The sequence below is a fragment of the Fundulus heteroclitus genome, unplaced genomic scaffold (assembly GCF_011125445.2).
Source record: "Fundulus heteroclitus isolate FHET01 unplaced genomic scaffold, MU-UCD_Fhet_4.1 scaffold_92, whole genome shotgun sequence".
Lineage (NCBI taxonomy): Eukaryota > Metazoa > Chordata > Actinopteri > Cyprinodontiformes > Fundulidae > Fundulus > Fundulus heteroclitus.
In genome coordinates, this window is record NW_023397384.1 from 7,020 (window position 1) to 79,108 (window position 72,089).

General features: G+C 39.9%; 3 protein-coding genes and 1 long non-coding RNA gene across 4 annotated transcripts; all 4 read right to left on the bottom strand.

Moving 5' to 3' along the window:
* Positions 1-4,607: 4,607 nt before the first annotated feature.
* On the bottom strand, positions 4,608-5,536 carry LOC118562443 (CMRF35-like molecule 8). Its single transcript, XM_036134856.1, has 2 exons — positions 5,375-5,536; positions 4,608-5,230 (listed from the first exon to the last, which is right to left on the bottom strand). The coding sequence occupies exons 1-2, from the start codon at positions 5,457-5,459 to the stop codon at positions 4,908-4,910; spliced, it is 408 nt and encodes a 135-aa protein (XP_035990749.1). The 5' UTR covers positions 5,460-5,536; the 3' UTR covers positions 4,608-4,907.
* A 27,940-nt stretch (positions 5,537-33,476) lies between these two features.
* LOC105919983 lies at positions 33,477-38,426 on the bottom strand. Its single transcript, XM_021312261.2, has 3 exons — positions 38,168-38,426; positions 35,339-35,840; positions 33,477-34,511 (listed from the first exon to the last, which is right to left on the bottom strand). Exons 1-3 carry the CDS (start codon positions 38,319-38,321, stop codon positions 34,490-34,492), a joined length of 678 nt encoding a protein of 225 aa, XP_021167936.2. The 5' UTR covers positions 38,322-38,426; the 3' UTR covers positions 33,477-34,489.
* A 1,586-nt stretch (positions 38,427-40,012) lies between these two features.
* LOC118562436 lies at positions 40,013-40,818 on the bottom strand. Its single transcript, XR_004930617.1, has 3 exons — positions 40,727-40,818; positions 40,581-40,630; positions 40,013-40,140 (listed from the first exon to the last, which is right to left on the bottom strand). It is a non-coding gene; the product is annotated as an uncharacterized LOC118562436 (long non-coding RNA).
* Positions 40,819-41,619: 801 nt separating this feature from the next.
* Positions 41,620-46,229, bottom strand: LOC105919982 (polymeric immunoglobulin receptor). Its single transcript, XM_021312262.2, has 4 exons — positions 46,171-46,229; positions 43,788-44,120; positions 43,058-43,357; positions 41,620-41,942 (listed from the first exon to the last, which is right to left on the bottom strand). Exons 1-4 carry the CDS (start codon positions 46,208-46,210, stop codon positions 41,620-41,622), a joined length of 996 nt encoding a protein of 331 aa, XP_021167937.2. The 5' UTR covers positions 46,211-46,229.
* Positions 46,230-72,089: the final 25,860 nt, after the last annotated feature.

Here is a 72,089-nt window from a genome sequence, read left to right on the forward strand (position 1 = left end):
CTTAAACCCCCTTCTTAAATACCCCAATTACTGGGGTATTCTAACTCATCAAACTCATTTACTGAACATCTACTGAACAAACTGTTACATTAAATAGTTACTTTCTGTTTTTTATCAGTTTGGCACACTTGGTGTTCTTTATTTGTTTTTCGCTAACATAATGAAATGCAGCCACAGTTGGCAGCGACAATTTAGATACTTTGGTCATTGATGTGCAACTAATTTCACTTTGCTTCCTCTTTTTAATCAATTTCTACTACATGTTGCAACCTAAACAAGCAGGTTTTTATGTGAAGCATGAATGTCCAATTTAAAAACAGGACATTCATAAATTGTAAGTTGTTCCAAATATTTAAAGCTAGACACTGTTTATATTAAACAAGAATAAGGAAGATCTTAAAAGGAGCTCGCCATTTCTTTTATCGTTCCCTTCCTGCTGTATGTCTTCTTCTTTTCTGCTTCCTGTATGAATTCTAAGGTTGAGCAACTTTGCTGTCAGAAAGCTGCCCTTCCTGGTTTAAACTCGATTGTTAAGTTCATGCTGGGTCCATTGTGCTGAGTGGAGGCGGGGAGAGTAACATTACTTCTTCATATTTTTACTCAAGTAGAATCGTTTAGAAATAGTTCGAACAAATTCAGGATGGAGAAACCTAATTCTCCATTCAAAGTTTATCACAGCAGAAAGCTTTTGATCCAAATACTTGTTACAGCAGTGTTACGGCCTGGCTCAAATGGCCGCAGCAAAAACAGGGAGGACACGGCAACCAGAAACGTTTTTAGCCCTTCAGAGGCATTTATTAAAACAGGGGATAACGAGTGGCAGCCCAACATGTGCTCCCTCCACCTGGTCTTCTCTCGGTTGGGTCCTGGCCTCGGCTTGTCCCCTGGATCAACCCTGGTCCTCTGCGGTAATCTCTGGAGCTATGGAAACCTCTGGGTCCCCTGGTGCTCTGAGCATCGGACACACCTGGCACTTCAATGACACCTGGTACCACGTTGACAAACACCCTCATGGGTGGAACGGCGCTCCTTAAATCCTATCCAGGTGGCCACGTAATCAGAAGCACCTCCCACAATCAATTACCTGCATTGGCAAAAAAATTACCGGCCACTTTGCCACACAGCAGGACCGTCACATCAGTATACATGATGTATACAGGTTAGAAGCGTTCAAAAGTACTTCAGATGACAATATATTCAGTTTACTGTACAGTAATCTTCTACATTCACTATGGTGGCAATGGTACATTTATTTATGTCATGGTCACTGATCTCTATTTATTCATTGGATATCCGATTGGCCGTTGGTAGTACACGTTGCTATGAAGTCACCAGCCGCCATATTGGTAATCCTTAGTTACGACCAGTCGGAGTGTAAACAATACGTGCGTTACAGCATTGAACAACCATGTTTTTCTCATTTTCAGTGGGGCTTAAGACTTTTAAAATAAAGATAAATTCATCACTTTGACACACACTTGCTGTTTCAATAGATTATTGTAATTTATGGTATAAAAAAATAGGCACATCACATTGCATATTCAGTATGATGTCTATGAAGTCTATAAATCATGTAATACAACAAATACAAATTGTGTCAGGGTTTAGTTTTGATCTGGCTTTATTTACTGTTAGTTTTCAGTTCCTCCTCCTCTTCTCACTCAGCTTACCCTTCACTCCCTCCGCAGTCAGTCACACCTGTTGGTCATTAATTAGTCAGACTCACTTCACCTGCCAGCCTCCCTACATAAGCCTCCCTCTGTCTTCATTTCCCTGCCGGTCCGTCATCAGACTACACTCTATCCTCGCCTGTCTACCTGGTTTGCTCCTGATAGCCGTTTTTACCCTGCCTTGGTTCATCTTTGTTTGTCTCTGCCCGTTGCTGGAAGTAACCTGTCTCACCTCTGAACTTCTAGTGGGGCTACTGGTTCTGCTGTTGCTCTGGCCTGCAAGTACTCACTCTGCCGTGCTGGTGGTCCTGCTTGCAAGTTCCTGTCTCCGCTCAGCTCCAACCAGAACTCTCTCCGGGCCGTCAGCTCCTGCCTTCACCTACACCTCTGTTCCAGTCCTGGCCTGTCTCTCCGTTTTCATCATCCACCTTCCTTTCAATAAACTCTCAATTTTAGTCCCGTGTGTGTGGTGTAATCTCTGGGTTCATCCATAAACAAATCATGACATATTGATTACATTGTTATGGTAATTACATATTACATATAATTTCAATGTTTTACATCAAGACTGAATTACAAGTACATGTCTGTTGATGCTATAGTAGTTTTGTATTTACAAATTGTGCATGTATGATACCATATACTTTTATGCTTTGTCTGTGGATTAGCCTTTAAATCTTACATAGATTTACAAACAGCTAAATTAATGAACCAATTAAATCACTCCACAGAGCTTCAGTTTTGAAATTAGCAAAATCACACAAATTTGCAGAATAACAGGCACCGTCAAATTCATATTTTGCATTCTGCTCATAGTGACAACAAGAAATGCACTATTATACTTCAATGTCTAAAATACACATGAAAACACCCAATAATAAGAGAGCACTCATGGTTAATATATGTTCTCATTGTAGAAAATGCAAATGCTATAACAAGATTCATGTACTGCCATAAACACTCAAGTGTACATGTATATCTATACTTTACATACACAGCGTGTATATGCACACACACAACATGTTATATTAGCCATCTAAGAGTGTTTAGTGTCTGCCTCCCTGCTTCCTGTACTTGCAGAAATTGTACCAGATGACCACATGAACTTTGAGGTTGAGAGGCTTTGCTATATATATATATATACTGCAGACAGATCAAGGAGGTTGAGTAGCAAGGGGGAAACCAATATCTGCTACCATCATCAGGTCATTTGGGACGACTTTTACCAGGACCTGTGTACAGACCTGAACTTAGGTAGATTGGAACCTAGTGGACATGAAGCTGTTGAAGAAAATAATAAAAAAATTACTTATTTCCCTAGACTCCTTATCCCTCCAGCCTGTGGCTCTCTAGCCAGAGAGCCATATTACCCATATCAAACACTGTTGCTGACAGAGAGAGTTTACACTTTTAGGATACAGTAAAAGGTGCAGACAGTGGCGCAAGAGTTGGGGAATTTGTCCTGTAAACAGCTGGTTGCCGGTTAGACCGTTTCAGTCCTTGGGCAAGACACTTCACCTGCATTGCCTGCCGGCGGAGGTCAGAGGTGGCGCCAATGTATGGCAGCCTCGCTTCTGTCAGTCTGCCCCAGAGCAGCTGTGGCTACAAATACAGCTCACCACCATCAGGGTATGGCGTAGCTTAACATGGTTTAACACACTTCGTCACATTTGATATGGAAACTAAAATATTGTAAACTTGTCTAAATAAAAATAGAGAAGCATTTGGCTGATTTAATAAGCTGTTAAACACTAGTCACATGTTTCCTTATTGCACCAGGTCTCCACTCCTGTACAGGGTGTTGTTGTAGATATCATTGTCCTCATGACTCAACATGGTTGGTGGACTGGAACAGTTCATGTAAACCTGATCCTCGTGTAAATCATAAATCTAAAGAAAATAGTAAAAAATAATATAAGTTTTTCTGTGCAGCAAACAGGAAGTATTTTAGAGGTGAACTCATGTTAACTTACATCATTAATCGTCATCTCCACATCAACATCATCAGAGCTAGATGCATTAACTTTGACTCCATCAACTGAAAACACAAAGTAAACATGATGTTCTTTCAATGGGGGCTTCTGTGTGAGCGCATAATCTGTGTAACTGTACCTGGTTTTCTGCTTTGTTTGTACTTTAAAATCATTAAAAGTACAAATGTCAGGACCAACAGCAGAGCAAAGACTGTAGGCAGAATGTAAAATAAAGTCACATCTGAAAAACAAGGAAACAGAGAAGTTAGCTGGTACACAGAATCCTTCCCTGAAACAACACCACATAATGACAACATGGGTTTCATATTTTAAATATAGCACAAAAGCTGTGAACACTGAATGTCAGACTTGATACCCATGTTCCTGTTTTCTGGCTCCCCCACATTTACATTAGATTAATAAACTCTCATTTCCTAACTTAATAAATCCAAACCAACTAATTTTCAGTTCTATTTAAGCCATTTTATCTTCAATTCAAAGCTCAGTTCAAAGATCAGTAACACAATTTTATTTAATGAAAGAGGTACCTGAATGTTTTCTCGTGTTGGGCAAAAAACGCGTCACAGTTGACTACAAACACTCCGGAGTATTATTGTGCTCTGAATGTGTGAATGTTTTATTGGTCAGGCTGATTAGGTGTGGACTGTTGTGTAAAAACACTAGAATAGATAAATAATACAAGTCCATTCACCAGAGACAGAGGGCTTGATCTATACAAGTAAGGCCAAGTAATATATCTGTAAATCTGTATAATATGATTGAATTTGACTTTGTAAAGTGCCTTGAGATGACATGTTTCACGAATTGGTGCTATATAAATAAAATTGAATTGAATTAATTTAATGAGAGCTAGCTTTGGTTTATATTTACTGTAAACAAATGCAAAAAGTAACTACAAAACTGAAATCTTACATCAAGGAACTAAAAAAAAAGAGATATTCTGTTTAATATTGCAGAAACAAAAAAGTATTGTAGAAATACAAGAGCAGCTCTGGACAGTTAGACAACGATATCTGGAGATTTGGAGTGACTAGTTTGGGAAGAGTTAGAAAACAACAGGAGTAGTTAACAGACAAAACCAAATGTAACAAGTTTACCAGGAACACGTGTTGATGGTGGCTGTGATGTGACTTGTTCAGCAGTGCTGATCGAAGCCACAGAGCTGATTTGATGTGGAGAGACTGTCAGAGGCAAAAATGAAACGTGCTGTGGTAAAAAGCCTTGGCCTAGATTTTCAGGTGCTTTATATTAATTTATTTACCACTTTGCGGATCTCACCTACTGTCAGCTTTATTTTTGTGTAGCTCAGCTGAGCGTCTGAGCCGCAGAAGTATGTTCCTGCATCAGCTGCTTCCAATTCTGTGATGGTCATAGAGAAACAGATGGAGGAAACATTGTGCAGCATGAACTTCATTTGGTTCTCCATCATATCTGTGCAGTTGTTGTGTTGCTCTCCTTTACAGAGGAACTTCTTTCTGTCTCGCTGTTCTGGTGGATTAGGACACCGCAGAGTCACTGCATGTCCCACAAGGCCGCTGATGTCGTATGACTTCAGACAGAGCAATTCTGTCAGAGACGGAAAAGTTAAAAAATTAATTTTATTTATAAACTATTCCAAATGTATTAATGAATTAATAAAGTGTAAACATTTATATCCATCAGTTAAAAAACTCCTATTCCTTTTAATAAGGCAGACATATGAGTTCTCACCTTTGACCTCCAGCTGAACAGCAGAGAAAACATCCATTCCTGAGTTTCTCTGGATGCCACAAAGATACGACCCAGAATCCTTCATGGTCAGATTAGAAATTTTCACTGTGAATATTCTTGACTTTGTGTCATCAGTGAGTCTGAATCGTCCATTTTCTCTGTTGTTAGAGGTGATCACTGCCTGTTGTAGACATGTGGAGGGACGTTTTCCTCTGCAGATATACTTCAGCTTGTCGACAAACTTAGAGCCATATGGACAGCTGATGGACACTGAACCTTCTTCATCACCTTGGATTATATTCTCAGTGTTGCAGCATCTGTCTGATAGTAAGGTAAACATTAGGAAAAAGAAAAAAACAAGACAAATGTTTCACATAAAAGGAAGTTATACTTTATTGAGAGGTATTTGTATTTAACTATATGTATTTTCAAAACAGAATTAGATCTCCTGGACTTATTAGACATGTATTGCTTGGTAATTCAACTGTCTACTAAAAATTTAAAAATACATCTTTTTCTCCAGATGAAAAACTAAATTTCATACAGAATAATGGTTATAATTCCAGAAATTTTACTTGATAGAAACTGATACCAAATGTTACTTTAACTTATGTTAATGTGTGGTGAAATCTCCAGTGAAATGTAGAAACATCAACTTATCAATATTTACCTTGTTTTACTTCCAGCTTTACTTCAGTGTAGATATCTTTAAACCACTTGCTGACTCCACACCAGTATTTCCCAGCAGCATTTGAAGGAAGATCAGAGATGGTCACTGTGATGGTTCTTTTCTTTTTGTCATCAGAGATGAAATATTTCTTCTTCTTTTTTTGTGTTGTATTAATAAGAACATCCATTTCGGTACAGTCATTTTTACAAAAGTATTTTTCATGTTGCTCGTATCCCCGATCATATGTGCATGAAATGTTCACATCTTGGCCCTCATATCCAAACACACGAATCAAACCTGCAGCACTGCTCAAGACACACAGAGCTGCTGGAAACAGAAAGTAACACCAGTTCAGTTTTTATGCTTTAATATGTGAACAATAACATTTATTATAAAACTGGGCTGTAAAGTCTTCATGCATTTGTTTAATGCTTGAAAAATATATTTGCATTTAATTAAAAAAATTGTTATAAGATTAAACCAAACTTCTGAAAATATTTTACTTGTCGATCAAATAAAATAACTTACAGTAAGCAATGAACAGCAGGTGTTGAAGGCGCCACATCTTTTCGTTCCTCAAGACAGCAGATAAACTGTAGCAGAAGTAATTTTAAACTGGTCTGAAAACGACAGAGGTGTTAAAGCTTCTAACACTGAGCTGGTTGTGTTAACACCCTGTGAACGTGTCAAGTTAGCTCAGAGGGGTTAAATGACCCATTTCTGCATTGTTCAGATGATCATTGCAGCTGAGGTGTTGACAGAGATTACTGCAAAAACAAAAATAGGAAATAGCACTTTGTCAGTCTAGTTTATATCTTAGCTGTGAAAAACTTTCTATGAGAACTTTTTATGATCTTTACCTTGAATCTTTTTCTTCTGGTATTTTACATTTTTCTTACAGTCTAAAAACAAGCATGGTCAACATGCATAGCTAAGTTCAGTTTAAGTAGAAGTGTTTGCATGGAGGCTTTATTTGTGTCAGGCTTTGTGTCAGCTTTCAGGTAGACTGGTGTCCCCTGCCTCTTGTCTTGTAACCCCAGGTGACTAGTGCACAAAGGAACCATTTACTGAATGAACTGCTGACATTGATTAGTTGATTTCTGTGTTATCAGTTTGGTGTTCTGTTTTTGATTTTCTCAAACACAATGAAATGCAGCCACCGTTAACAACAAGATTTAGAGCTTGGACTGTACTTTGGTTATTTATGTGCAGCTAATTTCACTTTGCTTCTTTGTAATCAGTTTCTACTACAGGTTGCAGCTTACAGAAGCAGGTTTTAATGTAATGGATGAATGTTTGATTTAAAAGCAGGACATCTACAAGTGCCACGAGAAAATATAAATTATAAGTTCTTGCAAATATTCAAAGTAAAACACTGCTTTTCATGGAACAAGGAAGATCTTAATGGGACCAAAACCTTTATTTTTTATCAGCCCTTTCCAGCTGTCTGACTTCTTATTTTCTACTTCCTGTATGAACTCTGAGGTTGAGCGACTTTCCTATTAATTAGAAAGCTGCCATTCCTGGTTTGAATTTGAATGTTAAGATCATGCTTAGGACGTAGTGCTCAGTAGAAGTGGGGGAGAGAAACATTATTTTTATATTTTTACTCAAGTAGAAGTAAAGTTGTAATTAAAAAAAAAATACTCAAGTTGAGTAAAACTTTATTTGGAAAAAAGGTGAATCAAGTACTAAGTAACTATTAGTACTTTTTGTCAGATGAGACAGCATTTAGAAATTAAAATGACTTACGGGTAACAACAGTATTGTGGTCGCCAACTTGAATTTTCTTTGGTAAAGTGCGCTGAGCAAATGAACATTGTCAGCAGTACTTTGCTGTTACCATAATATGTCTGTTGAGGTGACATTCATCTGTTCGCTACTTCACTCATACAAGTAAACTATTCAAGCTTTACTGCTCTGTTTGTACGACTCTGTACGACATTTCTCATTTGAGAAATTACCTATTTTACACCTTGGTGAAGTTTGTTTTAGTATGGATATTGGAACAGACAGAGAGTGGCAGCTCCAGATCAGCCTGTGCAAAAAATTCAATATCTAACCTAAAACTAACTTCACCGTGGTTCCACTTGGGGTTATAATTGTGTGGTACGTCCCCAAAAATTCACTTTAGCCACTCTGACTCTCATCCTTCGAGAGTAAGTGGAAACTTCTATTCGTCTTTGAGCACCCTCTGACATAACAGTTCCCCTTTTAAGTAACCATCCTCTGCTCAAGTGAAGCAGTCAGACATTCTAGTGCGATTCTCGCCATTAAATCATCTGGTTGATGTATCAGCTGGGGGGAGGAGGGAGGAAGATTGTTTGCGTGATGTGTGCTCTGATTGGAAAATATGAATTATGTAGAAAAATAACCTATGTAGAAAGATAAAGATAAGATGTTTTTTGATCTGAAATGTGTTGTCATGGCCCCTTTAAAGACCGGAACTTGGTTTACTCAAGTTTAGGGTTCTACATAAATGCCTTCATATGAACATGTTGTGGAGCTTGCATTTTAGAGAGCTTTAAACAAAACAATGTTGTTTATACATGATAAACATGAAGGGAGCAGAGCTCATCCTGAGATAATTTAATACTGCTGAATTTGGAGGTTTTTCACACATATTCATTTTTACCAAGTCTCAATTCTTTGACCCCAGTTAACAGTCAAGCCTCAAGTCTCCATCCATCCATCCATCCATCCATCCATCCATCCATCCATCCATCCATCCATCCATTCATCCATCCATCCATCCATTTTCCAAACCGCTTAATCCCTCATGGGGTCGCGGGGGTTGCTGGTGCCTATCTCCAGCATTCACTGGGCGAGAGGCGGGGTACACCCTGGACAGGTCGCCAGTCTGTCGCCTCAAGTCTCTTACAACTGAAATAAACACTATCTGATTAAATCCATGACATCTAGGTCACCTCTACCGCTGGATCGCTGATTTTGGAGATAGTGAGAGGAGTGGCTTGCCACACATTTCGTTCTGGTCAACAGATACGGTCCAGAACTACTACGGTTCAGTATGTAGCCCGTGTTTACTTCCTGGTTCCTGAGCCAATCATATGAGAGTTCCCAGGGTTCCCAAAACAGAGCGCAGCATTTGGTATTTTATTTTGGCAATAGAGCAACAGCCTGCAAACATGGAAACCAGTAAGATGAGCAGACAAGAAATACAGCATAATACATCATCATATACATATCCCATGGAAGTCTAAATTCAGTCCAACAACGAACCATTCAGTAAATCGGAGTTCTCTGTGAAATGCATTGTGTATGTGTTATTCCGATTTTACCCACTAGGTGTCCTTATTACTTATTGTTCCTTTAAGCAAAGTGCTTTTTTTGTTGTTCTACAGAGAAATCCCAGACCCACAAGATCCTGGATGACTGTAGACTTCGCCCAGCATACTGTGGTGCTTTCATACAACCACACACACAACAATAAGTACATTGCTTTGAATGGGCCGGTGTTATAGATGATGTGAAGGAGATTATCTTGTTAGAATCTATGCGCAGCGTAGACGTGTCTAAAGGGCAGGTGTCTGTTTAAAAATACTTTTAACTGTGACAAAACCATTTAGAAGATGTTACAAATCCAGAGTATTGAATATATTTAAGATGCCACTGAGGAAGAATAAGTTTCAAATCTCTGATGATTCCAGAGCAGCTTTCAGTGGCAAATATCTTGCTTTAGGAACGCTGCCGCTGATCACAAGATCAACTTGTGACACATTATTGTGTCAGCCTTATGTGGTAGGACTCAGTAGGCCAGCTTCTCTCTTCGTCTGAAAAAAAAAACGATTAATCATTGTTTCCTTGTTTCCCAGGTCGTACCAGCTCTGGATCCCACTCCGGAGAACCTCCTCTTGATTATCTGGTCTCTGCTGAGCTGGCCAGCATTAGGTCCACTCTTGACTCCCTCGAAAGTAACAAATCATCCTCACAATCCCGGCGCCCTGTGCGCGCCGACCAGCTGCAGCCTCAAGCCGCCGCCACCGTCGCACGTACGACCGGACCCAGTTACTCCATCTGTCAGCCACCACCTCCACTCAGCAGCCGCTGACTCTCTCCCGGCAAATCACCCACACAGCCGCTGCAAGCGTCTCACCATCAACTCCTCCTGGCCTTAGCATCGGTGTAACCTGCTCCTCTCTCCATTTCAGATCGCCACCTTCCTTGCTTCGCTCCCTGACGCCCGGTAGGCTCTCTGCGCGTTCTGTATCTAAATCCTTAACAAATCACTTTAAAACTTGGATCTCTGCTTCCTCAGTGTGTTCTGCATGTGGGTCAAGAAACTCGGTACCACGACAATTTTCCTCTTCAGTTCACTTCTAAGGATACCAGAAAACATAGCGGGGTTGGATAAATGGTTTTAATGGTCAGTATCTTCTTTCTGTCACCAGCATGTCTTGGGAAAATATTAATCGGCAGTTGTTTTACAATAACATATTCTATACAATAACAACACACACTCGCTTCCATACTCTGTCATGGAATCTAATATAATTTTGCAGAAACCCTGGACAGATACTAGATCCCAAATGTAAATTCCTGTTTTATTCACAAAGTTCCAATTAGTGTGGCTACATGTTAAGAGCACATGTGGCCTAATGAGTGCATTTGCCAGGGTTAGGGTTCTGTGGTGTGTGTTTTTCTTACCTTCTTCCTGGAGGGTGCGACAGGCAGATGCCAGCCACAGGTATTGTCCATCTATGCTGATTAATAGGAGTACTTTAGGAAGCTGGAGACAGATGGGGGGCATCAGAGCATTACCTCTCCTGAGTCTTGTTCTAAATCTTGTTCCTTTTTCAGTGTATTCCCTTTGCTTATCCCTCCTTCCTCTTCTCCACAGATCAAACCTTGTTCAAATTATCTTCTGTCAAGATCCTCCATGGTCACCAACATCCAGTCCTCTGGCTCTTCCAAATCCCTGAAGCCTTTGTAATGCCATCTTATGATGTGACAGACACCAGCTCCAGGCATGCAACATGGTCAGCAGACACCAGCTCCAGGCATGCAACATGGTCAAAACTGACTCTCAGCCATGGCAATGTTATCTCGTTGCTATGAAATGATATGAAAACGCCCAGCGCACTCAAATCGGTTCGCCAAATTGAGGAGACACGCAGCTGCTTCATCCCGTGAGATTTCCCCCATGTGGCATGTATTTGATTTCTCGCTCAACCGAGAACTTCCGAATCAAACTTATCCCTGTTTTCCTATGCAGGAGGTTGACTTTAAAAATAATTTGAATTCATTTTGATCCTACTGGGAGCCGCTATCTCCCAGTGATCGTCAAGAACTCCGCTTTTGTTTTGGCCAAACAAGCAGCAGACAGAGCCCAGAGACTTCGGGGTTCCCCCTTTCCTTTCTGCCTGAGGGACCTGCGCTCGCTGAAGCTGCTGCCGCGGCTGCTGGAGCCACAGATCCGTGGATCCGAAGCCAGGATATCCCCACTGAGACAAACAAGTAAACGGGACCCCCTCCCTTTTTTTTCTTCTTTTTTTCACCCATAAGGTGATATTTTGTGCCTGGGCAAAACCTATTAGGAATTAGTTTAATGCTTAATTACTCCGAGACGGAGTTTGTTTTAACTGTGCCGGATAGTTCTGATGTGTGTGCATGCATTTCATAAGTGATTTTGGCTGTGTTGTTTTTGGGTTGATGACTCTCAGCCGAGAGTCAATTTTCCTCTTCTCTTCCTATCTTCATCTTTGATCTCTTTGTCTACATTTTCAGTTTCACAAACTTTCTTTGAAGACATGAACGTAACAGCATTGAGCTGTTTGCCTTAGATCCTGTTAAGTCATGAAACCACATCAGATATTTTCTGAACTAGTTTTAGCTGCACTGTACATACAATGGGGGTAATATGTCGAGGCTGGAGTCAGCATTTGACAGAAGGATCAAATCTAATAAAATTAGATTTAAATACCTACGTCTTTTCTGTTCGTTAATCCAAAAAGAGACAAATCAAAATGGTAAGCACTAAGATGTGTGTGCTTGTTTTTTTTTAGGGCAGTGAAATGTAATTTAAGTGGCAGTTAGCAACCAATATTGTAGTGTGGGTATCAGTGAGATCACACCACCGTTGTTTGTGATATTCAGATGAACAAGGCAAGAAACATTCCTAATGTTACTAAATATTAAATAACACCATAAAGGTTATGAGTCATATCTTCAGTATTTGTCCGTCTGTTCTCTATCGGGTAAAACACTGTTTAGGCAGCCATTTGACAAGGGTAAATTAAAAAAATCTGTAAACAATCAAATGTAGAAAAATTGTCACAAACAGGGTCCACTAAACAGATGTTTTTGGAAAATTATTTCACTTGGCTCTTTAACATTTTATTGGCTCTCAGGCCATTCACACTGAGGCTGGTTCTGCTGGAGATTTTCCTCCCTGTTAAAGGGGAGTTGTCATGCTTCAAGCATGCTTGTTGTGAGGGATTGCTGCATAGCAATTGACAATGCAGATGACAGTCCACCGTGGCTCTATGCTCTTTCATGAGGAGCGAATGCTTGTCAAGACTTGATGAAATCTGCTGGGTTTCCTTAGATAGAAAACGTTTTGAATTTGACTTTGTAAAAGTGCCTTGAGATGACATGTGCTGTGAATTGGCACTATATAAATAAAATTGAATTGAATGTTATGACTACAAAACCCTGCAACAGACTAGCAACCTGTCCAGGGTGTACCCCGCCTCTCGCCCATTGAATGCTGGAGATAGGCACCAGCACCCCTCGCGACCCCATGAGGGATAAGCGTGACGGAAAATGGATGGATGGACCACACAACCATGGAGAGGACTGCTGACTTGATAGTTGACCATTGACATTGTTGGCAATGTGTGGTTAAACCACAAACAATTATTAGTTAAGAAATTGTTTCTTCATGGATATTTATAAGGGGAAGGTGAGTGGATGGAAAATGTGTGGTAGAAAATTGTTAACCATAAAACAATAAAAATAAGATAGTTTAACCCCTATAGAGAATCTAAAGAATTTGCAGCTAAATTAGACCTGAAACCTGGACCTTCCTCTAAGCTGAGTGAATCTATGCCACTCTGTGTTGGTGCAGGAATTCATGGGAAAGTAGCACTGACTACTGATTATAAATATGGTACAATACATGGTCATACTTTTCAGAATGCCAAAATCCCTTCCTTAAAATATTTGGATTTCCTCACAAACTAAATTCTGAGTCATCATTAGTTGCCAGCCATAATCACCAAAAATGACCAGAAACAAGCACTTGAAATAATATCAGACCTGAGGATCAGTTCATTCCCTTTGTGGAATAATTGTCTGCTGTCAGAGATCTCACTGAATATAGTTGTTTCCTCCGTGGTTTGAGCACTCAGTTCATTATTCTTACAGTGGTTGGTTATTAGATTACCAGACACTGACTTTTGTGTTTTATCGGGCTCGTTGCTCTCAGCAGCACTGCAATAATTTTAGAGCCCTAAGTAGCTTAGCTCAACACCGCCATCTAGTGACCAGAAGCATTCAGACGTATTCTGAAGGTTTTTTTTTGTCACACTTGCTTCATATGATATCATTAAATATTTTTTTGACCGGAAAAAAGTGTTTTTTAATGGGTAAAAAGCTATCCAGATCAACTTGGGATATGTAATTCTCCCTTGTTAAATCATGAATTGACAGTGATTAACCACATTTTTTTTTGGTCAGCTGAGTTGTGCTATGAGCTATCCATCAAGACATCCTTTTAACAGAATCTGATGTGCAGCAAAGTTTGCTAAATGTGTTTAAACTAAATACTGTGCTGTATGTGGACTTTTCACATACAGCACAGCACATACTCTTTCAGAAAGAGTTCAATAAATAAAGTTTTGAAAAGAAAAAAGAAACGTTACTAAATATCGAAGAACCATCCATCTGGTGAATATTAAAGCTATAGTTGGTAATCCTCTTCAGAAATACTTTTTGTTATACTAGATAAAATCGTCCTTCTATCCAAAAAGAAGGTTAAAAAAAATAATTCTCTGTGGGAGCTGCATGCCTGGCTGTAAATACTCTAACAAATCTTTTATCCGAAGGGCAAGGATTTGTCAAAGTTTTGTTCACACTTGGCAAACTTTTACCTCTGATTTACACATTTAAGAAACCTTTCTCTGTGATTTTTTTGCTCAGATTCTTTGCTTTTTCTCAGTGGTTGTCATTTCACCATGAAAAAAAAAATCAGCTGACCTACTTTTAATGCGCTAACATTCATGAGGTGCTTTGCATTGAATATTTACGATTGAATCTGGGCATGTAGAGGGCAGAACAAGAGATGGAACCTGGTATGCAGATGTTCAGGTACAGCTGCAATCTATAAAGGAAAATTGTGTGCTGTTCTGCCTGTGCATGTTTTCATTAATTAGATTGTTTTGGCATACGTATAGTTATTGTATGGATTCTACGCAACATTTTATAGATTTGACCCCAAGGCTGTCAGTCTGACTAATATATTACTTGAACAGGGCTGAAGTAATGGAACACAGCTCATTTCAGAGCAGCCTTAGAGCTAAGAGAGCTAAAGCTGCCTGGTGTGTGTGTGTGTGTGTGCACAGGGAGAGGTGCCATAACTCAGGCAGAAGTTAGCAGTAAAACCTGAACGCTGACAGAATAGGCTAATTGTAAGTTACAGCTAATCACTTATAAAAATTACTAAATAAAAAATTCTTGATTTGTATGTTCACCCAGCAAGAAATGAGGTGGTTTACTCTAATAAGCATCTGCAGGGTCCTCTAAGGAACAGAGGGTAGAGGGACTTTCACCTGATATACAGGTATTCTTAAAAGGGCTGGCTATGGTAGAAAATAATAGGAACCGTCCCTGGGAGCTTCTAGCTGGATTTGCACCAAGTCCTGAAAATGATATAGTGTTTGGTTTGGTGAAAATCAAAGCGTTTATTCCTCAAGTAGCTTAAAACAGATCACCACATTACTTTTCATTCCTCCAGCTGGTCCAGTTCTCTGCTGACAGGAAAAGGTTTTGCTCAATAGACTGCAAAGATATAACACATCTACACAGTAAGTTCAAAAGTGAGCCTCCCTCTTCTCTACCACGCATTTTGTGCCGATTCAAGACATTCAGCTCTGAGTGGTTCAAAGGCGCAGAATTTCTGTGGTTTCAGCTTAGCTCAAGCTTATTTTGTTTTAGTTTGATATTTGTTTAATCATTAAAAGCAGTCAGCAGTCAGTAGCAAGCATTTCACAATTTTTTATCATTACAGCCTGGGCTAAATAAATATTTCATATCTAAATTACTATTATTTGCTGCTCCAAATTTAATTGGAACCCTCTATATGAACGCTGGACTCCCCTTTTGCCCCGCTTCCCCACTCACCCATGATTCTCTGGTGCCGCCACTGCGATGGCCAAGACATGGCCACTCTTCCTCCCAGTGCTCATCGGTTGGCTGCCGTAGATTTAAGTTTGGTCGAACCACTTCAATTTTTTTTTTTTGCTCATGTCGCTCTGGCCATTGTTGTCCTAAATGAACCAGTAATCACTCTTCATTTCCTTCATCTTCACCCACGTAAGGTTAGGCCTGGTGGACCTTGGCGGCTATCGGTTCAGAGCTACTTTAATACATTCACATTTCATGTGGCACCATCAAGCTCCATCAGAGTTTTCCTATCCGCCACAAAGTACAAAAATGTGAGCTCCTCCGCCTTGGGTCACGGGATTGATTTGACAGGGTACATCTCTGTTTAGTCTCTAATGATATAGTCAGTTACTGTTGCAGTTGTGTGTTTTTTAAATATGGTGGGTCTGATTCTGGTTCTGGAATCATTCTTTTTATGCAAAATGTGACTCCACCCCTTAGCCTTAGGCACCAGAAATAGCAACACACATTACGTAAATCATTATCAACTGTAACATTACAATCACACATAAATCCTTTGTGTCATATCTCTGAGTCGTGGCAAAACATTTTTATTTCTGTTTGGACTGCTTTGTTTTGAGACTCGATTTAAAGGAGCCAACAGTTTCTTCACATCTCAGGTTTCCAGCAATGTTTTTCCACACTTAAGGAGTTCATAAACTAAATGCTACCACACCGTTTTTGCTACTCTAAAACTATTTTCTGTACTTTTAAAAGAAAGCAGAATTTTAAAAATCCATTTTTTTTTGACAGACACAGCCTTAGAACTTGGCATGTGAAGTGAAAACACAATATGATCTGTAATGGGGATTTCATATTTGTCTGTTTAGTACAGAACTATGAAATTAAAGAGGCCACGTTAAATGGATTCAGTGATGTATCCACGAAACCATTACTAGAGGGAAGGCCCCAAAAGCAACACATACTGAAGCAAAGTGCTGGTGAAGATTCTAAGTCATCCAGGTCATGGTCATTCCAAAATATGTTAAAAAAAAACAAAGCTACTGGACTTTTTTTTCCCAAAGTTTGAAGACATTTCGCTTCTTATCCAGAAAGCTTTCCCAAAGGCCTTTGTTGGGAAATACTATAAAGCTTGCAACTCCACACTACTCCACAGACATTTTGAACTGAGAAAGCTTTCTGGATAGGAAGCGAAATGTCTTCAAAGTTCGGAAAAAAGGTGCAGTTGATTTTTTTTTATTTTTTTTACTTTTTTGAACTAAAGCAAAGTGCCCAAAATTGGTACCAGTGGAAAAGGGGCATTTTTCAATCTCATGTTTGACATTATAATAAAAGGAAAATGAGACTGTTTTATTTCAAATACTTTATTGTACAAAACCAAATCATAAGGTGTGTTATTATACAGCAATGACTATAGGAGTAAATGTTAACAGAATTTTCAATCAACAAGCACTACACACATAAAGAATAACAACTTATCTTTAAATCACATCATAAACTATTAAAACATACCCAAACTTTACAATTAAAATACTATAATAGCTTGTAACTTTCAAGTGAAACTTAAAACAAAGTTAATTAGCGAAATAAAATTCTCAATGCAGCAATATAAAAACCAAGCATCTGTGTATTTGTATGTATACATAGGCATCTGTAAGTAAAAGTAAAATAACTGACAAACAGAATGGTGGACAAGTTGGATGTTATAAATGAAAAAAAAAAAAACAACAACATGAAATCGATGCCATGAAAAGGAGCAAAAATTATTAGTGTGTTCTGGTCACCAGCTTTAGCAACAGACAGTGAGTAAATGGCAGGTGTCCAGGAAAGGCATTGTGTATGTGTTGTTCCGATTTTAACCACTAGATGTCATTATTACTTATTGTTCCTTTAAGCGAGGCTTACTTTCAGTTAGAAAATTACTTAAAGGTGTCTGCATCCCAATTTCATCATTTTGCTGTTTTACTTTTAGTTTTCGCTTTTAGGTTGTTATGGCTTTATCTTCATCTTTATGTTGTGTGTATGTATTCAGTGGTATAGTGTGTTCAAATAATGTTAGTATTAAACAGAATATTTATATCAGTGATCAAATTGTTTCTAAGAGTACACATTACCCTTCTTTTTGAGTTAACAATAAAAATTAGTAAGAGTCATTTTCCTTTTGTTTGTGGTTAATCATTATGGGTTCAAACTTAAAGGTTATTAACATTTACTGGTGGCAAATCTACTTCAATCTTACAACTGACAAGACATCAATTTTTCATAGTAAATAAGTTTAATAATTGTTAAATAATAAACCCAGTTGCCAGTTATAATCATTAAAGGCTGGTAGCCCTGAATCACAACCATTTGAAACATTTTTGTTTTTACTTTCCTTTGATTAAAATAACATAAATTATAATAGCCAATAATAAGCATTAATAATATTCATAATCAATAAAGTTAAAATGCATAATAAGAGCAAAATTAAAGTTCTTGCCTGGGAGAAAATCTCCCAGTGTAAATAGGCTAACACGCCAGCTGTTATTAGCTCGATGCACACCATGTTCACGCTGTGCCCCTCCTTCAGGCTGCGTGACGCAACACTCATCGTACTTCCCCCGTTCCACAAAAAACACCCCCACGGTTTCGCAAGCACCTCCCGCAATTCATCATGACACCTTCCACCAGGATTACCCCATTTTCTGGGAGAAACCCTGCTATAGTATAACTATGAGAGACATGCAAAAACAAAGCATTTGGCTGCAGTTTAAAAATATTGGGGAAAACATAGAAGAGTTACTTCATTGCACAGTAAACATAACTTCAACGGCAGATTAATCATCAGAATACTCTATTACTGAAATAATCGTTAACTGCAACCCTAATAACGAGCTCCCTGAGGTTAAATAATAGCACACAGGCAATACTTATTCGGTGGCCGGTACCCTTTGGAGTCGGCGGTGCCGCTTGGAAAAACGTACGCAGTTTAATCAGCAAAAAGAAAAACAGAAAATAAATCAAAATCTATATTTTTACATTCTAAGCAAATTTCCTTGCCCAGACACAAATCCTATAACTTGGGATCATTTAGGGTAGCAATAGAAACAGCCAGTTCCACAGGAACAAAGTCATGACAGGAGAAAGGTTTCTGTGCTGTCCGGAAGCCTATGTGAATTTAATCATTTTTAATAACTTTACTACTATAGGTTCTCTAGTCTGTGTGGATCTTCATGTGTCTGTCAAACCATGCTTTCTTAGTAAATGTTTTTCCACAGTGAACACAACAATATGAATTCTCCTCTGGGTGGGTTCTCATGTGCCTGTTTAAATATTTCTTTAGCTTAAACTTGTGTCCACAAAGATGACAGGAGAAATCTCTCTCTTCTGTGTGGATTCTTATGTGTTGATTCAATGATGACTTTGTCTTAAATTTCCACCCACACACATGACAATCATAAGGTTTGTAATCTGTGTGGGTCTTCATGTGTACTTTCAGTTGTGATCTATGACTAAATGTTTTTCCACAGTTATCACAGCAAAAAGGCTTCTCCCCTGTGTGGATGCTCCTGTGAATGTTTAATGATGATTTTATACTAAACATTTTTCCACAAACATCACAGCAAAAAGGCTTTTCACCTGTGTGTATTTTCACATGTTTGTTTAATGTTCCCTTATTGTTAAATGCTTTTCCACAATGATCACAAGAGAAACGTTTCACACCTTCGTGGTTCTCTCTGTGACTGTTTAATGATACTTTTAGCCTAAACATTTTCCCACAAACATCACAGCTAAAAGGTGTTTCACCTGTGTGTATTCTCACATGTCTGTTTAAGTTTACCTTATGGCTAAATTTCTTCCCACAATGATCACAACAAAAAGGCTTCTCACCTGTGTGGATCCTCCTGTGACTGTTTAATGATGATATATTACAAAACGTTTTTCCACAAATGTCACAGCACAAAGCTTTTTCACCTGTGCGTTTTTTTACATGTCTGTTTAAGTCTTCCTCCTTTTTAAATCGCTTTCCACAATGATCACAACGAACACATTTTTCACCTGTGTGGGTCCTAATGTGGTTGTTTAAATATTTCTTTAGCTTAAACGTGTGTCCACAGAAACGACAGGAGAAATTTCTCTTTTCTGTGTGGATTCTTATGTGTTGAGTCAATATTGACTTTGTGTAAAATTTTCCCCCACAAACATGGCAATCATAAGGTTTATCATCTGTGTGTATCTTCACGTGTGCACTCAAGTGTGATCTATGATTAAATCTTTTTCCACAACGATGACAACAAAAAGGCTTTTCACCTGTGTGGATCCTCCTGTGACTGTTTAATGATGATTTTATACTAAACATTTTTCCACAAACATCACAGCAAAAAGGTTTTTCACCTGTGTGTATTTTCACATGTTTGTTTAATGCTCCCTTATTATTAAATGCTTTGCCACAGTGTTCACAACAGAAACCTTTCACGCCTCTGTGGTTCTCCTTGTGACAGTTTAATGATACTTTTAGACTAAACATTTTTCCACAAACATCACAACAAAAAGGTTTTTCACCTGTGTGAATTCTTTCGTGTCTGTTTAATGTTCCCTTATGTCTGAACTTCTTTCCACAATGATCACAACCAAAAGGCTTCTCACCTGTGTGGATCATCTTGTGACTGTTTAAAAAATATTTCATACTAAAGATTTTTCCACAAACATCACAGCAAAAAACATTTTCACCTGTGTGTATTCTCACATGTCTGTTTAATGATACCTCATGGGTAAAACATTTTCCACAATGATCACAGCAAAAAGGCTTCTTGCCTGTGTGGATCATCCTGTGACTATTTAACAATGATTTCATACCAAACATTTTTCCACAAACATCACAGCAAAAAGCGTTTTCACCTGTGTGTATTCTTACATGTCTGTTTAATGTTAATTTGTGGCTAAATTTCTTTCCACAACAATCAAAACAAAAACGTTTCACACCTCCATGATTCTCCTTATGACTGTTTAATGATACTTTTAGCCTAAACATTTTTCCACAAACATCACAACAAAAAGGTTTTTCACCTGTGTGCATTCTCACATGTCGGTTTAATGATGCCTTATGGTTAAATTGTTTTCCACAATGATCACAACCAAAAGGTTTCTCACCTGTGTGGATCCTCCTGTGACTGTTTAATGATGATATTATACTAAACATTTTCCCACAAATATCACAGCAAAAAGATTTTTCACCTGCCTGTATTCTCACATGTCGGTTTAATGATGCCTTATGGTTAAATCTTTTTCCACAATGGCCACAATAGAAATGTTTCTTGCCTGTCTGAATCACCTTCTGTCTATTTATTAGGCATTTATGATCAAATCTTTTTGGGGAAGATTTTGAGGAATGGTGAACGTGAAGTTTTTTGTGTTTCCACTGATAATCAGTATGGTTTGTGTCATTGTCAACACTAACTTCAGTCGCTGAAGAGTTCGAAACATCTCCACAGCCTTGGATCCTTGTTAATTCTGCTGCTCCACCTTCTTCTGGAAAATTTCCATTTATGTTTTTGGGCTGACAAAGCTGTGAGAACACAAGGGGCTTTTCATCATCCTCACTCTTTGTGGGTGTTTCAAGGACGGGAAACCTGCTGGCATTGATCTCCTTCCCACTGAGTAGCTCTACCTGAAGACTGGTGCAGACTTCCTCCTGTTCCTCCTTCACGTGAAAGGGCATTGGGTCCTGAGGGTCAACAGCAGCACTCTGATCTTTTGGAACATCATCTTTAATCAACAGGATCTGAACATCTGCAGGAAGTGCAGAAACACATTATGTAAATTATAATCAACTGTATCATTACATTCAGACATAATTCCTTTGTGTCATATTTCTAAGATCAGAAAAAGTGCCAACAGTTTCTTCACATCTCAGGTTTTCAGGAAGTTTGTACTACATTTAAGGAATACATGAACTAAATGTTGCCTCGCCTTTTTTAGTTTTAGTAAGAAGGTCTGTGAAAAGCGGAGGGATATAAATGTCTCTCAGAAATGTATTTAACCCTGAAAGCATTTTGGTACTTTAAAGAGATAAAAACAGAATTTTAAAAATGAATTTCCTCCATCTTGGAATATAGAGAGCAAAGACATGATGTGTAATGGGGATTTTATGTTTGTGTATTTAGTACAGAACTATAATGTTCAAATGGACAACTGGTTTCAGTGATGTATGAAAATGCATTTTGGTGTCTAGCTGACCTCCCTTTTTGCATGTGAAAGAGTCATATTGTATGTAGTAAAAACATTACATGTTTGGAAACGAAAACAGTTGAAAATTCCCCTTCGCTCCCCTGTCTCTAGATTTCTTGAATCAGAAACAGCTGGTTCTAATCTAAACACGAACAGAGAAGTTTGGACCATTTTTGCGGAAGACTTCTACCTATTTTTCAATTATATCCTGGTGACTGTAGTGGAAGCATGGGGGGGGGGGGGGGGGGGGGGGGTACTACCACTGAAAACTACCAGAGTTCCTCAAAAGGATCCTGCAGTGAAAACACACTCTCATTTCCAATCATATATGGTCATATAAGATACCATGTCTACAAGTAAGCCTGCAACTATTCAATACAATTTTATTTATATAGCGCCATTTCATGATACATGTCATCTCAAGGCACTTTCCAAAGTCAGATTATACAGATTGGATCTGATTATACAGATTGGTCAAAAAAAATTTCCATCTAAGGAAACCCAGTAGATTGCATCAAGTCTTGACAAGCAGCATTTATTCCTCCTGAAGAAGCGTAGAGCCACAAGGACAGTCGTCTGCTTTGTCCATGGCTTTGCAGCAATCCCTCATACTGAGGATTAATGTAATACTAATTATTATTTTAATAGTAGACAAATATACTGATATTTTTTTCAATTAAATTTTTTTTATTGTAAAGAGAGCATTTGGTTCTTGAAGCTATGGCAACCAGTCCGTTTAAATAAGACAAATATAACACAATACATGGGTAAATTGACAAGTTTATGGGTTTCACCGGTAAACATGATTTTGTTTCATTTTTGTCAACCACACAAGTAAATGAAATAACTGCTGTACCTCTAACTAGGATTGTTTGAAATTGTTTTATTTTAATTTTGTTTGGACTAATTGAACCAAAACTGTGGACGGGAAAAGATGGACAATGTTTAATTAGACAATGTGACATTGATTTGGCAAAAATAATTGGCTACTTCTCTGCCTCCACAGAGAACACATTAAAGGGAGCGGCCCACTACAAAGACAAGGAATTTAGTTTTACAAACTGCCCTTAACTAGAACTGGAATGGACGTAAAAGCCAAGGAGAAGACAGGGAGATAACATCAGACTCCATACTTTTGCCACAAAAGATGAGAGCAGCATAAAACCCTTCAGTGGTCATTTCAGATTTGATGAGTAAATTATGATCCTGATAAGAACAATAGTGGTGCTGTGCTCACTTTCACATGTAAATTAAGAGAATACATACCAAATCAAAATAGATACTTTAAAGCAGTGGTTCTCAACCGACACTCTCCCGGGGGGGGCGCGAGTAGGCTACAGGATGGGAGTGGAAAAAAACTGGGGAAAAAAAATTTGCACTTTTTTTTTTATCACTAAACTACTTTCATAAAAAGTTAAAGTTTTGTATATACATAACTCCTGAATAAAAATTAAAATGTGTTTGGACTGATTTAAAAAAAAAAAAGTTTTGAACAAATGGCGTACCGCGAGCGAGCTATTTTTAGAAACGTAACGTCACGATGACGTCACATCATATGGTACGCAGTAGGACAAGCTTGCATAGTCCGCCGCTGTTTCGCTGTAAAAGAGACGTGCGTTACCCTTGGTTTTACTCGGTAAACGACAGCTTTTTCCAAATCTAAGACCATGGTTTTTAAACATTGTTACTATGGAACGGGCAACAGCGACTCGAGGTACGCTGATCGGCCGCATATGAAGGATGTTTTCTTCAAGACTGCCAAGGAGAAATGTGTGCGCTGGGACCGGTGCGGTCGGCCTACATATGTAGCAAGCATTTTGTCGGAGGAAAGGGCACAACCGAAGAACATCCTGACCCAATTCCAGCGACATCAAGTAGTGAACAGGTAAGAGTATTTTGGTGGCCGACATGTTAATAAAGAAGCGCCTGCTACCATGATAGCATATAGGCTATCATGGTAGCAGGCGCTAACATGATAGCCTACTACCAGGATAGCTTACTCAAAAACATTTCAAATAAGACAAACATTAAACATATACCGATCCCTGGACGGTGATTACAAACAAAAAAACGGCCGATGACGCCATGACCGCCGCGCAGGAAAAAAAACAAAACAAAGCTTACCGTTCGATCAACTCAGCCCGTTTTCCATTTTTTTTAAGCCCTCGACACTCAAGCCATCGTTTGAGCTGAAGGTTGGTGTGTTTTTCGACAGTTCGACCAGTAATCCGTGCGCCTGGGACATCGTCTTGGGAAAGTTTAACAGCTGTAAAGTCGGTCATATCGCTGTTTCTGTTGCGCGTGTAATAGCTGGTTGCTACGGGCGCTTACTACCTGTATGTTAATAAATAAACAACAATAAAACATCCTCCTTTTTTTTTTTGTCAAAATATCCAGCGACTTTTACTGGTGTTTTTGGAGACTTTTGTGGTGTTTGGAGACTCGAAAGCACGAATCACTCTGCAGTTAGGCCTACTGTGCTCAACGAGCAGAGGGTGCTGCCATGAGCCCCTCTCCCGTTCAAAGGCACTCACAGGCGGTCAGTCTCTCAGTAACCTCGCGCAGCAGTCCCAGCCTGCAGTCAGAGCAGAAAGGAGACACACACCCCTCTGTGTCCAGGCTGCAAATGAATCGCGCATGCGCATGGTCGCCGCCGTTCCCGCCTTGACTTACAGAGCGGGGTGTAAATGTTAACTCACTCTCACACAAAAATAAATCACTGCATTTAAATTGACTCACGACATAGCTCTCCATTCACTCTAGTCTAGTCTCTTGCCAAGTTCGCTTGTGCCAGCTCTCGCTAGTCTGTTATCAATCTCGATTTACATAGGCCTTTACTACACAAACCCCAACAGTCTTTTTAAAGACTAAACCCAGAAACATTCTTTAAGATTAGATCATATCTCAGCCCTAGCCAGTAATTTTGTTAAACTGCTAGGCAGTAGCTACTTAGCTAACTACCCAAACGATTCACACACACACACACACACACACACACACACACACACACACGAGGACTACAATCGTTAAGAATTAAAATAAATTCTGAATTGTCTGCAAAATAATTATTTTGTTTGGTTTTAATAAAAGATTGTGCCTAAGTCCTGACTGATTAGCCCCTGATACGTCTCTCAACATACACCACACACAGTTACATATTGCCTATAGTTTAGCTATTTATTGAAAACAAATTAAAATGGAGAAATTTCTTGTGAGGACCAACAAGCCAACCGACGCACCACCAGCTGCAAAAAAGCTTCGCAAGTACGATGAAGCATACCTGCAGTTTGGGTTTACAGTCACGGCTGAACTGAGACCTCAGTGTGTCGTATGTGCCGAGGTGCTGGCAAATGACAGTATGAAGCCCTGCAAATTAAAAAGACACCTCGAAACAAAGCATGCTGGCATTAAAAATAAACCGGCCGAATATTTTAAAAGAAAGCTTGATGGCCTCCATCAGCAACAGGCAACCATTTCAGTGCACAGCACTGTGTCTAAACAGTGTTTGGAGGCATCGTATGTAGTGGCCAAAAGGATCGGTAAACTGGGTAAACCGCATACAATCGCAGAGACTCTCATTTTGCCGGCAGCGCAAGACATGTGCAGAATAATGATAGGCGATAGTGCAGCAGCCAAACTTGGTGCAGTACCACTGTCCAATGACACAGTCGCTAGGAGAATTGTAGACATGTCCAACGATATCAGAGAGCAACTGATAGAGTTCGTAAAAAAGAGTCCTTACTACGCGCTGCAGCTGGACGAATCCACTGATGTTGCTGGGCAGGCACAGCTCCTCACCTATGTCAGGTATCTGCGGGACAAGGTGATTGAGGAGGATGTCCTGTTTTGCCGGCCTCTTCAGTCACACACTACAGGAGAAGCCATTTTCAATGTCCTTGACATTTTTATCCGCGAAAATGGTTTGGCTTGGGACCGATGCGTTGGCCTATGCACGGATGGTGCACAGGCAATGACGGGGCGTGAGCGTGGCCTAGCTGCTCGCGTTCAGCAAGTAGCTCCACTTGTGAAATGGACACACTGCATGGTCCATCGCGAAGCACTAGCTGCTAAAAAAATGCCGGTTCTCTTTGACTCTGTGCTGAACCAATCCGTCAAAATAATAAATCTCATAAAATCACGGCCGCTAAACTCTCGCTTGTTTGGGGTCCTCTGCCAGGAGATGGGGTCAGGGCACGAACAGCTGCTTCTGCACACTGAAGTTCGCTGGCTCTCCAGGGGGCGGGTGTTACAGCGGTTGTATGAGCTGCGAGAGGAGGTGAAGTGGTTTTTGACAGAAATCAAATCAGATCTGGCGAAGCATCTGGATGACACTATGTGGCTTGCGTCTCTGTCCTATTTGGTCGATATATTTGACCGCTTGAATGGCCTCAACCTGTCTTTGCAAGGCCGCGAAACTCATATTTTGCTCCTTGCAGACAAAGTGCAAGCTTTCACACAAAAACTAGACCTCTGGCATGGCCGCATCAGTCGAGGGAACTGCGACATGTTCCCCTGCCTTACAGACTTTATAACTGATGCAGGCGCGTCACACGATTTCTCCTCCCTATTTCAATCAGCGTCTGAGCACCTGTCAGCAATGAGAAAACAATTTGCGACGTACTTTAAAGAGGATTATCGCTCTTTTGCATGGGTTCGAGATCCGTTTGTGTGCACAGCAAACGAGCTATCAATTGATATGCAGGAACAGCTTATTGAGCTGAAGAGTGACAGTAGACTGAAGGAACTCTTTAGCTCCTGTCCTCTTTCGTCATTCTGGGCAGCATTGATGCAGGAATACCCGGAACTCTGTGACGTCGCCTTGAAGATTCTCCTTCCTTCCTTTCGCGTCGACATATTTGTGTGAGGCAGGATTCTCAAAAATGACTGCACTCAAAACAAAATACCGCAATCGTGCACAAATCGAGGATGATTTGAGGCTATGCTTATCAAACATTGAGCCAAGAATTGAGGATCTTTGCAAGGCAAAGCAGGCTCAGGTCTCACATTAACATCACCTAATTATATAGCAATAGCCTAGTAATGATAATAGGCCAACTGATAATAATAATAACAACAACAATAAAGCATGTAACCTCATAATTATATAGCAATAGCCTTGTAATAATGATAGGCATATACTACTCATAATAATAATAATAATAATAATAATAATAATAATAATAATGCATGTAAGCTCACATTAGAAGTCTGGTGCTACTGCCAATTATAGCAATAGCCTAGTAATGATGATAGGCCTACTGATGATGATGATAATAATAATAATAATAATAATAATAATAATAATAATAATAATAACAAAAAAAAAGCATGTAACCTCACAATTATATAGCAATAGCCTAGTAATGGTGATAGGCCTATACTACTCATAATAATAATAATGCCTGCAAGCTCACATTAGAAGTCTGGTGCTACTGCCAATTATAACAATAGCCTAGAAATGATAATAGGCCTACCTACCGCTACTGATGATGGTAATAATAATAATGTGGGCCTAAAAATAATAGCCTAGGGCTATCTATCTATCTATCTATCTATCTATCTATCTATCTATGCAAGGTAGAGCGGGGCGGGGCGGGGGGATGGGGGATCTGGGCGGGGGGCACTGGGGCCCCAACTGCAATGAACCAGCTTTGGGGGGGCCCAGCTTGCAAAAGGTTGAGAACCCCTGCTTTAAAGAATGTGTCACATTGCAAAAGAAGAAAAGAATGTAAGGGTAAAGCTAGATGTGCAAGATGTGGAGGTCCTCATGAGTATGGAAAGTGTGATAAAGATGCTTGTAGAAGACATTTATAGTTCTTGGTGTTTGGATATAGTTTGTTTCTTGTTTATTTGTTTTGGCTGGTAGCGTTTTGTTTACATACAGGTTGGCACACTGACCTATATTTTGCTCTACCACTTCTGCCATATCCACACTCTCCATAATCAGTCCTTCTTACTTGTTGTAAAAGACTGTCACTGGGGATTTTGGAGTTTGTTCATCTACAAACTGTATTGAATAAACAGCAACACCCGCAACTTATCTCCCAGTCCGGCCACCATTCTGTAAGCGTGTTAGAACCAGCATTCCCCATACCCAGAAGTGATTAGAAAAAGGTGGTTGATAGTCGCTACAATGCTAAAATAAAATTGTGTAACTGTGGAGGGGAACACAGTGCAGAGGGAGGCACGAGAAGCTCAGAAAATGAAGGTAAGAGAACAACTTTCAAATGTTGAAACACTAAAGAGAGTGAGAAAGGAAGGTTCAAGAGAAATGAGAACCGGAGAAAAAAAAAGCGCGGTCTGCCCCTGACACCCGCTCAAGGAGAGCTCGACCTCCGCCAGTATCTGACGCTCTCGCCGCTGATACAGCCTGGGAGTCAGCTGGGAGTGTGTGTGTCTCTCAAATTTACAGCTGACGTCACATTCACAAGCTCTAATTAACACAATTAGTATGATCTCTTGGTTCCTATTATTTCACAGTACAAAACTAGTTAAATTATCATGATATAGTTTTAGTTATGTGTTTATTTAGAATAAAAAAAATAACTTCTAAAATTCTATTTATAAAACACAAATGCCCCAGGTGTTAATAAGCTATATCAATATCAGAATGAAGCTACATCTGTTAGTCACATGTAAAATGCTCTTAATTGCAACCGAAATGAAAAAAAAAAAAAGACAAACCTGATCCGTGCGGCAGGAATACGGGGATGAAAACAGCCTCTATGGTTTCGGGACGCTGCGCGTTTTCTTCCACACAAGGCTGCTCCTGTTTGATCGCTGCCCCGGAAATCTCTCCCACCGCAGCGGGCTGCTGGTCGCCCTGCGGTGTCCACATCTCTGCTGCTAGCCTGTCTCCGTCCAGGTGTTCCTGGGCAGCAAGAGGCTCAGATTTGATTAAAAAAACTCGCTCACTCGACGGCGTGGAACTTGCCGTAAGCGGCTGTGGGAAAGCATCCATTTCCACGACGAAGACGAAGGATTAAACAGCCATCAAACTGTTGTTTTGTTTTACCACGAACGAGGACCAAGCAGGCTTTTCTTTTTTTCTTCTTCTTGAATTTATTGGCGGTCCGCAAACAGCAATTTGGTTCGCATTACCGCCATCAGGTGGTGAGGAGTACAGTTCAGAATGGCAATTACATTCAACTGTTTAAAAGTGTATTCGTCAATTTAAGCCTGTCGTTATTAAATACTGCAATAAATGTTGATAGCACGATGTTTTGATTATTTTCTAGTATGCCAACTAAGTCAAATTTAACTTTCACCTTTCTGAGTTTATCAGTTAACTGGTATATAGCTTCTGTATATATATACATTTTATTTTATTTTTTTGTCAGCACCATCAACACCAAGTCAAATTCCTTGTAAGTGCAAACCTACTTGGCAATAAACTTGATTCTGATTCCTCCTCATACAACATGTTCCCCGTCTGCTCAGAGAGCTCATGAGGTGAAAAGCTCTGTGGGGAATGTTGTCATGCATGTGGCTCGTTTATATAGTCTTGTGGTTAGTTGACATTTATATTTAAAAATCATATATTTTCAGTTAAATAATTTTAATCGTGGAAGGGCCACCTGTCCATTATTATACTGCTATCTTTGCCGGTGATCCCAGCCAGGTAAGGTCCACACCATCCAACTTTTTCTTTTCTTTTTCTTTTTTTTTTTATATCTCTCAGCAAAATACCACCACCAAAGAAAATGCTTTAACAACAGCATGCCTGACTTTGTTTTCTTAAAAAGAATAATGCCAGTGTGATGAAGTCAACATATAGTCATACTTGGCTATTTAACATGCATGGCATTATTATAGATATGTGCAATAATATCTTATCAGGAGAATGATCATACATAAGTAGTGAGGCAGTTGAAGCAATAACATGAGGAGAGACTGAGGAAGCTCGAGTGAGTTTGTAAATGATTAGTGATAAAAATATGAATAGAGTGTGAGCCAAGGATTAAAAATCACATTATTAATAGAATAGACCCAGAAAGGAGAACAGGTGAAGCCTTTATGTCAGGTTGATTTTTTTTAAGATAATTCTTTTCATGATTTCAGTATTTCCACAGTACTATAAATGTTTTGGTGGATTATCATCTACACTAGAACACCTCACAAGTGTTCTGTACATTTCTGTGTTGAAATGCTACTCCATAATAACAGGTGGATGTTTTCCCCCATGTACCTTTTAAATGGGCCACCTTTATGATTAGAAGCTGTACCTTAGATATGCATCTGTAAAGCTATTTTGTATGTTTAGGAGCAGCAATGCAGCAGCACAAACAGAAAAAGAAGAGGATGGTACAGAGCAGGGGGCGAGGTTTTAAAATAAAATGCTTTTAAAATCAGGGTCAGGTTATACTATTAACTGATTTGACAGTGTATGAGCCTAAACTGCAAATCAGTTGTTAAAAATCTTTATATATAAGAAAAGCAGATGCTGTTTTTTTTATCTTTTGTAAGTCAAATCCTGGTATTCCTGGTATATTACCATATGTAATGTCATAAGGGTTTGATAAAAGAGTGTTTAAGTGAGGGAGAGACAGGAGCAGACCAACAGGTAAGACAAAAAAGGGGCATATTTTCACAAAAAGTCAGAAAAATGGGATTGCTTGCTTGTAATAAGTGCTGGCCCATGCAATAGCTATGTTTACATGCACAAACATTGAAATGTATTCAGATTAAAAAACAAAAAATAAACGGATTGTCCCATTCATATGGGCAGACAATCAATTAATCCAATCATAATGTGCATTTATATGGACCTGGCTTTATTCAGAATAGAACCACACTGACATGTGCAGTTATTAAATATCCTTTAAAAAAAAAACACAGATAGGGTACAACAAAAATAGCAAACAAAGCAGTAGTGTACAAGTTAGCTTGTCTTCCAAATAAACAGGCAGTACTTGCACCCAGTTCTAGTTCTAGTTGAAACGTTACTGAATAAATAATAAGTTGAAGCACTTTGTTTGTACTGAAAGCTTGCATTGGGAGCACAGACAGTTTTGCTTCCCGGTGTGTTTCCACCACAGCAGAAATACGTCATGTTGACATGGAGTGCACATGCGCACTCAGGTCCATTTGCCACATTCAGAATAATTTGATCCTGACAAGCATATACATGCATGTAGATCAGATAATCAATCAATAACATTTTAAGGAGTGCTCTATTTTTCAATTAAAAAGCAAATATGTAAAAAAAAAAAGCAAAAAGTAAAAATGGTTTACTCATTGCGGTGTAGTTTTTTCTATTTCATACATGCTGATTAAATGTCCCTCAAGGATTACCATAGCAGGGTGGGAAGGAGGCCGCCTCGTGTTTTGTTCAGAAGTGTTGGGGGGTATAGGGTCCCACTGAGCCATGCAGCGACCCAAAAGCCAAGCTCCAAGTCCAATCTGCTTCCATCTCCTGCGGTGCTGGTAACAAACCCAGAAAGCTCGGGTACACTACTAATTAAAGGTGTACAACAAAATCCCTGTGGATCTCTGTTTTTGAGCAATGGAAGTAGACCGCATCATAATAAGAAGAAGGTAAGAAGAAAACAGTGCATGCGTTATTGTTTTTTTGTGGATCCATGGCTGCTTAAAGAAGTCTGTGTGGATGTGCATCGAGAGCCAGGACATTGACGTAAACAGTGTTGAACATCTTAACGTCATCGTACTTACAGCTATCGAAGCACGATAATGTGTAAGCTAACTGGTCCACAAATAGTTTTTAAACTTAGCATGAACGACAACGCGTTGAACAAAAAGTTAGCTCCACAATTTTTGGATAAGCACAACTGTGCCCACCACTGATTGGGACGTCATGTTTTAAAAAATTAATATCTCAGTTTCGATTAAACTCCTGCAACATACAGAATGACTATTGGTTTGGGTTTGGACTTGAGGAAGTAATGTTGCATCAACAACACTTCTACCGCAGTAGAAGTATTGTTGATGCAATACTCTGGAGTCGGCGGCCCCTCTGAGCTAGACGTAAGCAGGTTAGTCGACAACAAGGCAAGTTTATTTGTATGGCACATTTCAGTAACAAGACAACTCAAAGTTCTGTACATGAATAAAACATAAAATAAGAAAACATGTAGAGGAAGGTACATTGCAGTGGAATAATAGAGGCAGGTCAATAAAAGTTGAACTAAAAACAATCTAATATGTTTCAGTTTACAACAGTTTAAATACACCATTCAAAGGCAACTCTAAATAAATATGTTTTTTATTTTGATTTAGGAAAAACTCATAGTTTCAGCACTTTTACATTCTTCTGGTTTGTTCCAGATAAGTGGAGCATAAGAACATGCTTCTATGTTTGGTTCTGGGTATCCAGAGTAGACTTGAGCTAGAAGACATGAGTGGTCTGGGCGGTTGGTACACTAACTTGGTGCTAATTCATTCAGTGATTTATAAACTAATGGAAATATTGTAAAGTCTATTCTCTGAGAAACAGGGAGCCAGTGTAAGGATTTTAGAACTGGGGCGATGTGCTGTACGTTGTTTTAGTGAGGACCCAGGAATGAATAACCTGACACAAGCCAGACGCATGTCGCTCCGCCTAGTGGAGCTAGGCGGAGCGACATGCGTCTGGCTTGTGTCAGGTTAAGGCATGAAGGATTCTGGATCAACTGCAGCTGATTGACTTTTTAGGCAGACCTGTGAAAACACAGTTACAATAATCAATTTAACTAAAGATAAACACATGCATTAGTTGCTAAAACATTAGTCAGTTAATCCTGGAGAGGTTCTTCAGGTGAAAGAATGGCAACTTTTTAGTTGTCTGAAGGTTCAGGTCTGAGTCCAGCATTACACTCAGATTTTAGCCCTTTGTTTTTATTCAATTGAAATAAAGTTTGGGAAATCCATACATTGATTTCTTTTATGCATTTACTCATCCCTTGAAAGGAGTCATAGTCTCCTGGCAGGTCATAAAGCTTGTGTATGCACAAAATGGGGCCTGAATCCTGCTTATGTCACAGGCAAAGGTTGGGATCTATAAAATAAATAACTTGGTGGGAAAATGTGCAGTCCTCACGGTAACTCTGACCCAGGTGTACGTTCATTTTGGAGACGGACAAAATCTGTGACGCAGATGTAGTCAATTGCAGCCACACTGCATAATGATTCCTCTCAGATGTTCAAATTCATTCCAAATAAAAATTCAATCATAGATCAACTTCAACTTCAGCATTCAAAACTGTAAAAAATTGAATTTATTAATATATGCATAAAGACATGTTGACTATACAATGACCAAATATATCTAATCTGAGAAAACTGTAGTGTTATTCATGCTTGCGCTGGTGCAATACATAAGAAGCTTTCAAAAAAAAAAAAAAACGTAAGCCAAATTCCCTAATGATCACCAGGGTGATGTGTACAACAAATTAATTTTGACAAGGCGTGAATTACTTTAATTGCTGTAAACAGTCAAATACACTCATTTGTAATGCTGCGTGGTGGATGCATTAGCACTGCTGGAAGACCTTGTAAATAGGAGAATTAAAGAGGGAACACAGATTCATGGTTCAAAGATTTCCTGGCCAATGATGATGACTGGCCAATATGCTGCTTCAAGGCTGAAACACTCCAAAACATCCGATTTCCAACCCGACGTTCGGATCCGTACACATTTTTGTCCTCACCTACTGACTGTGGAGAGGCTTCCTCTACGGACCACCGGACTTGTGAGATTGAGTATTGATGTGAGAGTTTGGCTAGCATAAACAAGCCGGGAAGTAAACATAAAGCTGCAGTTGCTGTTCGAACAAGCTCAAAGAAGATCGCCGTTTTAATTCTCTTGTCCGTTTGGTGTACTTCTATGCTCCAAAAACATTGTTTATGGAAATGTTTTTTAGACTATTTATTGAACTGTGTCTTCAAGAACTGACCTATATGGGGACGAACCTGGCCGGAAATTGCTTTCCGTTTACCTCGCGGCTCGTGGATTTCCCGTCAAAATGCTGCATAGCTCCGACCAAGATAGAGCAGAGGTCTACTTTGGTCGAAGCTACACAGTACAGCTGCAGAAACCACAAGCCGGTCTGCCCGGCCCCATTCACTTCGACCAGATCCAATCTTTACAACGCGATTTTCCGTCGCATTGGACGGCTCAGAGGGTTTGGTGTGTTTTGGCCTTTAGGCTGCCTAGAGCATTGCATTCCACTATAACTTACAGTGGCCAGTGGTTGAGAGATACTTGTAAAAACAATATTGTAGGAGGGGGCTATTATTGTGAGCTATACTCATACAGCTGGGAACAATAAGTGGCCACCAGAAAACTATCGATCAGTTAGTAGCTTGATGATCCTCCTTTGCATGTGAGCAACAAGTTTTGATTGCCACAGTTCACTTGTTTAGCCACTATGCAAAGGTACTGCTTAAAAGGCTGAGTTTATCGGCAACTCCTCAGACTGGAGAAGTTGCTTGAAGAAGAGCCAAAATGTTTCAACAAAGAAGAACCCGCCTAGAGGACCTACACAACTTGTTTTTTTTACATTTTTGTCCTTGACTATTGAGATGCATCACGACGCAATCAATCAATGCTCACGATTCCAAATAAATAAATGGTGGACACGCAAGACTGGTAAGCTGGAAGTCCATGACACTGTTTAGTAGTTCCATAACAAATACTGTGATAATAGTTAAAAAAACAGAGACAATTGAATGGCTTGGAAAGATATGACCCAAAAAGAATATCAAGATATCTACGCAGCTCCTGGACAGAGTAGATTCAACTTTTCTGCACTCCAAGAGACTCCAAGTACACAACAAGGGCTAAATCAGTGGAATTTGCATGATATGTCCCCTTTAATGTTGAAGAGCCTTGGGTTGTAAGGGTCATCACCAGCACTCTGATCTTTTGGAAGATCATCCTAATGAACACCATCTGAATATCTGCAGAAAGTACAGAAACACATTATGTATATTAGAATCAACTGTAACATTACATTCAGACATAGAGTGGCTTGCAGAAGAATTCATACCCCTTGAACCTTTCCACATTTTGTCACATTACACCCACAACCAAATGTATTTTATCAGAATCGTATGTGAAAGACCAACACAAAGTGGTATAAAATTTCAAAGTATAAAGAAAATTTTGCGTGATTTAAAACTTAAAAAAAAAAATTGCAGTGTGCAAAAGTATTCAGCCCCCTTTTCTCTGGGTGCAACCAATTGCCTTCAGAAGTTGACTGGCGGCTGAAAATGTTGTCGTTTTCGAAGAGTGGCAAGAAAGACATTGTTAAGAGAAAACCATGAGAATTTTTGTTTGCCATCCTGCATACATTTCTTTCTACTTCACAATTTTATACCACTTTGTGTTCGTCTTTCACATAAAATTCCAATGAATATATTAATGTTTGTGGTTGTAATGTGACAAAATGTGGAAAGGTTCAAGGGGTATGAATACTTTTGCAAGCCACTGTACATCTTTTGGTCTCATATTTCTGAGGTCAAAACTGACACACACAAAATATTGACTTCTGTATGGACTGCATTGTTTTTCCTGAAGCTGAATGCTTGAATAAAAACCAGCAGGAAAACAAATGTTTTGGGTGCTGATTTAAAGCCGCAGTAAGTAATGCCGAGAAAACTCTGGACCTAGCCTAAAAACATCAACAAACACACCGCACAGGTCCCTCCTTTTTGCTCTCTACAGCTTTACAGCCCTCCTTCTATAGCTACCTCCATCACAGAAGAGCTAGAGGACAGATACTTACTTGTCAAGCAGATATGTGGCCAACTCTGTGTTGTTTTTGAATCCTTTCAGGATGCTTAGCTCCCTCCACCTCTGAAAAGCTGCACCGATGTTTATCCTCGTTTTATTTCGGGCTCTGTATAATTCTCTTTTTTTAGCTCCCTTTTCTTCATCAGTCTTCTTCTGTTTCCGTGTCTTTGTTGTCCGAACAGGTGCCACTCGAGAAATTGGCAGTTTTCCTGTAATGTTAGGCTGTTTCTCCACCATTAGCACAGGTTCTTCTGGGAAACATCTGTTTACGTTTTTGAACACGGGGGACTTTTCATCATCCTCGCTCTTTATGGCTGTTTGAAGGACCGGAAACCTGACGGAGTTGATGTCCTTCCCGCTGAGTTGCTGTACCTGCAGACTGGTGCAGACTTCCTCCTGTTCCTCCTTAATGTGAAAGGGCTTTGGGCCGTGAGGGTCAACAGCGGCACTCTGACCTTTTGGAACATCATCTTTAATCAACAGCATCTGAACATCTGCAAAAAGTACAAAAACATATAAGGTACATTATGATATACACTAACATTACATTCTGACATAAATCATTTGTGTTAAGTTTTCTGAGATCAAAAATGACTTATGTAAAAACAGTTTGACTTTTGTCTGAACTGCATTGTTGTTCCTGAAGCTAAATGCTGGGTGCTTGAATCAAAAGCAGCTGGAGTCCATAACTCCTCCCCCACCGCGGATCCAGCAGACAGATGCTTGTCAAGCAGTAATGTGGCCAACTCTGCAACAGTTCATACAACTATTAAATGTGGCCGTCATCAGACTTTTGTCTGAATGCAAAGCCACCCAATTACGCAGATAACAGAAGATGTCACAGAGCAGCACATGGTTAACGGAAGTAATGGTGAATGTAATTGTTTCTAGAAGTGTTCAATAAAGTTTTGTTAAAAAAAGAAACCCTCAAAAATATAAAACAAGGCAGATACTCGCCGGCATCTCTCTTTACAATTAGAAAGCTGCTGGGCAACGGGAGCCGACAGTATTCAAACCACATCATAGTGAGACGAAATAAGGTAAAAAGAAAGCAGCACAGCTATTAATGGTCTTTTATGGAGCGCTAGCTGCTACTACTGAGTGTGGATGCATAGTGAGAGACAGGAGAATGATAAGAAAGACAGATAAAATGCGACATGACCGTTCAGACTGCCGACGCCTGCAGAAGCAACACAGATCAGATTTTTTTGGGGGTGAAAAGATCGAAATTGGGCTGTTTACACTGCCGTGAAAAAGACACATATGGGTCGCAGATGGGCAAAAAGATCGGATTTGGGTCTCATTTCCCTGCAGTGTGAACGTATGCTTTCTTTGCCTATTAAACCCCCACTCTAATGTTTACCTGTGTTGTATTTCGAGCTTGGTCTAATTATTTCTTTTTAGCTTGCTTTTCGTCATCGGCCTTCTTTTACCCACCTGTTTTCTGACCAGATGCCTCAAGAAATTGGCAGATTTTCTGTTACATTAGGTTGTTTCTCTGCTATCAGTGCAGTTGCAGTACAATCTTGAGCTTGAACGACGGTAAACGCGTTGCAGAGAAGGGGTGTGAACGTGTACACAAGCATGCCTGAAACTGTTAAACATTCCTCCTGGCTCTGATTGGTCGTTTCTGACCGGGAGCGGTTTATTTTGACAAAATGACAATGCGTCAACTGGAAGGAGCCAGAGGAGCTTGTGTCCCCCCCCCCCCCCAGATTATCTGTCTCATATTCTACTGTCAGGAAATAGTAACGAATGTGTAAAACATATATTTATTTCAAAAGTTAGTTGGTTCTGATGTAAACATAAGCTCAGAGCAGTCTGTGCCATTTTTTACATAATTTAACCTGCTGTTCTCAGATAATATATATTTCAGAATCAGAAATACTTTAATAATCCCAGAGGGAAATTGTTGTTTCAGTACAATCGCCACTTGGTCACTGTATAGTCAACGTGTCTTTATGCATATGTAATAAATTCAGCTTTTTTATTTTAGTGCTGGAACTCTAGAAAGAGTGAAGACATCTTCAGGAGATCTCCAAAACCAGACACTTTAAAATCCATAACAGCACTTTTTTTAGATGGCTACATATACAGTATATCTACCTACAAGTGTTCAAACATTGCGTCTTGATAGCCATTATCAAGAGGTTAGTTTAATTACTGAGACATAAACAGTGTATTCATAATGGTAAGTTAAAGGGAAAAAAAAAATGTATACTAGTTCTGCTATGTTGTGTGTGTTTTGCATACATGCATGTTGCAACTTCTGGTTGCATACGTTGTGTTTCTTTCAGCTATGATCAGTTAACAGGACTACAATTATGCACAAAGCATTTAATAGGTAAAGTACAATTTGCATAATACAGAATTTCACAGTAAATTTTTGCCATGGATAGCTTTATGGCATCATGAAAACATCTACTGCAGAAACTATTTTAAATTACTAATATACATTTTAAGTTGCATATAATTTGGGTATTCACAGATCGAAAAGTGTAATAAACACCAGCACTACTATGTTAGAGTCAAGGTTTATTTGTCCTTATGAGCCACCATAATTAAGTTTTGATGAGGCAGATGTCAGAATCAGAAATGCTTTAATAATCCCAGAGGGAAATCATTTATGTTGGTTCTGAATGCACATAAAACCACAACACATGCTCTAACAGGTGCTGTTGTTCATCTGATCCATCAGTCAGCGAGCTAAGCTGCCAACACAGACAATGGCTTCACGACTTCCTGTCAGGAAGCTACATCCGTTAGCCACCTGAAAACTGCGTCTAAACTGTAACCGACATGGAGGGGAAAAAAGACAAACCTAATCCAGGCAGCAGGACTACGGGTTTGAAAACAACCTCTATGGTTTCGGGAGGCTGCGCGTTTTCTTCCACACAAGGCTGCTCCTGTTTGATCGCTGCTCCGGAAATCTCTCCCACCGCAGCAGGCTGCTGGTCGCCCTGCGGTGTCCACATCTCTGCTGCTAGCCTGTCTCCGTCCAGGTGTTCCTGGAACAGTTCCTGATTACTGAGCAGTTAAGGGCTCAGATTTGAGCCAAACATTCGCTCACTCGGCAGTACGAGGCTTGCAAAACAAATGTTGGTCCAGCGCTCAGTGGTCCAGCCTGTATTCGGCTCGTTTCTTCTTCTTTAGGTTTTACGGCGGTTGGCAACAAACTTGAAGACGCACCACCGCCACCTACTGTTACGGAGTATGGGTCACACTGTGTGCTGACCATCTAACACTAAAGTCCCTTAAATGGTGGCTTATTTTCGAAATAAAGAAATACTCGAAATAATCAGAAAAAATAAAATAAAAATAAAAGAAATCGGTCGCTCGCAGTGTTGTAAACGCGCTGAGCTTAGCTGAGCCTAGACCCAAAATGGCAACATGAGATCACGTGACCCGAAAAAAATGGAACGCCCATGTCGCAACTTTCTTTTAAGGGACTTTATCTAACACTATATACAAATGCACGCAAATGCAGGGGGAAAAAAACGAATGTTACCTATATCCTGCAGTAGAGCCTTGTTTCCTTTTAAAAAGGACACAACTACCCTCACCTGTGCTCTACAACCCAAAATATTATTAAAAGTAAACGCCCTTACCCCCAGTATCTTCAACCTTTCCCTCTCCCCCTGTGCACTGTTGCCTCCACACTTTAAAACCACATGCTCAACTGTTTCCTCTTTCTGGCAGCCTTCACGTCCCCCTGTCTCACTTTTCATGGTGACACGCAGCAGCAGCGTGACGTGAGATGATGAAGTGTTATTAACTTTTTCTAAGCAATTTTTAATCCCTTGTGGAGGATAATAAAAGCAATGACTTACCCTAGTTTGAGGGGTACCCTTCTGACGCTTTTTGTCATATTTTACTTGGTGCGTGTGGATAAAGGACACTTCTCCAGTTCAGCCGTCTTTTCTTGCTTCTGCTCGGTGACACCAGGAAAGACATCGTGGATGTCTCGACATTACCCCCTCTTTTTAACCTTAAAGCTTGTGCTTGAATGCACCTTTTTTTTACATGATGCACTTGATGCTGAACTATATACCAAACACCCATACTCTAATACTGGTCTGATTAATCCTACATATAAGGCCTTCAAAGCCGCTCTATGAACTCCCCCTTCATGTCCAACTAAACATCTCACAACATTCAGAATTCTTTTGCATTTACAATTTTCTGAATATGAAACACCATTGCTATTCTTTCATCACAACATAATCCTTAAATCCAAGGAATTACAATGGTATAACTCTTTCCATTTCTTGATTATATAATTTAACTTGTATGATACTCATTTTACTACATGTGAAGACAAACGATTTTTGACAACGGCGCATGAGAAACGTGTGAGAAATGCACATTATTCCCATCAATTATTTGGGTAAAGTGTCTTAAAATGTTAGTAACCGGACACCAGTAAATCATAATGAAAACTAAATGATGCTCAAAGTGAACGTAACATCTTTTAATTTTTTTTAGCTACATATAGCAGTTTCTTTTTCTAACATCAAATATATATAACAATATTTTTCACAACAGAGACAACTTTCATGATCTTTACTCTGGATCAAAAGCTTTTTGGTTTAAATAAAACACATTTTCACACGTTTTACAGCATCATCTCAACATTATCGGGGGGGGGGGGGGGGGGGGGGGGGGTCTGTACTACATATACACAGAGAAGATGTCTTTTATTGTTGGAATGTTTTCATAAACATTATCCTGGCTGTCCAGTGGTGCCTCATCATGAATGTTCTTGTAAACGGGCTCTTCTGGCTTTACGGAAATCTATGCAGAAAACAAAGAAAACCAGGTAAATGTTCATTATAAAGGAAAAGGAATAAAAGGAAACAGTATAATCAGAATAAATCTGATGAGCAGCCTCTCTCTCTCTCTCTCTCTCCAGAAAAAAAATCTGTATTCTTGGAAGGATTTAATTTTAATAAAGAAGGGAAGATATCCTATCCAACCTGAGTCTAATGGTTGTAACATCCTGGGCTGCATTAACTATAATCATGCATTTGCAATCTTTCTCATTGCATGCAATTCCAGAGTCTTTCTTATTTTGTAAATATACGGTTGGGATATGATTTTTCTGAAATATAAGATTGAGTATGTTTAAAAGCTTTTTTTAACATCTGTGTTATAACATTAAATAACATTGTTGCCTTTTGGGGGTCCTTATTGGGATTTATTTTAGGACTTTTTTTAATTTTGTTGGCACCTACCATCTCCAGAGCTTCAAGCGTTCTCCCTTTGTCATTCTTGATTTCGGTTCCTGTAACACAAGTTTCTTTTTTAGATAACTTAACATTGTGGTTCAAAGTTATGTCTGTTTTTAAAGCTTCTTTTTTATATTGGATGTAATGTATACCTTTCCATTTGCATTTATATGCAATAACCAAAGCAAGTAAAAGCACAATGAGGCCAGGAGGAGCAATGTAAACCACCATTTTAAGAGTGCTGTTACCTGAAAAGAAAGGAAAATGGAAAATTACATGTAGTGTGGGTCTTTTATGTTGTCTGCATTTGGTTTTTCAATGCCTATCTATAATCACAAACATCATTGCCCTCATTGAGATACAAATGTAAGAATATACTCCAATGTACGTTTGCTTGCTGTTGCACAAATGTGTTTTCATTTCTATGGTGCTGCCCAGCAGTTGCCCAAAATATATATTTTTTTTTTAGCAATTGTCAAAAATACAAAATTTCTAAAAGAAAGACACTTGGATTTATCATTAAGATCCTCCAAATTTTACATTAACCTTATGTGGGCAACTTCCCCTGTTAAATGACTCAAACAAGTTCACAGATCAACTAAATTCCCTTCTATTGACATCAGTACATGCATTTAAAACAGCACATGATCAGAAAAACAAATGTTTATTGCATTGCTGTGGCATGTAGAATATCTAGTTAGAATCAATATCAACTTTTTTCACCAAGTTTGTGGGTACAAACAAGGAAAACATACATATCTGTATAAGTTGTAATTCCAGACATGGGTGATTTTCTGTGTACATTATTTTTAAACGTAACCATTCACTTCATTCTGCAACATAACCAAAGGTTTTATACTCTCAAAGTTGTGACCTTATCAGTTTGGTTTTACAAATATTTCACCACTATAAGACATGATCACTCAGCTCTTCAACTTTTCCTGAAAAGTTTGTGAAACTTTGTTTTTGATGTCAGGGAAATTGGTTTACGATATTGGTGAATCTCTTGTTTTATGATTACATTTCCCTTTTAGAATGGTTGTGTTTAAAAGATAGCCACTGCCTTACCTACTGACAGCTCCATCTTGGTGTAGTTTCCAGCACTCCACTTTGAATCCGAACCACACCAGTAGGTCCCTGCATCACCTTCTTCCAGCTTCGTGATCTTTACCAAGAAAGAGCTGAATGACTCATCCTCTTGCAGAGTGAACCTGCTGTGATTCAGCAGCACATCAGTGCAATTGTCACGGTGTTCTCCTTTGCAAAGGAATTTCTCGTTATTGCGATGTTGTGGTGGATAGGGACAAGACAAAACGAAGGAATGTCCCACAGTGCCGCTCATCTTTTCTGTCTTCACACAGCACCACTCTGTGAAGAATATTTGAGATTGTGAAATAAATTTTTTTCCCCCAAAAAAATGTTTCAACGCTCAATACAAAATGTAATAGAGAAAACCCACAGCAATATTTTTCCTCATCAGAATAAAAACAAAAACAAACCGAAAGTAAAACATAAAAAGAATTTTATTTGCCTTTTATGAGATAAAACAACAGTTGGAAGAAAGTTGTAACTAAGAATAACTAGCAATACAGTTACGTACAAAAAAGGATATCAGAAGCCAAATGTGAGTAGGTTTAAACCTTACATTTTAAACATAGTTTGGTTATAAATAATCCATGTTGCATATTAAGTGGATTCTCCAACCTAAAAGAGAATGCAGTAAAAAAAAAAAACACAACAACAAAGTATTAAAATGTATGTCACTTTTGGTGGTACTGGTTTATATAAAATCTGTAGAAATGTTGTGTGAACTTCAAGATCTCAAAACATTGTTGGGTAAAGCCCGTTCATGCCAGGAAAGTTATATCTGATCGTGGTTCAGAGCTTATACACACAAAGCTCATTTAAAAATGGATCCCGGATAAGGGAGAAACTGAATCAGGGCATTCAAGTTCATGAGATGACATGAGTGAAGGGCTTTCTGGCTTGTTTTCAGTGTTTAGCTGCGAGTGTCTGCTGGAGGTGCATTATCTTACTTCAGCAGGACCAGCTGTGAAATAAACTGTTTTAGGGTGCTTTTAGTCCAGTGACTTGATCTGTTTAGGATGGAAAATAACAAAAAAAAAAAAACTGTCCTTTTCGTTCTGCTCACTTTCACGCCGCCCCTTTTGAAAGATTAAAAGACCAGAAATGCAGCAGTGCACAAATTGACGGCGGTGAGGAAGAGACACGAAGCACTGCTGTGGTTACACAGCCGTACAGCAGGATATCACGATTAAATAGTTTCAGGTCACATGCATGTACTGTCTGTGAATCATAGTTACTTCTTTGTTTTCGTTGTGTTTCTAAAGACACTACAATATAACTCGGGAGCTTTATTAATAAATGCTTTGCTATTTTTATTTTTGTATCCTATCCTATGCCCAAATTAGTAGGGATGAGTTCAATGGTACAGTACATTTTAAAATGTAAAAAATTCTTACCCAGAGACAGCTCAATCTTGGTGTAATTCCCAGCACTCCATTTTGAGTCTGAACCACACCAGTACGTCCCTGCGTCGCTTTCTTCCAGCTTTGTGACCATCACCAAGAAAGAGCTGGAAGAGACATCGTCTTGCAGGGTGAACCTGCTTCCACCGGTCACTAAATCAGTGCAATTGTCACGGTGGTCTCCCTTACAGAGAAACTTCCTGTTATCCCGGTGTTGTGGTGGATAAGGACAGGACAATGTAACGGGACTTCCCACAATCCCGCTCATCATGTTTGTCTTCACACAGCACCATTCTGTTAGGATAGAAAGTTAGAATGGATGATGCAGGTAACTTCAGCATGTGTTTTGTTAGCGAAGAGAATACATATGGTATTTCTACTTTATTTTCTACTAGTGTGTGGAAATTCTTCAATATCTTACCAACAGACTTTCCTTTTCTTTTGTTTTTCATGTAAAGCCCTTTCGCGTATGGTTCTTAAACTCTGCTATGCAAATAAGCATACCTTGCCTGCCTTTAAGGAAATTTTTACCTTCATAGCAGAGAGTAATAGATGTGAGTAAATTATTCTGCCATCAACAACTGGATCCAAAGCCACAACATTCAAAGTTTTTACAAAAAAAATCTTTTGAATTTTAGAAAAAACTTTTGAACAACACAAAACATATATATGTATTCTAATTTTTTCCCTCATCATCCCTAATTTCAGTGGAATGTTTCTTTACCTTTCTCTACTTTCAGTGAGATTTCTGAAGGGTAGGTGTCAGGTCCAAACTTGGTCACTCCACACCAATATTTACCAGCATCCTTGAAACTTAGATGAGAGATGGTTACAGTGAAGATACGCTTCTGTGTGTTATCAGCGGTGGAGTATCTGCCCTTTGCTGCTTCTGTGCTCTTTATCAGAGTATCTGTATCCTGTTGACACTTGCTCCTACACAGGTACTTCTCATGAGACTCAAAGCCGGCATCGTAGGGACAGTCAATAGTCACTCTTTTGCCTTCATATCCAGATATATGGATTACTGCTGCTGCTCTGGTTACACAACATAAAACAACTGTGAAGAAGAAGAACAACAACAAAATAAAAAAAATAAAAAAACATCACAAACATTACAGATATAATGTTTGGAGATGTATGCAGCTGTATTTAGACCTGGGCAGGTAACTAGTGTAAATGTGTAGTTTAAAATAATGGTTTGAAACATGTCCTTCAAATCATATTGCTCTTGTGAAATGAGTTTCATGTACTTTTCCCCACCATAAAAAACATTGTCAGCCTTTTGGGTACTTGTCTTGTTCTTAAAATCCAACAAACAAAAAACAAAACACACACACACACACACACACACACACACACACACACACACACAAAAAAAAAAAACCATGACTTTAACCCTGAAGAAGATTTGGCTGGCTTACATTGCATAAGGCAGCACACACGTGAAAGAATGTGCTCTGGTTAGATGCGACCGAATAAACAGAAGAAAAATCTGTTAAGGCTGATCCCCAGGGGTTTATTTGCTTAATTTTAGATTCCTAGACATCCCACAGTTTTGTTTGTGTTTTCTCACATTAATTTTATTTATTTGTCACTCTTTTAATTTAGGTTTCTGTCATTAGTAAGTTTCTGTTCATTATGATTTAAGTAGTTCTGTTTGATCATTATTTTCCTACCTGCTTGTTCTTGGTTCTGTTAGTGAGTTCTTTTGGTCATATCTGTTCATTCGCCATGGTTTCCTATCAGGTTCTGCTCTCCTCCTGTCCCTGTCAGATCATTGCTTAACTTATACGTTTCGCCCGTACTAATTGCTTTAACTTTATTTATTCAGCCAATTTAGCCATACTCAGGCTGCGTTCCCACTGCAGGTTTTAAGGTGCGCTTCCATTGAGCGTGAATGTGTGCACAGATAAGTGACAGATTTACATGATATCCCTCGGTCAGCCTGAGTTGTACGATTCAACCAATTACTGCATTAATGAGGGCTAAAATCCCGCTGTCCCTCCACCGAGCTGTCATGCCGTCTGTCTTACTAATGCTAACTGCTATAGCCTCCAGCTGCTGCTGGCGCAAAAATTGTAACATGTGTCAAATGAAAGTCACATCAAACTCCACTGGAGTCACATTAAAAAAAGAACAGATACGAATGGGATTCAGGACCACATATGGAAATGGCTCAAATGAAACTTGAAAAAAATCTGTTTGGCTCAGATCTGAGCATTTTCACTGGTTCTAAAATTTCTGACCTGGTCACTTGACATGCAAAAATAATCTGATTTGGGCCACATATGCCTGCAGTGGGAACGGGGCCTCAGTGTCAGGTCCTCCCTTATCTAACCCTTGTTCTGGTTGTGTTCCTGATCGCTGTTTCTCCTGCCCGTATGTAAGCTTTCTTAGTTGTTTATTAATAAACTAACTTTCAACTTCAACAGCTTTAAACATGCTACTCCCGGATGCTTGCCTGCACTTTTGTCTAACATCCACCTCACAACAAAACCTGACACTTCTGCGAAGAACTCTTTCTTTTTGAAAACAAGATATTATCCCACCCACCCCACTTTTTTTCAGTGTATACTCCCACACCAATAATCGCTTGGACCAAAAATTTTTAGTTTCTAGGGACTATAGTTTAAGCAGTTATTAAACACACTTTTCATTAAGTCCACATTTCTGCATAATTTTTTTTTAAGTGTCTCATGTAATTTTGCGATTTTAAATGGCTGCTAGTTAGAAATCATCTTAACAGATTTGAAGGTTTGAAAAAAAAAAGAAAACTCATTGATGGAGTTGCAATCAATCTTGCTATTGTAATTATTATTTTTTTAATTAGCATTATCAGTCAGTAGTAGTAGTAGTAACAATATTATTAGTAAATGAAAAAAATCAATAAAATTATTTTCATAAAAAGAAGTAAAAGAAATGTTGAAGTAGGACAATACCAGTAACTTTCTGCATTTTAGCTTAAAGTTAACCAACCATTAGAATCGCATTCAAACACGTCTTTCTGCATTTGTTATGTTGATCATAATGAAGCATTACCAACTTGACGACACCTGTGCCTACAGGCAGGACCTTGTAATGTAATTTTATAAATCTAAATAACTTACTGCAGAGGCAGATCCGCTGGTTTTCAGAACTCCACAACATCGTTGAGCAGCAGCAAACCTGAAAATACAGAAATTCTTGTTCTCAACTCTTTGAGCACAGGAAATGGCTGGGGCTAGACCAATTGCTCTCACGTGTTTGCATGTAAAGACATATAAGATAAGATTTTCACATACACCTGATATTTATGTGTGAATTGAAATGTTGTTTTTAATAAGACCAAATTAAAATGTCCACTTTTAAATTATTTTCTTTCTGTATTTACTTTGGATGTCTTGTCATAAAATTTCTGTCTAATGTGCAGAGTCATTAAAATAAATCTCAATGGCACAACAGTGTTCAACCCATGTGGTTTTTCACAGTAATGTGTTACATTTACAGGAAATGATCTATTTCCTGCTGAGGGTATGGGGTCGGCACCTTTTTTCAGTAGCAGAGAAATTAGCCCTCAACCCACTCGTCCTGTTCTGGTTCTTGTTTTTTCACACTTCACCCCTTACATGCGTAAAGGCTAAGGTTGTGTGATTCAATGGATACTGTATATGTATAAATTATGTTAAGCCCAACCGTCTCATTTCAACTTTCCTGCTCAAACCATTGTTTTTAGCTTTAGATGTGCTGGCATTGCATAAAATTAGCAAGACAAGAAAAGAGAAAGCCTCTGAACTGTAAAAATCCATCCATCCATTGTCTATACATGCTTATCTGTGCAGGGTCCCAGGGAAGCTGATACCTATCTCCAGTGGTCACTGGGCGATGGGGGAGGACCCTAAACAGGTCATTACTCATCACACAGAGACACACAGGACAAACAACCATGCATGCACACACTCCCACCTGAGGGGAATTTGTCATGGTTTTCAGGTGACGAGCCCACATGCAGATACGATCGGGAGGCAAAACACAGTTTTAAGATGTTTATTTTAGGAAACAGGCAGATCTATGGACGGAACTACGGGTGAGTCGGCTGGGTCAGAACGTCAAGGCAGGCGAGTCTGTAAGAAAGAGGAAGTCAGAAACTCTGAAAGTTGAACCAGGGGAATTGCTAGAAGTGCGCTGCTTACCATTTAGCCGGGCGGACCTAACCGGGAAGAAGTAGCGTCGGGAGTACTCTATGATTCTACTCAGCTGGAGTTAGGCGGCTGGTGGCTGAGGACGGCTGATGTAACTGGCGAGGGATCCTGAGCGAACCTCGTCGGCAACGGTTGACAGATGGATTGACCAGAGTGAATGCAGAACCAGCAGAAACCGGGAGAGGGGAACTCAGGCCTCGCTGGGTAACATCCAGGAAGTATGAGGGGAGCGCCAGAGCAAAATCTGAGCAGGCGGTTCTGCTGGTCTGTTTCTTCGGAACGAGACGTCAAGACGGGTGAGTGCATCCAAGCACAAAAATCTGAGGCAAAACAGAGATCCAAAAATTAGTCAAAAAACGAAGAGCAAAAACTCACAAGCTGGTTTCCGAGAGTAGGGACAGAGGCCACGTCGTACCACGACTGGTTAAGGCTCTGGCGTCTTCCATCTGTCAGCGCTCTGCTTAAGAAGCCAGAGGAAGCCGCCTGCAACGAGCTGCAGGTGTGGGCCACGCCTCCTCAGCCAACCAGACACACCTGAGGAATAGAGTTAGAGTAGAGCAGCACACAGAGAATCCTGACACTACCCCCCCCTCAACGGCCGCCTCCTGGCGGCCCAGACGAAGAGGTGCTGGGCTGAGTAGCCCAAAAATCTGAAATCAAGTCCTTATTCAATATAGTAGCTGCGGAAACCCACGAACGCTCCTCAGAGCTACAACCCTCCCAGTCGACGAGGTATTGGTGACCCCTACCTCGCCGACGGGCATCCACAACCCTGAGAACCCGAGGGTTCTGACTGTCCTGGGAGGGTGGAGGGGGTCCGGAAGGAGGGCACAAGTTGCTGTCCAAAACGGGCTTGATCTGGGACACATGAAAAGTAGGGTGTACTCGGGAGTGAGGGGGCAGACGTAAACGGACGGTGCTCGGGTTAATCACCGTCTCTATCTCATAGGGGCCAGTGAACCGGGGAGCAAGCTTCTTAGCGGATGGGTTGGACAAAACGTCTCTGGAGGATAACCAAACCTTCTGACCGGGGCGATACTGAGGAGCTGGTCGGCGGTGCTGGTCGGCAAACCTCTTGCTCCGCTCTGCGGTGCGAGTGAGGGCAGTGATAGTTGTTCTCCAGATGTCCTGGCAGCGAGCAATGTAGTCGTTTACGGAGGTGAAGGGAATCCTGAGTTCATCTGTGGGTAGAAGTGGAGGCTGATATCCTAAAGCAACCTCAAAAGGTGAACGTCCAGTAGCTGAGGTGATGTGTGAGTTGAGGGCATACTCCACCCAGGGCAAAAACTTGTTCCAGTCAGAGGGTGAAGATGACGTAAGGCAGCGGAGAGTAGTCTCTAATTGCTGGTTCATGCGTTCCGTTTGGCCATTAGTCTGAGGATGATATCCAGAGGTGAGTGTATAACGGGCACCCAGAGCAGAGCAAAAGTGCCGCCAGACCTGGGAGATAAACTGAGGACCCCGGTCAGAGAGGATGTCAACAGGGATGCCGTGAAGTTTGAACACATGTTTGATAAGAAGCTGGGCTGTCTGGAGGGCGTTGGGTAATTTGCGGATGGGAATAAGATGACAGGACTTAGAAAACCGATCAACTACCGTCAAGATAGTTGACATACCTTGGGACAAGGGGAGACCGGTAACGAAATCAATCGCAATGTGGGACCATGGACGTCTGGGGATGGGAAGAGGATTTAACAAACCGGAAGGTGGCTGCGTAGAAGACTTATTCTGGGCGCAAACGGGACAGGCGAGAACATATTCTCTAACATCCTTAGTCCATGAAGGCCACCAGAAACGCCGGGAGACCTGGGACTGGGTTCTATAAATGCCCGGATGGGCGGAAAACTCCGTGTCATGACTCCAACGTAGAACCTCAGGACGAACAGACTGGGGAACGTACTTAAGCCCAGGTGGCCCTGTACCTGGGTCCGGGTCTAAAAGTTGGGCCTGTCTGATTCTGTCCTCCAGATCCCAATGCAGTGCTCCAACAGTACAAGTGGGAGGAAGAATCGGTTCCGGCTCCCTCTCTTGTTCAAAAGAGGTAAACAGACGGGACAGTGCATCAGGCTTGACATTTCTGGAGCCGGGTCTGTAGGTGATGGTGAGGTTGAATCGAGAGAAAAACAAAGACCAACGGGCCTGTCTTGAGTTGAGTCGACGGGCTGACTGCAGATAGGAGAGGTTCTTGTGATCTGTCCATATTATGATGGGCTGCTCGGATCCCTCTAACCAGTGCCGCCACTCCTCCAACGCTAGTTTAATAGCTAGTAGCTCACGATCACCTACATCATAGTTCTGCTCTGCCGGGGATAAACGACGGGAGAAGAACGCACAAGGGTGCAACTTACAGTCAACCTCCGACTGTTGGGACAAAACCGCTCCCACCCCGGTATTAGAGGCATCGATCTCTAAGATAAACTGTTTGGCTGGGTCGGGGTGAACTAGTATGGGAGCCTGGGAAAAACGGGACTTAAGTTTACTAAAAGCCTCCTCGGCCTCTGGACTCCAGACATAAGGAACCTTGGGGAAGTGAGAGCATGTAAAGGAGATGCTACCTGACTATAGTTCCTGATAAAGCGCCGATAGAAGTTAGCGAAACCAAGAAAGCGTTGGAGCTGTTTGCGCGACTCAGGAACAGGCCATTCCACCACTGCCCTTATCTTTTCCGGATCAGACTTCACCTGTCCGCCCTCTAAAACCAGACCAAGAAAGGAAACAGAAGACTGGTGAAAATCACACTTCTCGGCCTTAACAAATAAGCGATTCTCTAATAACCGCTGGAGAACAAGACGGACGTGTTGTTTATGTTGTTCTAGGTCACGAGAGTAAATCAGGATATCGTCTAGGTAGACGAAAACAAAAACATTCAGAAAATCCCGGAGGACATCGTTCACTAATGCTTGAAAAACTGCCGGAGCATTGCACAAACCAAAAGGCATGACTAAGTATTCAAAGTGACCTAGCGGGGTCTTAAAGGCCGTTTTCCATTCATCCCCCTGTCTCACCCGAACCAAATGATAAGCGTTGCGCAGATCAAGTTTAGTAAAGATCTTAGCGTTCTGAACTGGTTCGAGGGCTGAGGATAATAGAGGGAGCGGGTACTTATTCTTAACGGTTATTTGGTTAAGCCCTCGATAATCGATACAGGGTCGAAGGGTTCCATCCTTCTTACCAACGAAAAAAAACCCGGCGCCCAATGGGGAGGATGAAGGACGGATTAACCCCGTTGCTAGAGATTCCCCTATATACTTCTCGAGCGCTTGACGTTCTGACCTGGAGATGTTGTAGAGCCGACTCACCGGTAGTGGAGCCCCAGGCAATAGGTCAATAGCGCAATCGTAAGGGCGATGTGGGGGAAGTGAACAAGCCTGAGTCTTACTGAATACCCTCTGAAGATCGTGGTATTCTTCCGGAATTAGCGAGAGGTCAATAACGTCCCCAGATTCTGTCTCAGGGGAAGGGGTAACAGATACAGTGCGAGCGGACTGTAAGCAACGAGAATGACAAGCTGGAGACCAAGATTCTAATCGGGACTCGGCCCAGTTAAACTGCGGGCTGTGGACACTTAACCAGGCTAAACCCAAAACAACGGGTGAACGCTTGACAGGGAACACGAAAAACGAAAGTTGTTCCCGGTGGTTACCCGAAACTATCACTACTAGTGGTCGAGTGCGATGGGTGATTAAGGTTAAACTCTGCCCCTCCAAGGACGACACCCGGAGAGGCTCAGGTAAAGGTTCGACCGGCACACGAAGCTGATCCACTATGGTTTGGTCAATTAGGTTGAAGTCCGAACCGGAATCAACTAGAGCCGAGACATCGAAAGTATCTTGATCAAACATTAACGTCACTGGTAAATGTAAGCGAGAAAGAGATGGCGCCTTAGTGACTACTCGGGGGCTAGAACTACTAACGTCCACCGTTCTCCCCGTTACGAACGGTGGACTGGATCTTTTGGCCGAACCGGACAATCTTTAAGGAAATGACCTTCCCCTCCACAGTATAGACATAAGTTGCCCGCGAAGCGCTGTTGACGCTCCTTATTGGTTAAACCAACCTGGCCCAACTGCATGGGTTCGGGAGGTGATGGAGCGGACCGCGGTTCCCTATGGGTGAGCGTGGAAGAGGTGGATGATCGCATGACTTGGTTCGGTCTAACTCGGCTCCGACTACGTAGCCGGGTATCCAACCGGATAGCTAGCGCCACAAAATCCTCAAAATCCCCGGGTTCCTCCACCCGGGCTAATTCATCCTTAAGGGATTCATCAAGAGCCTGAAAAAATACTGCCTTTAACGGTCTTGGTTGCCAATCCGCTGCTGCGGCAACCGTACGAAACTCCACTGAGAAGTCAGATACGCGTCGACCGCGCTGTCTTAACGAGAGGAGATGACGAGACTGGTGAGCCGAATCTAACTCGGGCGAAAAAATAGTCTTAAACTCGGTAACGAATTCCTGAAAAGTAACCCCGAATGACTGACAATCAGGGAATCGAGCCTCAGCCCAACTAAGTGCCTTACCTGTTAGGAGTCGTAATACATAAGATATCTTAACCTCATCTGAGGCGAAAGTCTGGGGGGATCGGTTAAACACCAGTTTACACTGAAAAAGGAAACCTCCGCAACTCCCATGGTCACCAGAGAATCTCTCCGGACTAGGTGACGCGCCCTCAAGTGGCGGAGCCCAAAGCTGATTATCAGTGCTCGGAGCGACGGGAGGCGGGGTGCTAATGTTTTGAGTGACAGGCGACGTCATCGCGGAAGTAACTGTGTCCATGAGCTGGCTAAACTGAGCGGCTAATCTATGAAGCTGTTCCTGTGTTGAATTGACGGCTAAACCTAGCGACTGCATCTGCTCTTGCTGTGCGGCTAACTGCCGCCCGAACGTATCCGCTGGACTTTGGGGGCCAGAGCCTTCTTCTGTCATGGTTTTCAGGTGACGAGCCCACATGCAGATACGATCGGGAGGCAAAACACAGTTTTAAGATGTTTATTTTAGGAAACAGGCAGATCTATGGACGGAACTACGGGTGAGTCGGCTGGGTCAGAACGTCAAGGCAGGCGAGTCTGTAAGAAAGAGGAAGTCAGAAACTCTGAAAGTTGAACCAGGGGAATTGCTAGAAGTGCGCTGCTTACCATTTAGCCGGGCGGACCTAACCGGGAAGAAGTAGCGTCGGGAGTACTCTATGATTCTACTCAGCTGGAGTTAGGCGGCTGGTGGCTGAGGACGGCTGATGTAACTGGCGAGGGATCCTGAGCGAACCTCGTCGGCAACGGTTGACAGATGGATTGACCAGAGTGAATGCAGAACCAGCAGAAACCGGGAGAGGGGAACTCAGGCCTCGCTGGGTAACATCCAGGAAGTATGAGGGGAGCGCCAGAGCAAAATCTGAGCAGGCGGTTCTGCTGGTCTGTTTCTTCGGAACGAGACGTCAAGACGGGTGAGTGCATCCAAGCACAAAAATCTGAGGCAAAACAGAGATCCAAAAATTAGTCAAAAAACGAAGAGCAAAAACTCACAAGCTGGTTTCCGAGAGTAGGGACAGAGGCCACGTCGTACCACGACTGGTTAAGGCTCTGGCGTCTTCCATCTGTCAGCGCTCTGCTTAAGAAGCCAGAGGAAGCCGCCTGCAACGAGCTGCAGGTGTGGGCCACGCCTCCTCAGCCAACCAGACACACCTGAGGAATAGAGTTAGAGTAGAGCAGCACACAGAGAATCCTGACAGAATTAAGAAAAAACAATTAACATAACAGCTATATTTTTGGACTGTGGGAGGACATCTGAGTACCCAGAGAGAATCCATTCATGCACAAGGAGATCATCCAAACAAAAGAGAAATTAGTGGTTTTCTGCTGTCTGTCCCACCAGCAGCCACTCAAATTATGTGACAGCACCGAGACGTGACTGGGTGTCGGCGAGTTCAAAGTCTGTAATAGCAATCTCTCTGATATGCTAACACGGCCCATCTGTTAAGCCAGCCCATGATTTTATCAGAATGTCTAAAATTACCTTTCATCCTTGTTGGTGATGTCCATTCACCGAAGCACTGTTGAGCTTCACAGCGAGGGCCATACTGTCTTCTGACTGCAACTGCAGCTGGCAAAGGCATGCTCCGCTTGCAGGATGGAAAAGGAAAGGCTAAGCGACTGTCCACTGAGTCTGCAGTTTAAGTCGTCAGCTGCTGCCCAAGCGTTGTAGCATTTGATAGGGCCTGGATCGTCTCCATTGAAGCCAAAATATTGTTGAATAATGCCTCTGCTTGTGTGAGGTGTTCATCGAGTCGCTGAGCAGGCATCGATGGTTTTATTGGGGAAAATATGGCCGGAGATTACCCAAAAAACCCATGAAGCTAACCAGAAAAAAACATATTCCTTTTGTGTTTTTTTACGGCGGTTAACAATCAGCTAGGCAAGGCAAGGCAAGGCAAATTTATTTATATCGCACAATTCAGTACAGAGACAATGCAAAGTGTTTTACATGATTAAAATATAGGAATAAAAGCAAGTAGGGATAGAATGTAGAAACAAAAAAGAACATTAAAAATAGTATAACAGTTTAACTGGAACATTCAAAGGCAATTTTAAACAAATGTGTTTTTAATCTCGATTTAAAGGAACTCAGGCTTTCCGCACTTTTACAGTTTTCTGGAAGTTTGTTCCAGATAAGTGGAGCATAGGAACTAAATGCTGCTTCTCCGTGTTTGGTTCTGGTTCTAGGTATGCAGAGCAGACTGCAGCCAGAAGACCTGAGTGGTCTGGAGGGTTGATACACTGATAACAAGTCTGTGATGTATTTAGGTGCTAAGCCATTCAGGAATTTATAGACTAACAGAAGTATTTTAAAGTCTATTCTCTGAGATACAGGGAGCCAGTGTAAGGACTTTAGGACTGGGGTGATGTGCTCTACTTTCTTAGTCTTAGCTAGGAGCATTACTGCATTTATTGCTCAAGAGTCAAGAATGAAATCAGAAAGCACCTATATTCTATTTATTACAGTTTTTATTGATTGCTCTGCCGTAGCAGTTGACTCAAAATACACATTTTTCAAAACAGTTGACACAGAGGCCTAAACAGTGGCACAAATGGTCAAAATGACAGTTTGTTTGCAAAAGGCTATAACTCTGCCAAAACATTTAAAATATGAACCAAAAGAAAATTTTGCCCTCAAACAACACAACCCGCACACAAATGTTTGAGCCCTTCCAATCATTCATTACACAAGAGGCAATAAAATACAAAATACCGCACTCAGTGTGAATCAGTGCAGCATAGCTGGTCATTGCAGTCAATGACTGTACGCAGCTTACATGTCAGTGTCATTTGTTGTCAAATTAGCCTTCTTGCAAAAAATTATCCAGAATCAGATATGCTGTGATCCAAATTGTATTGATTATTCATTCTTTTTTTCAGATTGTGGCTAAAAATGAAATATTCCAACAGAAAATACTAGGGTTAACTGTCTCTTCTAGTCTCTTCTCTCTTGACGAATAGGCCACATGGCCTCATCTTCATCACACTCAATATTTTCCCTCTTCTTGCATGCCTGATCCATCCTCTAGCTCTTAGTCTGACTCTCACCTGCCATACACCATCCATGCTTGCAAAGAAAAACACACAACATGGCACCTTTTAGGGCCTGCAGACTGGTTGCAAATTGAAAAGTTGTTAGTGAAGAAACAGGTGCTTCAGTGATTTTATACCGATCAAGAAGTTTCTAAGAGCTGGGAACATGTTTTTTGTTTGGCTACCACAGCTAAAGCAATGGAGTTTGGACTGCTTGAATGACATCTGCGTTATACCTATTATACCTATGTACACTTTTTAGAAACTGTTGTGTTGGTGGAAACCTGGTTTCGGTGTATTGACTCCCACACTAAGTGTTTCTATTAAAAACGAAACATACTGTAATTTGGGACAGATAATGGTGTAAGCAAACTTTTTCTTTGTTTTTTTTTCCACTTAATTTTCTTATACTTACCTTAAATGTAGTACCTCAGGCATCTGTTGAAGCCATGTATTGGCTTGGTAACTTTAAGAGGGTACTGTGATGTTGTAAGGAGAGTCAGCAGTTATCTTTCTATCTGACTGGCTTTTTGGTGCAACCTGCCACACATGAAAGTTGACTGAAAGGTGAAAGAAGCGCCTCCTCTGTTTTAACCCAGTTAACTGACCTGTTTAACTGACTTGACTTTCAGATGGTCCTTGTTGGCCAAAACTGTAGCTCAGGAGAACCAGGAAGTTAAAGTCTTGATTCAGTTCTCCTTAAGTGAAAGTTAAAACATAGCCTAAGTAATAATACTTAATTGCTTAAAGAACTGTGACAATGTGTTATATTACAGCATGCACAGAGTGCATATTGCACATAGTGTTTAAAAATTTGTATATTTATTTGTATTCACTTCAAGGTACCAAAAAGTGGCAAGTAAATAAAACAATAGAAATATAGAAAGAGTTGTACATCACACGTCCAGATAAAAAGTTGCACTTAGTTATTTTCAGACACTTTTATTTATTTCATAATTCACTCAGAACTGACAGAAGGGATTTTTTTAATATCTCATTTGTATAGCACAAAGGAAAAAAAACATCATGGGAGGTTTTTGGTTTTTTAAAACAGCATTTACAAGCAGCTTACAGACGTTTTTATTTGTCTCAAACTGTGCACTGTTAAAATCTAGAAGCCCTTGTTTGTTAATATGAGGCAAATGAAATCTTTGCATTGACAAAGCAAACATTTATAGCTGATGTAAGTTTGAAATGCTAATGGTAACAAAATGAATCAACTGTAACAAAAGCTAATGAATCACAAAGCAAGTTTTGTGAATAAAAGTGGCAGAAACAAATGGTGGTACGTTTCAAACCAGATATTTACATGCATTGGGTAAAAATGCACATATCAATTTTTCTCACCGTCTGATATTAGAGCAGACTAAACCTTTCCTGTTGCAACTCAGTTATAAATCTAATTTTTTTTCTATTTGCTAAATGTCAGAATAACAAGACATTTATTGGAATTTTTAATTAGTTTCATTAGAGTCAGAAGTTTTCATGAACTATGGTGATTTGAGAAAGCCCAGATGATGATGTCACAGCAAACCTTTGAGCAACATGGAGGTCCATCTGTGGAAATACTGTGTTTTAAGGCTAAATCTCAAATACCGTGCTATATGTATGACTTAAAGGAAACCAAATCTACCTAAATCAGCCAAGACAATTGTGGGCTTCCACTAATCTAGTTCATCCTTGGGTACCATTTCCAGATGCCTGAAGTTAGTCTGTTCAAACAAGCATGAGCAAGAGCGGCACAATGGGAATCTCCATCCATATTTTTCAGGAAGAAGACTGGTTATCTGTCTAAGGGATTAAGACATTGTCGAGCAGAGTGTCCACAACAACCCTTGAGCAACAGCTGCTGTCATCCCAACTGTGATGTACAAGTGTGGCAGCACCATGCTGTTTGGGTGTTTTGCTGCAGGAGGGACTGATGCACTATACAAAATAGATGCCATCATGAGGACAGAAGATTATGGGGAAATATTGAAGAAAGACCTCAAGACATCAGCTAGAAGGTTTAAGATGGGTGGCAAACAGGTCCTCCAAACGGAGATAAAAACCTTAATCATACCGCCAAACTAGTCCCAAAGAAAATCTATGGGTACAGCTGAAATCTTGCGTGTGAACAAGGCAATCTATACGCCTTACTCGGTTACCCCAGTCCCCACAGGAGCAATGAGCCAAAGTTCCAGCAAACTATTGTGAGAAGCTTGTAAAAAGATACCAAAAACATTTGAACCAAGTCAAAAAGGTTACAGATAGTTCTTCAAAAAACTAAGTAAACACATATGAACTCCTGACTTTTGAAGATAGCTTGAAATCTCACTCAATCACCATTCTTGTATTTTCTAAATAGAAATAACTATAGTGATCCTAAATTAACTAAAATTGCAAAGGTTTCAGAGAGTGAGATGATTTGTTATGTGTTTTTTTTTAACACAATATCTCTAAATATCTGGTTTCAACTATATATTTTAATCTGCGATCTTCATCTCCTGTGGACGAAGTGGAGGGGCTGGTTACAGTAGATTGCCAGTTCAGTTGTTATTACGCTATCATAATCTGCTTCATCTCCAGCTCTGTCATCGACGTGGTCACTGGTGCCCCGTTGTTTGTGGATCCTCTGCTGTGAGTGCATACCAAGAGCATCATAATTTTCATAAAACTGAAAACAAACCAAGAAAATACCAATCATCAATATGTGAAGGAAGACTTATTGGTGTGTTGAGCTCAGATTATTGTGATATTTAACTTTCTATTTAATTGGCCAGATCTTTTATTTATCTCACATGATACCTGCTAATCTTCAACCTGTTCACAACCATAATAGAGTGTCTAAATGAGGATCTTTACTTAAGGTTTAGTGCCGTGTGAAACAAGGTAGTTAACTATTCAAGGGTCAGAAGCTGAAGACTAAGTGTGAGAAAATGGCAAGCCAATGAGTGAGATGTTTTAGTGGTGGTTGGGTTCTCAGAAAGTATGAGTCTTTCAGAGTTAGATGCTTCTGATTAAAAAAACATGAATCAATTCAGAGGATTTAAAATTTTTATTTATATGTTTTTGTTTTGCCACACGAAGAGGCTCAATGGTTTTAGATCGAGCTCAATTCTTGATTTGGTTTTCTTTTCTTTTTTGATTTGTTTTCAGGCCAACCTGAAGTTAATATATAAAATAATTATCTTAAAACACTTAAAAGTATTGCTTAATAGAAACTGCATGCTAGCAGAGATATGAACTTCAGTTTCTTACAAACACATCTTGCGGTGGGTCCCATACCTCTGGTATATGTCTGTTTGTGACAGCTTCTGTTGCTATAGAAACAAAGTGCAAAAGATAAAGTTGTTTGGACACACATGTTTACTTTTGTTTGTTTTGATATGAAAAGCCTTACTGAGAAGCATAACTCACTTTTCACTCTGTAACACTTGTTCTTGCAAACTTTCACCAGGATGATTATCAGTATCAGCAGCAGAACAGGAGGTAGAGCCACAATTGGATAAAGAGCACCACCTGAAAGCCACATATATTAAGAAAAGGTCAAATGAACAACGAAACAAGACAACCACCTCATTTCCTTAATGACAGTTAACTTGCAGCACTTCTAGAAATAGTAACATCAGAAATAAAGTCCTATAACGTGGCTGTGTCAGACTTATTCAATAAGTTGTGTCATTATAGTATGCCTTTTCTAGATAAAGATTAGAAAAGAATCTACTAACTGAAATAATGATTCAAAAAAAAAAAACTCATTAAGCTTTAGTTAGTATAATTAGAAAAGTGAACTGACACTGTAATAAAGAGTAACTATAGAATAGAACCCCTGCAGATCTTTATTATACCATTCTAATATGCATCTACACTGACAAAAGAACGCTACAGAGAGACAGATATATATATACCTTGAAGAAGTTTCTCATAAACACTTGATGTTAATGTAGTTGTTTCAGCTGTGCTGGTTTGGTGCTGATTTTCTGTCAAAAGATAATTACTCTTAATCTCCATTTAAGCAGCAACAGTCCATTGAAAACCGAACTGTCTCCGTTTCTTTTAACATGTTTACATGACAAATCACACAATCTCTGTTTGTACGGCAACAGTAAAAAAATGAAAATGGTGTAATTTCCACGCTGTGCAGCAAGTGGTGCTGTTGTTTGAAACTCAACGTGCATGCATACTGCCTAAAAGCTGCAGCAACAAATAAATGTTTGAGATGGCAGAGAATAAAGTTTTCTAATGGACAGACTACAAAGTTAAACTGAATTATAGCTGTGCCTAGCTGCCAAAGCAGTAGGCTACTCTGCTGTTTTTTCTACTCCTTCTGTTGTTGTAGGCAGCCATAATGTTGTGCCTGGTTGCATTCATTTCTATACATTTCTGTCTTAATGTACACGAGCCTGGGATTCCCTGTAAGATATATTAAGTTTTTCCCGTTTACATAAAAATGAAAACCAGGAGAATTTCAAACCAATACACTCTGGAGCAAATTTTTAAATTGTGTCATTGTCAGTGAGGTAAAAAAGAACAGAACAGTCAATCCAACAGTTTTCAGATCCATGGACATGAAATGTTTGTTGTTTTGAGAAATCTTTGAGAGAAAAAAAAACATTTAACAGGTCGTCTTACTTGAGGTTATCTTCAAATATTTACTAATTACCTGCAAATGCCTTTTTTTGTTGAAATCTAAAACATACATTTTTGTTATTTAGATCTGATGTGCAAGAATTGGGCAGTGAAAGGACAAAATCTTAAAAGAGCAGGCATTTCAATTCACTTGCCCATAATCTGATCAAATCCAGTGCAACCAATTTCCTTCAGAAGTCTACTAATTAGTATAAAGAATCATGTCAGAATCTTTAGGCTCTAATAAAACCTAAGTTAGGTTCAGGACAAGTTAAAGGTACCTTCAGAGGTCTTTTATTCTTTAAACATCCTTTCAGATATTATTCAATATAACTTCTTTTTCACATATGGCAAACATTAAAAGAGATTTTCTCTATATGCCTAGCATTTGTTAGTGTTAACTTACCTTTAAGCTCCAGCACAATAGCAGAGAAAACATCCAGTTCTGAGTTTCTCCGGATGCCACAAAGATACGACCCAGAATCATCTAGGGTCAGGTTGGAAATGTTCACTGTGAATATTCTTGACTTCCTGTCATCAGTGAGTCTGAATCGTCCTTTTTGTCTGTCGTTGGAGGTGATTACTGCCTGCTGTAGACATGTGGAGGGCCGGTGTCCTCTACAGATGTACTTCAGGTTGTTGACAAACCCAAAGTCATACCGACAGCTGATAGGCACTGAACCCCCCTCAATACTTTGGATTTTATTCACACTATTGCAGCATCTGTCTGGCATGAGGATGTAAAGAAAATGGCATGGTGAAAAAGTCATATTTTCACCATGGCATTCATACATTTATAAATGTCAGCATTCTAAACTATCTAATTATCTAACTTGCAAGGTAAATATTTACCTCAAACTAAATATTTAGTCAGCAAGCAAAATATTTAGTTTGCAAACAAAGTATTTAGTTTTCCGAATAAATTTTTAGTTTACAAACTAAATATTTTGCTCCAAATTAAATATTTAGTTTAAAAGCTAAATGTTTAATTTCCAAACAAAATATTTAACATGCAAACTAAATATTTAGTTCGGACCTAATTAATTAGTTAAGAGCAAAAATATTTATGTTGGTAGCTAAATATGTTGCTAATATGCTCATGAATTTGCATTTTAGTTAGACATTCAGGTCCAAGCTAATAATTTAGTTAGCAAGCTCCAAACGAAATAATTAGGACCTAGCTAAATAGTTAGTTTGTAAACTAGCTATTTATATTGCTAGTGAAATATTTAGTTTGGAAGTGTGACATTTATAAATGTACGAATGACATGATGAAAACTTGAATTAACCCCCTTTTTATCTTATACAGCCCAAATAACTCCAAAATTGTTACTAATGTTTCACTATGTAACTTTACAAACAGCAACCCATATTTTTACGGTAAATGCAATTGTTCATTAGTATATTTTTCAAATAATAACTTAAAGGAGATTTCATGAAGAGGCTGTTATAAATAAACAACATATTTATAACAGCTACAAAACTTCAGAAAACACCAACTTTGTTTACCTGGCATTACTTCCAGCTTTACTTCAGTGTAGATATCTTTCTGCCATCTGCTGACTCCACACCAGTATTTGCCAACATCATTAAAACGAAGATAAGAGATGGTCACTGTGAAGACTTTTTTTGTTTTGTCATCGTGGATGAAATATTTGTTATTATTTTTTTGCCATGTACTAACAAGAATGTCGCTGTTATGACAGCTATTCTTACAAAAGTATTTTTCAGAACTCTCATATCCGAGACTATATGAGCAGTAAATTTTTACATCTCTGCCCTCATATCCAAACACATGGATCAAATCTGCAGCAATGTTCACACAGCTCAGAACACCTGGGAACAGAAGAAAAAATATGTTTGGCTATTTTACAACCGAAAAAGAGTGACTTAGTGTTAAACTAGACTTTCAAATACATTGCAACTCTTTTCTTCATGAGTTACATTTTTTAAATTGTGGCAAAACAAGATCTTTTAGTGTGATTTTACATTCCAATCTACTGAGATATTCACAAACTTATTGCATTGTTTATATAGAAACATCATTGTTAAAGAAACCTGCAGGTTGTATAAAACCCAACATAACAGCTTACCCCAGAGGATCAATGTCAGGATCTGAATTCTCTGCATCTTTATGTTCTTGAACATCAGAACTAATTCAGAAGTAACTTCCTTGCTGCATGAAATGTTCTGAGGAAACCACAATGTCCTTTTTGAACATCAAGCTTGTGAGTGTTACACCTTTAGCATGTGGGGGGGGGGGGGGGGGGGGGGGGGGGGTAAAATCTAGCTTTGTTGCATCATCTTAAGACTTTCAGATTCAATATCAGCAAGATAAATCCATGTGTTAAGTACAAACATCCTTTAATTTAGGTTGTTTTCAAAGGTAAACCCTAACTCTTCATTGCTCATTGTTGTCTTTCTTTATGAATTACCTAAAACTGTTTTAAACTTAAGTGTATTCAATATTTATGCACAGCATTGTTGATGCTAGCTGCTAGAATTTGCTAGTTTTTATGTTAAAAGTTATGTTTCCCCTTTTGTTCTGTTGGATGGTACTTTGCAATTAACAAAAATAAAAAGGACATGGAGCTGGTGAGAAGACAGCACAACTAGAAATGACATGACATGTCTGACATGGACCTTCAAACCTGCCCAGTCAGACTGTTTCACAAGTACACATCCAATAGTCAGGTGAATTGATGGAATGAGTCTTTCCAGGCTAATGATGTCCAGTTCGCTGTTGCGTTTATATGAATTCAGTGATCCTTTGCACGTGTATGGTGACAAATGTAACCACTGCTTCATAGCCTTCTGGACCATTCCATTTATATGAGCTAGTTTGATTACTGGTGCCTAGATCAACCTGATAAATGATCCCCAGCATGACAAATGAGTTCAGAACTTGCTGTGAGGGTTTCAAAGGGCCTCTGAGATTCTCTCAATCATCTGAAAAAAGATCCAGAGTCACCATGCTATGCCCCAGATCCACCTGGACACCCAAATAATGCACATGTTAACCTGGAGGAACCAGGTGGATACACATCCCACCCTGGTTTCATACCTAATAAAGTCTATGGGGCTGTGGCTCAGTCGGACGAATAGCTCACTTGCATTCAGAAGGTTTTGGGGACAATACCAGCTGTTTCCTGCAACATAAGAATGTGCTCTTCGCTAACACACCTTCAACACACCATCTATGTATAGGGGTATGAATATGTGAACATTGTTTGTTCAGATGGGTGAATGAGACTCTTTGTGGAGAAGCACATATAATGGTTGGCATGACAAAATAATTGATATATATACAGTGTCAATATGTCAATATATAAAGTTCATGCCAACCATGTAACATTTTGTAACTTGCCAGAGGAACGTTTCACACCTACCTGACAGCCAATAATCTAAGGTCATTTTGGAAAATCAACTGTAAGAAATTGTGTTTCTTTTTAATTAAAATTACTATCACCCATTTTTTTTATCTTGTTATGTATACTGGCATGAAAAAAGTGTAAAGAAATTAAGATTTGCGTTCAATCAGTCTTTAAAGCAAGTGTGCCACTTCTGATTAGTGTTGAGCACAGCTAGCAAAAAAGTTTGCTTCACTAACCCATGTTCCACTAACTAAAATATTAGCTTTGCAAATAATAAACCACTAAACAGTTAGTGGATGAAGCATGAAAATCAGTTTCGTATTCAGTGATTATGATTGATTAAACGTGCTGATAGTGCTGGAGAGGGTGATCTTTCCAAGATGATAACCCCCACTGCCCTTCAGGTCCATCAGGCCCTTCAGGTCCATTAGGCATATATGAAGAAAACTGTACATTCTCAAGATGCAGGATTTCCTTAAAAGTAGCAAAGTACAGGTGGCTTACTCTCTCTGGTGGGTACCACCCTTGAAACTGACAAAAGCTCACAGGAGCGAGCAGAAACAGGTCCATATGCGATAAGGAGAGAGGCTGCAGGTGCTTGGAAAGCAAGCTATGAGCGCACAGAGAAGGAACTCTCTGCACTCATGCATATGTTATACTGGGGCTTTGTGGTACCGAATCTAAAAGCGTAAGACGTTCAAAATGCATGAGGAGAGTTGCTAAAATAAAAATGCTTCTATGAGTATTTATTGTGCGTGTTTACTTTTGACAGAAATTTGACTCCATATGCTATCAGATTCCAAAACATGGAGGGAGACTGTTTAATTTTTGCAACAGTGCAGTGTTATCAGTGGCCTTAAGGGGTAATAAACCTGGAAGTTACAGGTCTAGAGCCCCTAGTGGCTAACAGTTACACACTACTGCTTTAAAGCTATAGTTGGTAATCATGTTGAGAAATACTTTTTGTCATACTGTGTAAAATCGTCCTTCCATCCTGAAAGAAGTCGATACATTATTTATTCAGAGAAAGGAGGTTAGAACAATCGATCTCTGTGGGAGCTGCAGGCCTGTAGAAACTCTAACCAGTCCCTGCCATTCGCACCAAAGAGCATGGATTGGTCAGAGCCTTGGTTTTGCTCTCATACCCTCTGTCCATTGAGTTCCCGGGGAATCGCCTTATCTATTGGTTGTCCTGCATGCCAATCATTCTGACGCGCTCACATAATGCCAATGTGTGTGCTCATTTCATTGTTAGTTTATGCTGGCTGGCTGCACATGCACACTTCAAGTGTTTATGTATTCGGTTAGCTTAGCGGGCAACCATTCATTGTATCTTCGCTGCTGTCACTGTAAACTTTGAACATGGCTGAGAGTCGCAAGAAGCAAACCGCATTCATGTTTATGAGAAGAAGAGGAAGACCTCAGTAGAAAGAAAGAAGACCAGAGTGGATTTGGGAGATTTTTTCCTGCAAACCCTCTGAGAAGTGGAGGAGCAGGGTAAGACGGTCTTGCACATAGGCAGTTATTCAAAAAAGGACTTGGGGAAACTTCCGGAAAAAATAACAGGTTGTAGCTTTAAGTGAAGGAAATATATTTATTGTGTGCCACAAGGTTTTATGAAACTATGGAAAACATCCTGCTTCAAAAATAAAAATACGTAAAAATCTATCCTTCTTTTCCAAAAGAAGATTACCGTAAAAAAAAACAACTGACACTATCTACTGAAATTTATAAAGATATTATCAGCATTAAAACTACAGATCATCTGTATAAATGACTCTGATCACAAGGCAACAAATCAGCTCACTAAATACAAACTATATTATAAGATCAAATAGCATAGGTAACTGCATATGAACATCGGGTTTTTGAAGACTTCACATCATTACGTTCCTCATTATCAAATTTATTCATATAGCACACAGCAAGGCCAAAGACGAAGAAAGAAGACCAAAGTGCTTGAGGGTTACACCAACAACTATACCATAGCAAATAGAATAAAATGGATGAATACACGGATAAGAAAAACTAAGGTTTAAAAAAAAAAAAGCGTTTTTAAAAGACTGCGCTCTGAGCAATGCAAGAGGGTGTTCCACGGTCTCAGGAACCAGACAAATTGGCTGGTTCTGTCAAAGGATTGCGAATGTGGAAGAGATCACGTAGATAAAACCTGATCTCAGAACCACAGACAAACTAAAACAGGCCTAAAGTGAAACTGCTCTCAGAAGCATTTCACCCCCACCCCACAGACACACAGACACAAAGTGGGTTAATACTGTGAATACTTGACTATTGTGTTTAAAACTCCCCATGTGTGTCTAAAGATTCCACATGTGTGAAATATCATGCATTGCATTTGTAAAATGTGGAGTTATTTAACATTTTACTATTAGCTTATAATAATAATAATAATAATAAAGCTCATGTGCCGTTTTTAGAGCTGCGTTGTGAAGCAGTTGTTAACACTGTTGCTTTGCAGCAAGAATGTTTTGGTTTTGAAAACTCAGGTCTTTCAATGGGTTTGTCTGTGTGTGTCTGTGCTGCCCTGTGATGGACTGGTCATATGCTCAGCAAGGACATATGTATATATGTAGGATCATATATACCAGCAGGGATAAAGCTGGTATATATGATGGATGGATGTTTTTTTTAAGTTTATTGATCAAGTTTCCATTATGTCTTATGGTAAAGTTCCACAATTGTACAAAATTGACAAGGCAAAAGAAAATACAAAAAGTGCTGGCCAGTATCAACATATGGAAATTCAGTTTTGTCTTTCAAAATGCAGTTGATGTCTCCACACTTAAATAAGTATGCTTATTTAAGTAAAAAAAAAGAATAACACTGACAGATTCACATTTCCACTATGGAGTTAAAATTAGGAGTATATAACCAAAGAAAAGAGACACTTATTGAACTTTTGAAACTTCCATCCATCTATCCATCTTCCAAACCGCTTAATCCCTCATGGGGTCGCGGGGGTTGCTGGTGCCTATCTCCAGCGTTCACTGGGCGAGAGGCAGGGTTCACCCTGGACAGGTCGCCAGTCTGTCGCAGGGCAACACAGAGACAGACAGGACAAACAACCATTCACGCAAACACTCACACAATTTAGAGATGCCAATTAACCAAACAGTCATGTTTTTGGACTGTGGGAGGAAGCCGGAGAGAACCCATGCATGCACAGGGAGAACATGCAAACTCCATGCAGAAAGACCCAGGGTTGGATTTGAACCCAGAACCTTCTTGCTGCAAGGCACCAGCGCTACCCACCGTTTGAAACAATCTACTCTCAATGAAATCCACAACAAATCAAGACCCTCCAAGTATTGACAAGAGCTCATCTAAAGACACACTGCCATCTAGCGGCGACAGGGATAATGCACAACTCAATGAATATTGACTTACAAAAAAGTTACACAGAGCATATTGATTAATTTTAATCAAGTTGTTGGTCATTAGGTACTGAAAAGGCTGTTATTATTGAAATCTATCCTTGTTGTCAGTGACGGACACTGACTAATTCAAAGCATTTAATGTTGTGCACCTGAGGAAAACCAATTTCTGAACACATGATCATATACATCTTAAGTGGATCAAGCTAATAATAACCCTCCCTCTCTAGAGCAGCATATCTTCATAACAACAGCACACACTCAGTATCCAGCTGTAAATACGTCCTCTGCATCCTGGCTTTTGAATCTAACAGCAAACCTTTCATTGAACTTGTGCATCAATAAGCTATTGGCAGCAAATTATTAACTTTTATACTGCTACTAAGTCACAGTTGCAGATGTTTCTGTATTTTTACGCTATTTCCTAAGCAACGACACATTAAAAAAACCTCTATTCATATGAGAACAAATATTTGGCATGCTCTATCTCCTTTGAGTTTTATAAAAGAGCTTGTGACAGTAGATGTCCTCAGTTGTTGAGATGCTGTTATAATGAGCTTCATCTTCTGGGTCATCAAAGTGGTAACGGGTGCTCTTCTGTGAGCCCATTACAAGCTCATCGTGGTTTTTGTAAAGCTATAGAAGAAGGAACAGATCACAGATCAATAGATGCAGGAAGACTGCTTAACATGTGTGGAAGGAATCCTAAACAATAACTGACTTCATACAGTTATTGAATGAGGAAATAGTGGAGTGAAGTTCCAGCGCTTTTATTGAGAAACAGAGCAGAGATCACATAGATGAAAAGTAATCTCACCTCACGGTCCAGCTGCAGTCTGTGTCTGCCTGTTCTGCCTTGTTCCTGCTGCCCTTCCTCCCCGGCTTCCCCTAAATACCCCACAGCCGTACCGTGAGATAACAACAGAGACAGTCATATCCCAGACATTCATTATCTGCATTGTAACACCAGAGCATTTGGCCTTGTGTGTGTCTTTGTGTCTCCAGTCCGAGTTGGCGTCAGGCCATAGTGACTTCAGAATAATATTCCCATAACATCGTGCACAGCTCAGATTGTGCTATGGTTCATTTAAATATTAGACTGGCCTCATCTTTTAGCTGAGTCCCCTTCAGGTGAGACAATGTACTGAGCTACATGCTGCAGTAATGTGGATACCTGATAACATTTTTAGTCATTTAACAGTCTATTTCATCTACAGTGGCTTACAAGTGAGTAACACTATTTAAAGCTTGGGAATCATTAGTATAATCAGACTGAGGTAACTATCTATTTAAGATTACCTAAAGCAGATTAAAAGAGTAAAGATAATGCAAAAGAACGATTTAATGAACGATTCAAACACTTTTCTGTTGGGAACACTTTCATCTTTTGGGTCATCATAGAATTTCTAAAAACTAAGAACGAGTTTTTGGTTTGTTATTTAATTATCTAATGTTTTCCCTATAAATTGAAGTTACAGTGAATAAAATAACATTTGTTCTGCCAGCAAAGTAGTGTGAAGTTCATGTTTCTTACATCTTCTCCACCCATCACTTCCTCTAAGTCTCCTGCCTCATTTCTGCTTCTGTTTGTGGCAACTTCTGCTTCTCAGGAAACAAATGTGAGAAAAGAAAATTAGTTAGCAGATGTGTTTGCATTTCTTGGGGGGGGGGGGGCGTAAAGTGCATTTCAGTCAGTCTTGGTTTTGAATGTTGAGTTTTCATTGGGTGATTGTAAATGTGATAGAAGTTGCACAAATATTTAGTTTTTGCAACTAAAATATTTATTTTCTTACATGAACATATGTGAACTCAAAGGAGGAAAATGCACTGAAAGTAGTTAGTGTTGTACAAAAGCTAACCCTGTCAGTCTTGTGAAATCCCGTTCTAGTATAGATTCAGTTTTTCATGGACGGTATTCAACCCTGTCCGTATTGAAAGAAGTTGGAACCCTGCAGTGTATACTGAGGGAATTTGGAGAAAACGGCAAGAGAAGAACCCACTTAATATTTGATTAAATACCGCACATCACAAAGTATTTAAAATTGTGGGTCCAGTTTCAGTTCAGTTCAAAAATGTCATAGAAAATAAACAAATTGAAAGAATTTTATGGACAGATTCTCCATTCTGTAGCTTGATCAGATGTCTCAGTGACATTAGCTATACTCTTAGGTGAAGCTGTAATGACATTTTCCACTGTGCTGGTCTGAAGCCGATACACTGTAAGAGAAGAAGCCTTTTAGTGCACTTCATCTTGCTCTTAATTTTACTATCACCTGTTTGGTTCAGATTTAAGCATGACTGGAGTTTAATGTAAAATTACACAAAAGTATTTTTTGATATTCAAAATGCTTCTCATAAAAGTTTGCAGATTCAGTTTATTTTGACTATTGGTGAAAGAACTAAACCATTGGAAACCAAAGATGTTCCTGTCAATGGTGCTACTCTTAATCAAATTGACATGAGGTTGATCCTGTCTATGCATTTCAGACTATGCAATAAATGAATTCTTCCACATTAATAATTTCTAATTTAGCTTATTTAGAATATTAAAGGGGCAAAGATTTCCAATGTTTTCCTGATATGATTTGTTAAAATGGATGACTATCAATGATATTATTTGGATGTTTCTTGTTGGGTCACACAGGGGACCCAAAAATATTTATTCTCTATATAAATGAAATGTACAAGGTATCCAATAAAAAAAATTTAATTTAATTTGCGGCCACAACCCTTTTGTACTCACAGGAAGCTTTTGGAGATTACACAGGAAATGCACAATTTAGTGAGACAATTTGATAGAAATCAATAAATGTCAATAAAACTAAATCTGTTATATTTGGAATCAGAGTTAAAATCAACATTAAAGCAAATAATGTAACAATTGAAAGAATTTATGAATGTAAATATTTAGGTGTGACAGTGTGGCGTAACGTTAGTTAGAAACCACATATAACATATATACAATCTAAATTATCAGGAGGTATTTTATCTTCAGGTAATGCAAGGTATATTTCAACTATTATATTTGCATGATTAACAATCATTGCTATTTGAACATGCGAATATCGAAAGTGAAATGTAATGGTCGAATACAAAACTGCCCAAATAATGCACAAAATCAGACACAACCTGCTGTCTGTAAACATAGAGAAGCTATTTTCATACAGAGATGGAGGCTGTAATCTCAGAAGAAAAAAAAATACAATAGTCAGTGTTAGCGTGGAGTTTTACTCCTCTGTCAGTTGAGTAAAACTGGGGAATATCTCTGTGTATGCAACGTTTTTTTATTTCTATTTTATTTATTTATTTATTTTGCTGCTTCTGATACCTCACATCTATCTCTAGAGGCAGGGGAATATTGGAGCAAAGTCCTCTGAATCTGGTTTGGGAATTGCTTCGGAGAGGATCCGCCAAAGTTAATCTCTGTTGGCACAGGTGTATGATTATGTTGTACATAACAGAGGGGAAAACAATGGGTTGAAATGTTACATTTTGGAGGTCCAAGATATGCAAAACAGTTGCCCTTCAGAAATCTTTTGATATTTTCAACATGTGTCGCAGTAGGAACTTTTAATTATAAAGCATGTTAGACAGTTTGAACTTCTCACCTTCTAATTTCAGGTCAAAAGCACAGAATTCATCCCATCATCTGTCTCTTTGGACACCAAAAAGATACCACCCAGAATCGTTCAGTTTCAGACTGGAAATGGTAACTGTGAAATCTTTTGCATTCTTGTCATCGCTGAGTGTCTGTCGTTAGAGGTAACTAATGCTTCCTGCAGACACGTGGAGAACCGGTTTCCTCTGCAGATGTACTTCAAGTTGTTGACAGGCTCGGTTTCATATTCACACCTGATTCACACCATGGCCACTTATAAATGTATATAAAATTAAAGTTTCCAGTTTCCAGAGTCTGAGCATTTTATAACTTGTTTGTAATTTGGTATTTTAGTTAGATTTGTTAATTTTTGTTCCTGTTTTCCCCTTTCAGATGTTCTTGGAATGTATTTTATATTTTGTTTAGCTAAGGCTATGTTCACATTGCAGGAGAAAGTTCCCCAAATATGACTTTTTTGCCCATTTATGACCAATCCAACTTTTATGTCATTGCATGTAAAAGACTCAACTTTGTGGTGGAGCTAATAGACAAAAAATGTTTGCACACTTGAGCTAGATTTAATGAATGTAGGGGTGACACTTTAACAGTTCATTGTGAACTGAAAACAAAGTCAAAACAGAATTTGAAGAGAGCATTTCATCCAACTTTTAGGTCATTGTAACGGTTGCCCACGTTTTACTACCAAGGTGGGGGCAGTCACACGAGAGAAGCAGGGAGCTTATCACTAATGGAGCTTGTCATTATTTCATGGGCTACGATGCCCAGACAGCTACAGAATTTAAATAAACATCCTGACATGCGTAGCATCTGTATTTTCTTCCATAAACAGAGTGTGCTGGGTAGGTCATAATGTCATGTCCAGCACATAAACTATTAACTGTCTAGACCTGCTACTGTTTTTTCTGCCTGTGCCCTGATGGTGGTTGTAATTATATTATAATGCAAACCCCGTTAAAAACAATTGGTACTCCACAAAACCATAATTGATTATTAAGACCTGCAGTGTAAAGGTAGTCCGAGACTTATCGACAGCTCATCGCTCGCACCTCGCATCATTTTAAAATAATCACACCTGCATCTTTACCTTTATCCTGAAAATTAGTCGAATTTACTGTGATTTACTTTCAAGCTGTATGCAAACGAAATTTTGTTCTGTACGTACTTTGTGCATACAAAATGACAAATAAAGCTGTCTAAAGTCTAAAGTATAACCTGGAAAATTTAGTTTTCCAGATGTGATCAAGCTCCTCTCCTGTGGAACCAACTCCCAGTTTTGGTTTGTGAAGCAGACACCCTGTCTACTTTAAAGACTAGGCTTAAAACCTTACTTTTTGACGACGCTTATAGTTAGAGTGGCTTAGGTTACCCTGAGCTATCTCTGTAGTTATGCTGTCATTGTTCGGGGCTGGGGTTTTCTTTCTCTGCTTTTGGCTGCTGCTTCCTTCAGTCTCCACAGGTGGCCTCTGAGAGCAGGGTGACTGAGGCCTGACAAGTGCAGCTCGTTACCTCATCAGACAGGAGGCTTAAAAGGAGCTTGATGCCAGCACTTCGATGCTAGAGTGTTAACCTTATGTGGTATGCCTCTAGCCTGATAGCCTCTAGCAATTGTTCCAAGAAGATTTGACTCACCATCTCTTGTACTTTTTCTCAGGTAGCCTTTGTGTTCTGGATTCCGTCTCCAGAAGCTCCCTGGTTCTCTCTTAACAAGACTCAAATCAACAAGAGCCAAGCTTCTGCAGCCGAGGGTCGGAACGCCAAGGTCCCAGCCCTCTACTGCCACACATTGCACAATGCACCCGACCCCTTTGGCCCCTCCGATAGGTGGCGAGCCCATTGGAAGGGGGACCCATGTCACCTCTTCGGGCTGAGCCCGGCCTGGCTCCATGGGTAAAAGCCCGGCCACCGGGCGCTCGCCAACGTGCCCCACCTCCAGGCCTGGCTCCAGAGTGGGGCCCCAGTGACCCACATCCGCTCGATGGAACACGAGATCCATTTATGTGATTCATCATAAGGGGCTTCATAAGGGCCTCTCTGGTGGGGAAGGAGCCTGAGCTAGTGCGCGAGGTTGAGAGGTTCCAACTAGAGATAGTCGGACTCACCTCAACGCACCTCACCTCTGGAACCAGTCTCCTTGAGAGGGGCTGGACATTCTTCCAGTCTGGAGTTGCCTTGGTGAGAGGCGCCGAGCTGGAGTGGGCATACTTGTTGCCCCTCCTCTCGGTGCCTGCACGTTGGGGTTCACCTCGGTGAATGAGAGGGTGGCCTCCCTCCGCATTCGTGTGGAGGGAC

What these genes read in the sequence shown, in the direction of transcription:
- LOC105919982 (XM_021312262.2), bottom strand. Translation starts at nt 46,210, where the DNA reads ATGTTGTGGAGTTCTGAAAACCAGCGGATCTGCCTCTGCA. An exon ending in CTCACTGAAAGTAGAGAAAG is followed by an intron (nt 43,358 to 43,787) that starts GTAAAGAAACAT and finishes CTATCCTAACAG; the next exon opens with AATGGTGCTGTGTGAAGACA. An exon ending in CAAGATTGAGCTGTCTCTGG is followed by an intron (nt 41,943 to 43,057) that starts GTAAGAATTTTT and finishes TATTCTTCACAG; the next exon opens with AGTGGTGCTGTGTGAAGACA.
- LOC118562443 (XM_036134856.1), bottom strand. Translation starts at nt 5,459, where the DNA reads ATGAAGGATTCTGGGTCGTATCTTTGTGGCATCCAGAGAAACTCAGGA. An exon ending in TGTTCAGCTGGAGGTCAAAG is followed by an intron (nt 5,231 to 5,374) that starts GTGAGAACTCAT and finishes CGTCTCTGACAG; the next exon opens with AATTGCTCTGTCTGAAGTCA.
- LOC105919983 (XM_021312261.2), bottom strand. Translation starts at nt 38,321, where the DNA reads ATGTGGACACCGCAGGGCGACCAGCAGCCTGCTGCGGTGGGAGAGATT. An exon ending in AGTCCTGCTGCCTGGATTAG is followed by an intron (nt 35,841 to 38,167) that starts GTTTGTCTTTTT and finishes TACTTTTTGCAG; the next exon opens with ATGTTCAGATGCTGTTGATT. An exon ending in GCCACATATCTGCTTGACAA is followed by an intron (nt 34,512 to 35,338) that starts GTAAGTATCTGT and finishes TACTTTCTGCAG; the next exon opens with ATATTCAGATGGTGTTCATT.